Below are 72089 nucleotides of genomic sequence, written 5' to 3'. Positions count from 1 at the left end.
ACACATCTTTAAATTACGATATGGTGGCCTCTTGTAAAGGTAAAGAACATGCATACATTCTTGAAAAAGACCTCTTTAAAGTTTATCAATAATCTCACATTTTATTTAACACTCTTACGATTTTGACTTACAAAGAACTCCAAATCGATAAATCAAAAAAATTGGTACCAGACCCCGATTTGCACAAAATGAAGCATATAAACTGGAACACTGAGCGGAACGTTGTGTCTTAGATATACGAGTGAAGCGAATGCGCTGTGTGACGGTGTGGTATCATGTAAGTGTTCATGTTATAAGTGGTATCATGTTATTTATTTGGGCAAAACTAATGAGTGGTGGAAAAATACCATCAGAGAGAAACCACCTGCTATAACCATCAAACCATTAGAAACTGGTATGACTGAGCTCTTGTGACTATTCGAATGTGTTCATTGTATTGTATCGATCATTGTATTTATTACAGTCAAACCTCTCTATAACGAAGTCGTTGGTGCCTACAAGAAGCTTCGTTATAGAGAGGTTGAACAAAATGTTTTTTGTTTGAATTTTTTTTTGCTATTTAACTGAGGAATATGTACGTATTTATTTTAAAAATATATTTAATTCATGTTTATTCATTTATATATACAAAACATTAAAAACATTAATTGCATATTGGTAAGTTTGTAATTTTAGTTTGTTGAGATAGTTTTACTTTTTCCTTATTAAGGAACTCTTCCAAATCCAAATCCAAATCTTCTAACAAGTTCTAATAGTTGGCATACAAAGAAGTTTCTCATAAGCGACAAGTTGAGTGTTTAACTTGTACTTGAACAAATTCATTATAGAGAGCATACCTGAAAAAACTTCGTTATAGAGAGGAATACGCTATAGAGAGTTTTGTTATAGAGAGGTTCGCTATATAGAGGTTCAAATATATGAAAATCCCTGTGTCTTCAACAAAACTTCGTTATAGAGAGGAATTCGTTATAGGAAGGTTCAATATAGAGAGGGTTGACTGTACTTAATGTCGTTAATATTCAGCAATCAATTATATTCATATAAGCGCAACAACTCCGAGTCTAATTTTTTTTTTTATTTCAATAAAATCATAGCCAATTTTCTTAAAACACGACGTTATTCAACAAAGAATATGGTATGCACTCTTACTGCGATGAGGAATCTTTTGAAATACTTTCATGTGGATTATCGTCAAGGATATTTTGAATAGATTTAAAACCATATCCCCTTTTAATAATTTCGATTTTAATATAAAGACTTTATTTGATGATTACTGTTCAGTTTTATCTCCACTTCAAAGAAGCTGCTAAATATTCAAATATATTAGCCACTACTATTCAAATAAATTGAATCACGGCAATATAATTGCAATGGACTTATTTGATATGTATATACAAGTCTTAGACGATTTCAACTTCAATATATCTTAATGCCTGGTTGAGAGCTTCTCCAACTGTACAGATAAGATTATTATTTTAATGAAATTCCTTAGTTTTAAGCAAGATTTTCCGTTTCATTATTTTTCTTTCTCTGTTTACCGGGTTTGCTAACAATTGTACTTAAAGTCTTGAGCGAAAATTGATTAAATTAAGAATTTAATATGCGGCGTTAATGGTCGGTGCAACCTCGTGATACCCTTTAAACTTGTTATTATTGTGTTATAGTTTGAAACTAAGCTTTTTTTTCTGTTTTTGTACATACCATATATATAATAAGTTTATTTGTTGTTTCTTTTTGTTATACGAGTATATATACCCGTACATACCTACTACTTGACTTGCATATAAATAAACGAGGAAAGCACGTAAATTACTCTCAAAGGTATAATTTTCCAACGTTCTTGTAAATTTTTTGCCGTATTTTGATTTTTCCAACGATTACTGTTTACGTTAAGTTGTTTGTTTATATCAAACGATATCTTTGCTGGATTACTAGGACGTAAATAAGAGTATAAGCTGGGATGGGTTGCTTTAATACACAAATTTTCCTAGCAGGCGTTTTTGCGAAGAAATGAACAGACAGACAATAGATAGACAGGTGCAATCAGTAACAGTTTGGGTCACTAATATAAATTCATACGAATTTAAGATTCCCCCAGGGATTTGATTATTTAAAGTCTGGCCTCAAGTTCGCCTACCACCGCAAACTATTTTTATTTCCAATATTACTAAAATGTCACCTCTTCAATTAATACGTCAAAGCTAAACATCCTGCATACAAAGAAAAATCATTTTTAATTGTTTTTTATTTCATTTAGTGTACAATACCTAAAGTACTTTTAATTAAAAAAAATCAAAAATAATTAATAATTTGTATTTACGCCTTTTCAGTAAAAATTATTGTGGGAGTATAGTAGATATTCGCAATTAAGGGAACACTAAAATAAATTTAAAAATAATATAAATGGAATATAAATAAAAAATATTAATATAATGTGTAAAATAAATTAATAAAAAATTAAATCCGGCAAATTTTCGAATATTTTTCTCCATCCCATTTTATTTAACCTCACATGGCACAAGGAAGTTGAACATTTCTTTGAAGAATTTTGACATCATACCGTTCGAATATCCATCACCAGTCAACTCCTAAACATATTCCCAACGAACTGAGCATTAATCTTAATTCACATTCGCATCTCCCTGACGTATTGCCATATCCTTAACGTTCCTTCAACGCATGCAAGCTACTTGTGCTGGGCTTGTGTGCTTGGGCTTGTGTGCTTGTGTTTGTATCTATATTCGTATATGTGTGTGCCCAGATTGTATCTACGTGTTTAGTTTAACACTTTTATTTATTATATTTTATGTATGAGCACATTTATTTATATCTGGTAATTGTTAGTGAGTGTGAGTAAGTCTGTCTGCCCCGTTAATTCGAGTCCTGATGGACAATAAGGACGAAATAACGTTTGGTGATACTTCAAAAGTTTTCTTTTAATGTGGGATAATATTTTTCACCCACTACAATAATCCATCAGATGGCAAGAAACGAGAAGTGAGAGAAGACATTATTTGCTTCTGCTGCTGACAAAATTTTGAGAACTTATTTTGGTTAGAGTATGATTTAGTTGTAGCAATGGATTAGTTGACTTAAATCAGTTAAGTCATTTGACCAAAGCAAATGAATCATATTATGTGTATAAGATTTACTAATGTTGCCTTTCAAGACTCACCAATCTGTTGTTTAGGAAAATTAAGATGTTTATGTTATTAGCACAAAAAGGTCTTATTTTCCACTTGTATATCATCCATATCCATATGCCTATGCACACTTGTAGTTTGGAAAGTCTTCTTACAGCATAATCGAATGCAAAGTATTGGGTTACCACTTAACAGTATTTAGGATAGCGCGGGATAGTTTCTTATATCGGTGGTAATGGCATACTGCTTAGGTAGATGAAGTAGTGACGAAATAATGAATATTTTAAATCAATTTTTTCGATAACAATTGTTTTAATTCCAATAAACCACCTTGAAAGAAAACAATAGTTAGATTAGGTAATTTTATGAGTTTTCAGTAGTAGTTGAATATTAGCTTGACAACTGATGTAGCGAATTCATTGCTTATAAGCCTTTTGATTTAACAATCAATTAGATGTATTTTTAATTATTAACCAAAATCTGCTAACTATATAACTGATAATCTTGATGGGAGATTATATTGAAACAACGAAACTCGGTCACTAAAATCCATAGTTTTTATAATTGATACATTAATAATATAACATAGGATTAGTAAGTCTAGTAGTCCCTACAAGAGCTTGCATTGAATAAAGGATTTTTGGTAAATCTATTCAATCCCTTTCGTTAGAGGTAACTCTACCCAAACCCTACACCAGCAACAATAGTTGTGCAATTCATAACAACTGTACGGTCATTTATATTTAATTTCGACTGTACATATTTTAAATTAACAGAATATCAATAAAAATATTGATAAATGCAGTCCTTGAGAAAATATTTAGTTTTTTACGGACAAAGAATAAATGAGTCGGGTTAAAGCTCAGCGTATACAACGAATTAGTTCAATCGAGTCTGAAAAATAAAAGGTAGATATCTAAATGTTCTTTTAGAAAATTAAATATACTAGACAACTTACCGCAATAGTTTCGAAATATTATCAAAATAAGCTTTGTCGCTGACCAGATCGCGGATCCTTATTATTAAAGAGTTCATCGCAAAACTCATTTGCTGATAAATGTATCTAATGTTTGAAATGGTCAATTTTCATATCACTTCACTTCAAATAGGATAAGTGAAAAACTTATTAAAGGAAAATTCTTTCTTATTTATGTTTTATTATATTTATTTCTAACCTTCATCGACTTATATTACTTTCCATCCTCTCAGTATGCGTACCTACAAGTGAAACTGACAGATGTTAACGTGTTATGTAATTTCAGTAATATAATACTGAAGCGGTGTGGACTTCATGATTCATTCAATCGTTCCCGTTAACTAGTTGAAAACCAAGGCTTTTGAGAAAAAGTTTTATTAAAATACTGCCAGCGTCACTTCATCAATCCGCAAAAGCGTTCATGCACCAACGTCATACAGAGCCATATTTCCGAAGTAAGTAGCTAACACCTAAAGTTATGCAATCGGAGTATAAGTATTTGAATTTTAATTGGATGTGGCCCTAACTTTTCAATAAGGATGAAGTTATATCCAACCATAAAAATTTGATTTGTATCAGTGGAATTGAATTCAAACGAAGCGCGACTACCTCTTCCCAAGGAGTATCCCTATCCGAGGTGACTTTCTAATTCTGAAGGTTGACTTGTGCTGTCTTTAGCACTCGAGCTTCATATCATCGAACAACTTGTTAGCATCCTCCAACTCATTGCCCTCAGAAGAAGGGTCATACCGTTTTTTTGGGTGCCCTCATCATTGTTGGCTACCCAGTAATTTAGTAGCACGCATCGAAGTATAAGTACCAGCAACCGGCTTAGCGTTCATGTAATGCACATTTTTGCTAGGAACTCATATATACTTCATCTGTATACCCATAAACGCAAATTTCTTTTCGATGGCAGTAAAGGTAGTAGTAAAGGTAGCAGTAGTAAAATTCCTTGCTGTCGAATGGTGTCGATTTCGTCATAGTAAGTTAGGAGCCGGACACATTTTTAATAATTGCGCCATTTCAATGAACCCCTGCTCTGCACATTATCACTTCCATGACGGAAGCGAAGAGATACCTTGTCTGAATTCGCGCACGATATCAAAACTTTCGGGAAGACATAATATCCCTAAACAGTTTCCGTTTTTTCTAACCAATTTGATGTGATACAATGGAAAGATTGTTTAGTAAAGATTGCTTTCTCCTCAAAAAAAGCCCAACATATTGTAAAGCACAACAAACATCATTGAATAGTTCATGAAATCAATATACTCAACTTTTACCAAAATTCATATGTCCGCTTACTTTCCGGAACAAGTCGTTGGACCGCTTTATCGAAGAGACGACTAGAATTTACCAGATAAATGTCAACTGTGTTCGATTTGCAGTTACAATCTTGATATTTCAAATTTCATCGACTTATAAAGGCACCACACACTTATTGGCTTAAGCTTAAATATAGAAATCTAGTGACAATATAAACATGCTACTTGCTTGTAGAAAGCAAATAAGAAATATGTCACTCAACTGTGAGCACATGTAAAAGCTTTCAGGATCGACCTCGCACAACTCTGTGACTAATTGGTAATAATCGAAACTGAATTTTTCTATATGGATATTTAAACCATTCTCTTACTCGATTAGGTGAGGTGGTGTAAAATAATTTCCATCCAAAGTTGAATAATCAATGCCATTAACTATCAGAGAAGAAACAAATTTATTTCATTGACAATTTTAACAGATTTTGCTTTCGGAAAGGTCAACCGCATGCAATGCTTGAGAAGTATATTATTATTTTACTGAAATCTGTTATTTTTGCTCGTACGCTCTTTACATCTCAGTAGATCTGTACATGTTGCTTATCGTCTTCGCCATCATGAAATGCGTGATGGTCTCATCATATTTTCTGAATCAACACCACAATGCAATTGTTATTAATCAACGTGGAAGACGATTTCACTAAGCACTCTCGAATTCTCCGGTACGAGTATTAGTCGACAAATAAGAGGAGAAGTATAAATAATGCATGCTTTAATCAAAAAAAATTTTAAAAATTGCTGTAAAAATGTTTAAACAGTAAAAAGCGGGGAAAAACACTTGGAAATAAGCAGAAGTGTGCAGGAGTTGAGGAGGAAGTAGAGGCAGGAACATTGCGCGAATAAATTACGCACATCTGTCAACCCTTGAATCAGCCATTAATGCACAAAATGTGCAACATTAATAACTGACATGCCTCGATTTGATTCGTACGTTCATCTCGCGAAATTGACCAACGTGCTTAAGTGCTTAGGTATGCAACAGAGTGACAACAACAAAAGTAGCTGGCATACCGTAACTGCTGCAAAAACAATTCTTGGCAAAAGATTTGCCGTCGTTGAATAACAACGCGTCTTTGCCAGTATGCGCGCTGAAGCGACTTTAAGCACGGCTTGGAGTACCGCGAATGCGTTCTGTCAGTGTCAACACCAACAAAGGCGCAAAGCTGACTTCACACAGAAAAAGTCACACATAAAAAAATGCCCGCGAATTAGTTAAAAGTAACGACACAGCAGCGACCGCGCATGCGCAGGTTGTGAGTATCCACAAGAAAGATCTTCGACTCAGAGTTCGCGGAGAGACCCTAATTGAAAGTAATTACTTTGAAGCGAGTGTGCCATTTGTCATGTTTTTGTAGTCGGTCTTATGCAGAAATATTCTCTGTCTATACCTGACTATGTATGGGTGTATAAATCGGTATATATGACTATATAGAGACTTAATGGAGTCTGTCTTGCAGCTTGAGTATGGGTGAAAAACCTTTCAAACTGAGCAGAAAATATGATTGAAATTAATACTTCTACTATGGTCTGTTCATATCATTTTATTTCTTATGGAATGCTGGACTTAATCTAGAAGAGTTGTTGGTATGAGATTTGTACGCGATGAGTACCGACATTAACAGCAGCATCGTTATCAACTATAACAGCAACACCAGGAAAGTAAATATGCATCAATCAATGCCAAGCGACTTAATAAATCGCATCTTTAAATGGCAATGAATGGTAGTACAAACTATGAAAAAAGAGGAGAGGTGCTATGTTAGAAATGAGCATATGAAAATTGAAGGACTAGTATTGTGCTACCTATTGTAAGAACAGAAATTTGTTATCATTAAAATATGAAATTGAATGAAAGAATAGCAGTGGTGAGTGAAGACTTATAATAAGATTCTCTACAGAAAATGATAAAGACAATTCAATTATGGTGAAAAGGCAATGAGTTGATGAGTTGTCATCATAACCATACCATAAGATAACAATATCTTAACTGCATACAAAAAAATTTTCCGAATTTGCTATATATTCCCAAGAAAATATGATAGAAATATACAATATATATTATATGGCATATATATTGTATATCTATGGCATATATTATACAGTTTCAGTCAACTTCCATTTTTTTTATTTAGTGTGGAGAAAAAATGTCAAAATGGCGACTTAAAATCAACGATCGGAAATGTAGAAACCAGAGTTTAGGTGTAAATTTTACTAAAAGTACTCCAATCATACTAGCATGGAATAACGAACTTAACAGAAGCAGTTGTTTAATTGGCTTCTAAGTTAACCTGGCTTAGAGTACAGGTTCAGAACAATACTGAGAATGAAATACTGAGGACTATCACTACTCTCAATGGTTTAACAAAAAAAGTATCCATCGAGTTTCGCATTTTCATTTAAATTCCCTAAGGTGTGTATTTATTAACGTATACAACAATACAATAGAAGACTGACGGCATAAGTCAACTTCTTAGCTAGAAGTTAATACATCATTTCATTATTATAATTTCCATAGTAAGAGCATAGGGCGGAAGAAGTTGACATACCTTGGACTTATATTCTCTATTACACAGGACTGAATTAAGTTTAGCGGAATTATTACTTACCAAAGTTGAAGCTGGGAGTGAATTTCAAAAAGATGAATTTTGCAGACAGAAATTAGCTGATCAATTAAGTGATTCGGTATTTTCTGAAAGAGTAGAGGTATTAAAACGAAACTTTCCTTAAATATAGTTTTTAAGATGGCCATTCTCTTCAATATGATCGGTCTACCGGAGTCCCTTCAAATTTGGACGTAAACAAACTCAATTTTTACATTTTTCAATATATCTTAAAAAATATGACAGGTAGAAAGTTTGATTTACTAAATACCTGTATTATAATACATATCTATGCCCAAAAAATATCATGATGTTCCGCTCACTGCGACATCCACCCTGCAAATATAAAATTTTCATATAAAATTGTGTGTTACTATTTAAAAACTTTTTACTTTTATTAAACTATGTATATTTATTATATATAATAATACTACAAAAACCTTAAGCCAAAAATGGAAGTGATCCGCCCATTAGTTCCTTAAGTTATTTTCAATTTTATTTTGTTAAAATTTCGCAAAAATTGGGCGAACTTTAAAGCCTTATAACTATTTTTACTACTGACTTATGGAAAAATGTCATTTTTGATTTTTTTAAAAATTAGGATATTATTGATTATTGTGTGTAATTCAATTATAATTATCAATAAAATTTTATAAGTGAAAATCCACAAAAAGTCAACCATTTTTTTTATAGACCGTCCTTATCTGCGATACCCAAAAAATGTATCCGAGTTTTTTCGTAAAATTTTTTCTACTAATAGCCAAGTAGCTATGAGAAACAAGAAATTCGCACTCTATGTTTGATTCCTATAATATGTTCTGTTATCACATATTATGTTATGATCCGCAAATGTCCGTGCACCGTTTCAAAAGTTTTTTCGCTAGAGCTTCTTAATACATTCACATGACATGACCAAGCTAGCAAATCTGCTGGAAATTAATTCGCTGAACTACATTTATGATTGTCGTGATGAAGCTTATATCTTATCATGGTTCATTCAGATGGGGTAGTCGTCGCCAACTCGTAGAGAACCAATGATTTTAAGAAGTGCCTTTCTCTCAAAATCTCCTAGTGCTGCTTTATCACTCTGTAATATCACCATGCCTCTGCGCTATACAGAAACACAGGTAGAATTCGCGACTTATAAGTTGTTAATTTTATATGTTCAGTGAAAGCTCTTAATTCCTAGTGCCTACGAAGGACATAGTCATACCTAATGACAACGGTGATTCTTCTACTGATCTTCTGATCTAGATGATCTCCTTGACAGATTCGAAAGTAAAGTCACAAACCACCCGCACATCATTCGAGCGACGTAAATTTCTACGAAGTAGTCGATTTATACTTTCTTTTGCCATCATTTAGCACCTAGCCTATTTTCACAAATTCCTTTTCGATAGCTGCAAGTTCAGCTGGAACATCACGTTTGCTATGCCAAACGATGGCGATGTCGTCGGCATAAGCAAGGAACTGCACAAATTAACTAAAGACCAAAAAGCGAAAAAATCAATTTAGTGTTGCATAGTATAATAAGATAATGACCCAATTGCGAGAATTGCGTCATAAAGACATAAATGGCTACCTTATCGGTATTAACATAAGTTCTTTAGACGTTTAGACGTATCAAGCATTTTTTTTCAAATATGTTAGGTTCGTTCACCATTCCCTTCATACAAGCAAAAACAACAACAGCATTACTAACATCAAGGTTTAATCTTATTTGAAGGATTGACTACTTTGAGCAGTAATTGTGTTCATTTCACCGATCCAACCGAAATGGTTAACAGTGCTTTCAACTCCTTAAGCAACCCAAACTTCCCTATTCAATCAGCCAATTGTTGCTAAATGCTATGAAGAACTCGACAAACCATCCATATCAGCAACAACAATAGTAATAGGAAAATAGTAAAAAGCTTTTGCCACAATTGAGAAACCAGCTTCAAGCACAGATTTGCCAACAACAACAAAATACAAGTCAGCAACAGACAATGGCAGTTGATGGAAAATCAACGATAATTACCGCAACAACGAAACGAACAATGATGGCGGCTTAAGCAACTACAAGTATAGTAGCAACTGTAACAACAACAACAAAAACAACTGTAATAGCAGCAACGCACAATAAAACAGTAAATAAATTACAAACAATAACAAGAAAAAAGTGGTGAGATGGCACCACTTCCGGGTTCAGAAACACTGATTCCGTATACACAAATAAAGCACTGGAGCAGCTCAATTTGAAACGAATTGCTTCTGCTGTTCTGCTATTCTGCTATTCTGCTGTTCTCTGCTGTTATTGCTGAGGTTAATGTTGCTGCCATATCAACGCTGGCAGTGCAACAACTGTCACTAGCATTATACGGTTGATGGATATCCGAGCAGTTGTCAACGTGCCTCTATATTAAATGTTGATGTGCACAATGATGCTGTTGACAACAACAATTCTTAGAGCAACAACAGTTTCTATTGCTGCTTTTTCGTTTGCAATCAACGCTGTTACTGTTGGCGTAACATACTGCAAACAAAAAAAAATTGTCGGGCAAAAAAAACGTAATAGCAGCAACCACTATAAAAATAAGTTGAAAGTTGACAATGTTAAAGACAGTGACAACAACTATTTAACAATAAAAATAACAAGAGCAAGACCTGGAACAACAGCAACAGCAACAGCAACAAAAACAATATACACAACAGTTACAACTGCTTCTTGCATATGCTGCTCGTATTTGATACGACCAACAACAAAACCCAACAACAAAAATACCATAAAGTCACTGACAGAGTCATAGTTCTTAATGTTGCGGGAAGGCATACAAACAACAACAGCAACAAATATGTTAACAACAACAATGACACAAACAACAGAAACAACAGCAACAACTGAAACGGTGGTTAAAGCAATTGGAATAGTAAAAGAAATCGTAATGACAATCATAGAATCAACAACTATGAAATTCATCAACAACCGCATTGGACAATTGTTAAGGCCAACGTATGCTAGGCATTTCCTACTTTCTCCCAGGACACACTACAATCAATATCAAAAACATCAAGCATCAAGAGTATTAAGAGCATCAACATCAACATCCAACATCAACATCAGCATCAGCATCAGCATCAACATCAACATCACTAACGGCAACGGCAACAGCAACAGCAACAGCCACAGCAACAGCACAGTCAGCATTGTCAGCATCATCAACACATATCATTAAACAACAACAAAATGCAACAATAAGCATGCAACGGTAAGTGAAATTAATTGCATTGTTTTTACCAATAAATTCCTGGTTGTCAGTTTTTGTGTTCGCACTTCTTCCTAAACGCTTAGCTGGTTTGCTGCTTTGCTGCTTTGCTGCTTTGCTACTTTACTACTTTACTATTTTGCTGGCATACTCCTTTGTTTATATTAACACATCGTCATGTAGGTGTGTATGTTTGCTTCTATCTATCTTCTCGTAGAGGAACATACGTACATAGATGTACATACGTGGATATGGATGCGTATGCTAGCAGGAAAGACTTACAACAGCACAACAGCACTTGTTGGAGCGGTGGCAATAGTTCTTTTGCCTGTTGCCTGTTGCCTTCTGCCTGCTGTCTGCTGTCTGCTGCCAGCTGCCCTGCCATTTTTGGTCGTGTTGCTGCGGTGCATATATCACGCTTGACATTCATTCATTCATTCATTTCTTCACACACTTAAAGCAGTCACATTCATTTGAATTTCATCACTTTTAAACGGCATCAACGACATCACGACAACGTTGCCACCAACAGGAATACCACCAGCACCAGCACCAGCAACAGCTTCCAACTATCTCAGCAGCAACATAAACTACAATAGCACCTACTCCTACTAAATTAACAGCAACTGAAATCTAACGATATTTTCAACAGCAAAGACTCCACAACACACATACAACAATTTATGCATATACCTATATGTATGGGCGTAGTAACGAGGGCTGCCATAGAAGTTGCGAGTAGAGGTTAGGAACAGATTTTGATGATGTTAACTAAAATTTATTTGCGTATTTCACAGACTGCATTTTTAAGGCACAGTCTTGTAATAGTTATATATGTATGTCGTTTGCATATCGCTAAGTGAAAACGGTGAAACGAACCACTTAATTAAGGTATTTTAAAGGATTAGAGTACTATGTGGGACTACTTCCGATATTTCCTTAATAATTAAAATATCCACTTGTTATACATGATATACACAATTGATAAATGATGACGTCGATATTTCGACAGTACTTAGTCCACAAACTATAACTGCAAAGACTTAATTATCTTAAAAATATTGCTAAATAAATTTCAGTTGATACCATCACAATCTGTTCCAGATACTTATGTACATGTGGTACATCTATATGTATTTTCTATTTCTTGTCTAATCTTACCGCCAACAACCAGTTATCAGAAAATATATATCTATTGAGATGAAGAGTATCTCTATAGCCCTCTTATTCCGCTGTTAAGAAAAGCAACCCCAAAACATTTTTGAGTACATATTACATATCTTATCCTATCTATTTTAATTTGTTATAAGTTGATCTATTGTATTAATGAAATTGCCATTAGATAATGACGTATTACAATCCAATATATCTCTCGAGCAATTATGGATGATTTTTTGTTGATATTTATTTCTCAAGAGTGTCCTTTCATTAAAACTTTAATCATTATGTTTAAAATTCTACCGAGTTTATGTCGAAACATGTCTATGAAGAATATCTTTCTATAATTACTGCCGAAAATATTAGTGATTTCATCAAAAAACTCTGAAACAAACATGATTATGAACTTTTGACTAACCCATTCATTAGCCCTTTGAATATTATACACTGACAGATTTATATCCACAACTCTATTAACATAATATTCGTGATTTCAAATCATATTCATATTCATATTCTGAAGATTCTGAATTATTGGATCTCTGATATTTTTCTCATTTCTTTAATCATATCAAATTCAGTTTCTGAAGTGTTTGTTTTAAAACCCTGTCTCGGTGACCATGTCTTTAATGACAATTTGAACAAATAAGTTCTATTTATAATATATTGAAGGAGTGTTATTTTCTGTTCATTACATGCTTTGCTGAAAACGAAGGCTCTCCAGTGCAAGATATAAGATTTTTTATAATTTCATTGATTTATAATAAACTCGTTTAATAGACAATATTAAGCTTCATTAGTTCAAACCATTTAAAAATAAATCACCTTAACTAAAGGATTAAACACAGTATTTATAAAAGGAAACTATAAAAAACTCCATCCGGTTTTTACATTATCTCCTGACCAACTAAAAAAATAATTAAAATTCTTATAATGGTTGTCGATTCCTCAACTGTATTTTTCGACTGGATAATATTGGCATAACTAAAGCCATATTTATAGAGAAGAAAATGGACTGCAGTGTTTCCGAATAGCGGTAAAGTTATCAAGTCATAAGTTTCCGAACATTAGTCAATTTCTAATGTGTAAAATGTGATATGCTTTGATCGGAAAGGCATAGGAAAAAAAAACTTCCCAAAAGAAGAATAGGAAGAAATATCAGTAAACTTAGAAATCTTGAAAAAGCAAAAGACTTACATAAGTTTTTATAAACTATATTTTTTTTAGAAAATCTGACACAAGTCTCTTAAAGCTTAGCAGGGAATTAAAACTGAAACTTAATGTAAACACGAACCTATGATTCTTGACATTTGTTAATCAATAGATATTTGTTACTGCTGCCAAATTTTTAAATCGTCGATTCGAAATTTTAGGGGAATGTCATTTAACATGATTTACGACACAACTCTTTTATTGAGGTTTAGTAAATTCGAGACCCGAATTTCGAGAACCGCACTGAAAGTACTTGATCGACTATAATCAGTCTACACCTTGAACTGAAATTAACAGGTCTTATATATACGCAGCACTCTATTGTAGATGGTGCACCCCTCGTTTACTAAGCCCATGCATACGAGTGTTCTAATCATAGCAGTGGTCTCCGCAATCTCACACCTCTAGTTGTGAGATTTCTGTTTGATAAATGTTCTTTGATAGTTGACTTACGTGCAACTTTGGTGCAGTCGCAGTTGTTGTTGCTTCTATCATCAAAATGTTTTGTGTTGACTGCTAAAATTGATACTCTATGATAATTTTTAGACTGTAGTTCAACTCTTGTCTCGTGCTAATTACAGTGTGAGTGATTGTAATGTGATATGAAGTGATATGAACTGATAACACGACGGTTGCATAAATATGTACATATCGACTTTTACATGTTTTTATTAATTAATTTCAAAACAATATTTTGGCTGTGCGATTTGTTTTCCAAACCACCTAACTTACAGGTGGTCAATTTAAAGTTCTTTACCATTTATTTAATGGTAACGTTCACTGTTTTTGTAACGCTATTAGCCACAAAAAATATACCAATTAAAAAAATATAATTAGAATTCTGCAGGATACAAACGAAAAAACTCGACTGCCTTGGGATCGCAAAAGAGTTCCGAAATTAACATTCACAATTATGACTTCCAACCGAACATTCTTTTGACTGCCATATCAAAAAACCCGAAACCTAAACAAGCCCCTCCACGTAACTCGTATTCTCTATACGCTCCTAGTACTGTACTAGTTCAGGACTCACGCTACTCTACAACCAAAATTTTTACGAAGGAAAATGTCGAAAGTCCAAACTATTCGCTAAAATAAATGGAAAACTCGCTTCAGGCTAGATTTGATACCGACTGTGCAATATTTCTAATTGCGCTAATTCTTTATGCAGCCAGCATTTTATTTATTATTGCAATTTTTTGGCTTTTGTGTTGTTTTCACCTCGACCTTTATCTTTAATATAATTTTCATAAACTATTAAATGAAGCTGAATATTTTTTTATTTCAGTGAAGCGTTTTGCGAAGGTGGCAACACATTGAATATGGTAACAAAAAAAATAATAATTTATATAATAAATATACATTAAAACTTAAAATATTAAAGGGATAAAGAATGTGTTGGCTTATATACTCGTACGCATTAGTTTATAGACCAAGTATAGCATACTTAAGAAAATCCTCAATATATGTATATATGTCGTAGACGACAGTGAAACACTCGGAACTGAAGTGTTAAAATGTTCATGATTATTACAGCAAAGAATAAGTTTAATAATTTGTATGCCATATCGATACTACAACCAACCTACGTCCTTATCTGTCCTCTTTCAATCTTTTGAAGTCTATATTATGTTATAGCACATTTATAGTTGGCCTTCAAAAATCACTAAGCAACACTGTACGAGTATGTATGCACATGGAAAAGGGCAGTAGCAACAAATCTCCACTCGTTTGTAGATTACATTGAGGAATCTCCAGTTCCATATTAACTTGATTTTATCGAATTTCTAGGAGTCACTGTAACCAACAATATAAGTTGTTATTATATAACTTCCGCTGGAAAAGGAAAGCCGTGTATTTGTGTAAGAAACAATATATTTATCAATATATTTAGCTCAATATATGGTCGCTGTCATTTATAAAAGATTTGAATACAACTAACACCGAAATATGCTAATCAACAAGGCTACAATACATATATACATATGTATTGTATTGATTCTGATACAAGCACTGTTTTTTTACCAGTATATAGCGTGCATTCTGATCTTTAATATTGTTCTTACCTTTAGCTACTACCTGGTAGTAGTAGTAAGAACCTTATAGTTAGATTGCACAAAAATAAAATGAAAAGCATTTTGGGCTTCGGCATACCTGCAGTTCGTGTGCTTACTGGAATACTTAGGGGGCACTGTGCCATGTTCCAACGGTGGGAAGTTCCAACAAGTGGATTATGCAGGAGTTGCCAAGATGAGGAGGAGATAGAATCCATCAACCACTTTTTACGTCTCTGTTCTGGACTTCAGACAAAGCGACTTCGATGTCTTGGGGATCGCTTTTTCACTGGCCTGGAAGAGATAACGATAGTAAAATTATCGGATCTCTTCAACTTCATCTGAAAAACCAAATAGTTTAACAAGGATAGTACACGAAGATTAACAGTATGCATCCGAGAGGAAGTGCTGATAACTGTTGATAAACACCTTCTCAACCTAACCTAACCTAGCTAGTACCTAAATATAAGAGATTTGGCGCTAAAGAAATACTTGAAAAGCTTGCGAAAGATAATACCCTAATTTCTTTCATTGACTCCAAAAGTTTTTTAAATATATGTACTTCATCACTACTTAGAAAATCAATCTTAGATCTTATACTGATGGGCCAATGCTTTAATCGTAAGGTGATCCAAAAAAGTCAATCAAATTAGCACATAAATATCAGCAAATATATATATTTAAGCTAAGAATAGCTCTGGTTTGATAATAGAAGTTGGCTCCTAATAGCCACCATTTTCTATAGATATATTATTAGTGACGTATGATCGTCAGGAAATAGGTCCAGTGCCTTTCTTTCATCGAACCTCCAACCTCCAACTAAAAATTACCAATAAATAATAAGTTAATAGATTATATTCAGATACAGTTTAATGGAGCTCATAGGTCAAAATAGATCATTTTCCTAATATTATATTGAAGACTCATAACAATAGGAAACTGAGCTAAATACTTAACAAAGTGCTAGTTCAGTTGTGGTAAAAGATCCAAGAAGACAGTAGTGTCACTTCTCAATATTTATTTACTTATATTGTGAACTTTTACCTGCTGTCAGGCATAATAAGGTAGAGAACATATGAGTTCAAATATAAATTATACTTTTAAAGTTTATGAAGACCTACATCCTATGAAAAATATTTTCAAAAAAATATTTTGTCAAATTAACTATTCTAAGAACAGTTCTAAAGTATTTGTTGCTAGTTCACTTAATCCATATATTATAGAAAACATTTTAACATTTTTATTATTTTACTCAGTACATGAAATAGAAACCATAATACATTTTCTCTCTGAATGCCCGGCGTTGGTGTCCAGAAGATACTAGGAAGATACAACTTTTATAGTTTACAAGACTATTCATCGGTAAAGGCAAGAGCTATTAAATTATTTAATTATACGGGATGGATTTTGTCTCTACTGTTCTATATTAGTGGTTCTAGCGAGAAATGTGGTAGGAAGACGGCGAAAAATCGCTAATTGAGGTACATGAAAGTTATGAAATATAATATATACACTTTAAGATGTTATATATTTGCTGTGGGTCAGTTCTATATCTTAGGAGTAAGTAATAGTCCTTTTTTTATTTCCATCTAATGGTCTAAGCAGATTATTAGCTGTATTGGATTGATTGATGATTGATGATGTAAATCAGTACAATTAAACAAGCATTCGATTATGTTTCACTTTGAATTGTATAATAGGGGGAAGTATTCTGTTTTCCTTGACTGCAACAAGTCACAAATAGGTAATATTCGTTAAAAGTTGATTTTGATTTAATCGGCTTTGAATTTATCCCTCGTTGCACTGTGGAAAATATTTCGACTAGAAATTGCAGCGATGGAAATGCAGCACACGCCAGTCAGAAATCAAAAATTTGACATGTGTACTTTTTCAATTTCAATTTACTTTTTATCGTGTTTGACGTTTTGTTCTGTTTTTTCTCTTGTCCTTCAGCTCCTGCTTATTTGGCTAGAAAGTCCAACACTACAAGCCCACAAACATCGTCCAAACAGAGTCGCCCCATAGATAAATGATAAATGCAAAAAGAAAAAGAAACGCAAATGTTTGAACCGCAATCAAAGACAATTGACGGCTTAGCAAGTGCAACGATGCAACGTTACAAAATATCCCAAAAAAAGGAAGCGAATAAAAAATTAGGGAACAAAATAAATGGAAGAAATGAAAAAACGCCTGTTGTGAATGCATAACTGTCACGCGCGGTTGTCAAACTCTTTGCAACTGACAGTTGTGGACCATTGCAAAGCATGAGCGGTTTTTATTTGTCTGTGTTGGCTTATTTTTTTTTTTTTTTTTTTTTCACTCCATTTGGTATTGTTTCTATTGTTTTAGTTGCTGTAGTATTTGTTGTTGTTGTTATTGTTGGCTTGTAACGTTACATTTCGAAACGCGTCATAACTGTCATGTAGGCTATTCTATATTTGGGGAGAAAAATGCAACAAATGCAACAAATGCAACAAATGCAACTTAGACGTACTGCATTGTCAGAAAATTAACATGTGCCGCTGCTACGCGCATGGAACTGTAGGTATATATATATACCGACATACGAGTACATGCGTTTAGATACGATTTTATCGCAAACGTCAAACCATTCTTGACACCTTGCGGCATGATTGACAGCAATCGCGATTTGGAAAAAGTTCTGTTATAAACAATGAAACTTTTTAGAATTTTTTGATAAATTTTATTTAATTGCATTTATTTTAAAATGAAGCAAATCGAATAAATTCATATATCGGTACTGTTTTCGAATAACTTTAAAGTGGTTCAGAAATGATAATGGATGTGTCTACATGTAAAGTTATTTGACTCTTTAAGTATTTTTTATTTTGAATATTTTTCTAATAATATAATTTGTTATTATAATTGACTCAACTCTATTAAAGTCCCTGTACTCTGCTTAATCTCTGTTATATTCAAAATCTGCACTAAATGAAGACAATAATTAATACAGTGCTCGTTCGATAATGTGAACTAACCAAGTCCATACTTTTTGTTCACGACTTAGTACTATGTTAACTTTTCAAAGTAATGATATAAAGAAAAACGACGTAATTCAGTATCAGTAATCATTACATACTATACAAATTATATTTGTGAGGGATGCAAAATAAGTTCATTCGTAGGTGCAACTTTGAACCTTGCGCATCCCTCTTGGCTACGTCCATGTTAGGGCCATATTATACAGACAGTCATGACCACATGTAAACTGAAAATCTGATAATGAGAGCTAGAGAGAAATTGGCTCTTATAAGAATTGCTAACTTTGATCAAAATCCCTCATTGCCTTGTAAGTAATTTAAGTTGAGTGTCTTAAACACTTTTTGTTTCATTAAAGTGTCCAATTTTTTGGACCATTTTTACAAAGAACCCACAATTTAATTACTTGAGGTAATTAACGAAGATTATCGCATTTAAGCTTAAACAATACATATTGGATTATTTGACTTGTTTAGCTGAAATAAATATATTTATTTAGAGTAAATAATTTTAATAATATATTCCATCAACTTTAAGAGACCTGAATTTTTACTTTCGAACGCTATTAGTTAAAACATTTTTATAACTCTATAATGTATATAAATATGATAAATTTTCATAAATTGATTATATCCAACTTTTAAACTCGAACTCTCTTTTCCATTTCAAAATGATTTCTTATCATAAAATCTGAAACAAAATTTTTGTGGTAGGTAGAAAGCATGAAAAGCCATAGAATGAGAGAAACTCACTTAATCCACCTGTTAGGATTGCAAGACGTGCAAATTTCAGTCATTGGACCATAAAGGTCAAAAGCTGAAACCCCATTCCAGTAATCAAATGAACGCCAGACATTTTAACACTAAAGCTTTTAGCGAATAAACTTATCTGAGCCAAAATAGATGACAAGAACGTGATAAAAAGGAGATAATCTTGATAGGTAGTATCTACTGACTGAGAGTAAATTTTGTGCAAGAAGGCTATTGTAAAGACAATTGTACAGCGAGATTACAGATCAAACCCGGACGATATCGTCCAAAAAAAGGGACACCTATTGGAAAAATATGAAAATTTTAATGGAAAATTTAAGTACTATACTTCTTGTTGTAGTTCTTATATGTTCGTTCTCTGTCTACTTTGCTAAAGCGAATGCAGAATTAGATTCCAAAATAAATTTAGATTCTAAAATAATTGGATTAATAAATTTTTAGAGCTATAGTTTATGTGTTAGTTTCAAGAATAGTACAGCAAATTTTGTTGGCAAATAAACAACATAAATCAACAAAACTCGATATTTGAGTAACGAAAACTAAGTGTACGACAATTAAGTATCTACGGTTCAAAATTGGTAGGGTTTCATTCCGGACACTTTCAGTCCAAAATTATATGGGGATAATTCACCCAATAAGTGTATTGACGATGGATATATTTTGCAACTGCATGGTGAGTCCAAAAATACACTTAATTAAAAAAATCAAATTTCTAAACTTCTAATCCCAATATACGACAACAAACAATTTTAACAAAAGGAACATACATATGTACTACCCACAATGTTTTCACGCAATATCCAAAGTCATCTCTGATCCATTTTTTCCATTAATAATATTTAAAGCACATAAAAGTAGAAATAAATATATTAATATCATTCTTACGGAAGTTCATGGATGAAGTTGTACAGATTTTTCTTTTTGGCTCTAAATGTAGAATTGAAATATTTTATAATTAAAACAACATAATTATAAGACATAGTACATAATACTATATATTGTGCATCACATAATACTAAGGTATTGATAATAATAAAAATTTTTGTGAAACAGTGGTTTTGTTTCCTTAGTAGCAACTTTGTTCCTCCCAACGATTTACTCTCATCTCTTCAGGTAACACTGTCACTTCTTCTTTATCATATTTCAAAGTGGAAAAGAGCATTTTCAATACCATTGTAATAAAATAAATCATTCTTCTCAACTTCTAAATACTTACATTACGTATGTATAAGCAATTCGATAACAAAGTGAATATCCTTCTTCTGAACACATATATAACGTACGTATTCTTTCCTTTCAAACTCTTAAAAACACATAATTGACATTGATAACTTTTCTACCTTAATCCCCTCCCATTTGCAAAATATCCTTCCACAAACTCTTTTCTACTCTTGGCATTTAATTCGCAGTACTCAAACCTATCCAAAAACTAATAAAGCCGTAATAACAAAAGCTTCTCCTCTTAAATATGTATATATAATGTTTCCAAAAATATAATACTTAGTTCAGTTGTACACATTTCAAAAATTAAAAATTTTACTCCAATCCGCTGCACACTTAAACCATGACAATCGTAGTCGTTTTTCCTACGCAATCCACTGAAGGACCAAACTAAATTCCTTACAAATTCCACTTGCATCGACTCGACTTGTCTTGCTCTCTTGCTTTTATTTTGCTTCAATGTCTTAAATGTAAATTATTTAATTTAACTTTATAGCTTTTGATGGATCTTTAGACTCAATTTAAATAACCCCACTTCTACATAAAATAATATAAATCCTCATTTATGCATACAGAATTTGTTCTTCTAAATGCTAAAAAACAAATTTTATCAAAGCTGAAGTGGTAGCAAAGACGGCAAAGACAGGAACGACAGGAGCGACAGCAGTAGCAAGAACAAAGTGAAGCGAAATGGGAGCGGTATGGGACTAGTACGGACCCAGAGCCGTAGCAGTTAGAAGAAAAGTAGGAAAATAAGAATACCTTAAGAGCTGCAGTGAAAAGCTGGACAAAGAAAAACTAACAAAAGAAAATTGCACAGCAGCACATAAAGATGCGTAATGGGGGTCTGCGCACAAATATCGGAAAATAATTATAAAGTAAAGGCAACGCATAAGTAACAGAAAAGGGCAAGCAAATAAAACAACATGGGAAGGGAGGGACGAGAGCGGTAACAAAAAGAGGTAGGAAGAAGTGAACTCATTCAAAAAAAGCGATGAAATGCTGAAATAGTCGTTTACTTGTAAGAATTCAATAAACAAAAATGTCCTGACAATGTCGCATGAGGTGTGCTTCATTTTTTAAGCGCATCATTTCTTAAGGATGTCATAACGTAAGAGTTGTACTATTTTACAAGAAGTAATTACATCCAACACAATGGAATACTAGAAATCATATTCCTTTTTTACCAAATGTTGTTATATGAACAAGTTTTCCCTCCGGTAATCATTTTGTTGGGATTGCATATATTGGGAGTAAGAACAAATCAACTTCAATTGCTTGCATATTTTTAGGAGCGCAAAAAATCAAATTTTGCATTTGAAATTTTTTCGCTTCTCAACTAAAATAAGGATTTAATTATTTTTTAATATCTTTTAAGGATCATATTGTAGAATATGTTGAATCGGGTTTTATTAATTTATAAACATTGCAATCAACTCATTGAATTTCGTATCTCTCACTTTAGTGTTTGTAACTGAGCTCTTCTGTTAAATGAGAGCCAAACAGTTATACAGAAAGTCATGTGACGATTGCTCACTGCAAGGTTACGCTCTTTTTGGTCATGACGAAAAGACATGCTACTTTTGTGTCACGTTTTTTTGTATTTAAATTTTAAAGATATTTATTTCTGTGGTTATACTTTTATATCCATATAAAAATACACATATTCACTTTCAATAGGCACAATATCTGAAATTTATTACGGAGCAGCAATGTATTCAACAAGACGACGTAGCACACAAAGCCTCATCACCGTGACCACATTTTGATTTACATTCAAAACAACAAGAACTTCATATTGTGACTCGGACCCTCTATGTAACATGTCCCTTAGACGATATTTCTGTACAACAATATTTAAATTATTATATCGACAAATACTGCTAATGAAACACATTTAATTAAAAAAAACAATCTATTTTAATGTATAATATTTAACCATATATGTTATATTATCTCTGCCGCTAAGAAATCAATATTAAATACACAATAATTGAATAAGTCATGTCTAAATGTTTTTTTGTTTTAACCGGTGAAGAGAATGGACACGCCTACTCGCCGACCGAAGAGTGAATTCCTCCTTATTTCTAGAGACCTTGACCTACCCCTAGATTACGTTCGAGATAATGTCCCTATAAGTCAATTATGTCTTGCATCGATGTGAACTGCGTCAAAGAGCCTCTACTGCTTCAGATGACTGTCCTTGTACTTCGTCCTTGTGTGAAATAATTGCTTGCTTCAGCTGCCTTCTGTTAGAACTTTCCGTTAAATGAACCCTTGAAGAAACGCTTGAAGAACATGTGCTTTGCGTTATCATTCGTAGTTCAACAATATATGCAATTTGGTGACTCTTCAATGCACATGCTTTAGAGGAAACTGTCGTTAACTTGGTGTCGTTAACTTGAAACTAAATTCATTTACAACAATTGGGCTTAATGCTTATGATATCGCCTATATGTCCTTTTGACTACTGAATACCAAGACTATACAAAAATTTTTAAAAAAAACAAGAGATTACTCGTTGAACTCCTTAACAATAACAATTTGATCATATCATAACGAGTACTGAAATGACTAATGCAATTGAAATTTATAAAAGATTTACAGGACATATTAGGTTGAAATGTTTTAAGGTCTAGTTTGATCTGTCTTGAAATCTGTACTTAATAATCATAAACATTTGTTATATAAAGAACTAATATAGCCACTTCGACTTTATCACAACTTACTAGCTCAAACATACAAGTCCAGTTATTAATGCTGCTCTCAACGTAACCTCTACCCACAGTCAAGAGGCCTTCACATTCAGCGAAGATCCAAGAAATTTGCTTAAAATTTGGCGCGAAATTTATTTTATTTCTGTATTAGAATATCTTTTTTTACTGCATGACTAAAAATGTGTACTTTCATGTAGCAAGAGTCGACCACCACGTGTGCACTTGTATGAATATTATGTATTTGACCCAGCCAAGGCGCACTGAGAAACCATAACGAATCCAGCCTTCCATTGGCAGGAACCTTTTGGTTTAACTATTCTGCACCACTTGGCGGGATTCGGTGGAAATGTTTTTACGAGAAAGTGCGGCACAGAATATAAAAGAAACCGTAATTGCATGAAATTGTTATACGCGTCTATGTATTACCCGTGCATGCCAAGTGACGAAGTACATTGGTCGCTACTTGTTGGTAGCACATTACAATATGTTACTACGGAGGCCTTTATGTGCCAACGCATGCAACAATTGCAAAGAAACTGTTCTTGCTGCCGAGTGACGTTTTCTACGAATACGCTTTTTTTTTATCGATATGCTTAGTTTGTCACTTAAGTATGTTATATATATACTTTTATTGAACTTCTAAGCTTCTATGTTCGTAGTAAGTTCCTAAAAAGATTTTTTGAAAATCCATTTAACTAGTTCACAACCTTGTTCATTTTAACGAATATAGTATATTGTTAGCATATTATAATATATTCAGTATAACAAGACACTGATTAAATTTATTTTTCAGATTTTTGATAGAATAGATCATACTAACACTAATAAAGACAACCGCATTGGCGAAGAAAAAAGGTCTTTCCTTTTTCACTTTTTCTACATATCAACAAGTTAAACATTAGAAAATAACAAATGGTTTGTCATGTTTTAAAAAACATGACTTTTAAAAAACCCCAATATTTCCTATATCTAAGAAGATCCAAGAAGGTTTTGAATAATGTAGATATACAACTCATATAGATATTAAGCATCCCTAATAATTAAATAAACAACAATGAAAATCTTCTGACTTTTGCTTAATTTGAGACCAGAATAAAAACTGAGCACTCAGTTAGTTAACGGCAATTCGAAAAAATTAATGGTAAATGGGGGAATGAATAAATAAAGCACCAATTTCTTTCTTCATCCATAACTTGATTTCTTTGGTTTTTTTAATAAGTCTAAGATGATCTGCTAAAGAGAGGGAGCACAAACATTGTACATACTCTACATTACTACCTAATAATCACAATCTAGTTTATGCAAATGATAGGATATAACTTTTAAAGTGATCTGTGCTATCCAAATCCTCGATATAAGATTAAGATCTCGGATCTGTGCTGATACTCATCGTGGCGACTTAATATCTACCTGTGCTGATAGAATTGACTAAAAATTTAGCTAACTCTCTGTTATTTTTTTTTTATAAGACAATTAGTCACATTACAGGCTTCCCTTTCGTACTACAATATAATATATACACTCATTGATTCAACATATAGTAGTTTTCTAAACCGTGAGATAGGTTTTGAGCCTATAAGTATTCTAGCAAAACTTAAACTTGTTATGCTAGCAGCTAATTGATCACTAGTTGAAGACCCATAGTAACATGGAACCAATAGAAGATGTGGTTTATTACATATTTGCATTGCTGTTTAATTTTATTTCACATCCACTGATCATTGTGATATCAGTGAACTTAAAGAGTTGACATGAACTTCAAGTGTAGCTTAATTGTTACTACAAATGTGTACTTTATATGCCATTTCCACTCTATTAACCCAGCATGCCATTTCTAGTATGATAAATAAAAATAACCTTCTACTAAGACTTTCTTCATGCTGTCGAATGAAAAAGTACTTGATTTCATCGCCTGTGAACCATATATCAATGGAGGTTCTTGGGTCGACAGTTGAAAGAATGTTAGTCAACGCATTTGGCAGGATCTATGAACTGATGCCTTTAACCCATCTTGCAACCGCGTGTCAGATCATCCACAGACATCCGGAACTGCGAGCACTAACCTTACCATACAATTGGCGGTATGACTGTGTGTGACCTTACAATACTTCCCTTACTCCTTGCAGTAGCGTGCAATATAGTTTCGTTATTCTTATATCTGGTATACTCTCATTTATACTCCTAAAGAATGAGTCTAAATGTACAGACTTGAATTATTTTATTTCAAATGTTATAACTGTTGCATATATTAAAAAAGTAAAAGTAAAAGATACATTGTGACCGAAAAGTTTTCGGAGGTTCTCATTTAAAATTCGCGCGCTGTATATTTTTCGATATTTTAAGTTTATGTAGTTTGGCAGCACTGTCCTTAATTACTATGCCAAAAATGAGCGCGATCTGTCAGACAGTTCGTTTACGGCAGCTGTTGAAACCAGTTCACCTCAGTAGTGCGTTGCGAAAAAAACAATGGAAAAAAATATTGAACAAAGAGTTTGCATCAAATTTTGTTTTTCGAACGAAATTTCGTGTGCAGAATCGTTGCGAATGCTACAAAAGGCTTATGGGGAATCAGTTTTATCGAAAACTCAAGTTTATGAGTGGTACAAAGCCTTTCAGGACTGTCGTACGACCGTCGAAGACATGCCGCGTTCTGGACGACCTTCGACCTCTACCACCGACGAAAACATTGAAAAGGCAAAGGAAATCGTGTTCAAAAATCCTCATGTGAGTGTTAGAGAGATAGCACGAGAGCTAGGCATCGGTCGTGAGATGGCTCGTTTGATTTTGGTGGACAATTTGTGTATGCGACGTGTCAACGCCCGGCTTGTTCCGATTCACCTCAATTTGTTCAACATTATCAACGATTTTAAGGCCAAACATTCAATAAATACCATCGAACAGCCACCGTATTCACCTGATCTTGCACCGTGTGACTTTTTCCTGTTTCCCAACCTCAAATTACCACTCAGAGGAACGCGTTTTGAATCCATAGAAGACGTAAAACAGAATTCGCAGAGGGAACTCAAAGCCATACCGGAAAGCGCCTATAAAAAATGTTTTGATGATTGGAAGAAACGTTGGCATTTGTGTATCGCTTCTAATGGAGCATATTTTGAAGGAGATAAAATAAATATTGATGAAGATTAAGAATTTTGCGTTTTATTTAAAATTTCCGGAAGCTTTTCGGTCACAATGTATATAAAAATGTAAAAATATATAATAAAAATAAATATATGTAAAAGTAGTTTTTTTTCACACAAAATATATGCAACATAAACCATAAACAAAGCACAAAATGTGAGTGATACGTGCTGTCAGGGGAGCAATAAGGGTAGATTTTTCTCGCTTGAGAGTTTAGTTTACTGCATACGGCATGGCAGGTTAGTTTACCCATAACAAGGCAAAAGCAGAAGCAAAAACAAAAAAACAAAAAAAACAAAAAAGCAAAAACCAAAAAAAAAGAAAATAGAAAATAAAACTCTTCAACGACGATAACAAAAAACAACATAAAGCTTGAATAGGAATAAGAGCAAATGTGAAAAAAAATCTAGCATGCAGGAAAAATTAAAAGTTATTCTTTGTGTCTACAGTCGCATTGGGTGTATTTCAAATTTAGCACTTGTGAGATCAGTAGTGTACGAGGGCAGAGCACCACACACATAAAAATAAATATGAATGAAAAAACGAAGCAAGAAATGAAGGAATGAATGAATGTTTATTTGTTGTACAGTAGTAATTTCTGCAAATATATTTATGCGTGCACATACAAACACAGACACACGCACACACACCACGGGCGCGTACATAAGATTTACAATTTACGCCAATATATCCAACGTAGAAAAAACAAAAAAAATAAAATTATAAAAACAAATTTAAGTACCCAAGGAAGAGAACAAACTGTTTAAGAAGGGCAAACACAATATTTTGTTAAGCAAAAATAATATTTTATATTCTCCTATGAGTGCGATTTCCATATGTTTTGTTTTTTTCGCTCGTTTTGTTCTTGTAAAATGTTATTGCATTAGACTGCTACTGCGGCCCATGCCGTGGTTGTTGTTGTCGTTGTTATTGTTGTCGGTATCGTTGTGTCAAAGCTTCATATATGATGTGTATTGGTATTTAACATAGTGGCACTTGTGACTGTGTCATTGTTGTTAATGTTGTTGTTGTTGTTGTTGTTGTTGTTGTTTTCATTACATTCATTTGCACCGTATATACGCGTTGTTGTTGTTGTTGCTGCTATTATTTTGTGATAATTTTTGTTGCATGCAATAAAATTGAAGTTAATATTTTTAAATGTGAAAACTGATAAAATATGTATGCGTAAGTGTTATTGTTATAAAATACATACTAATACACAACATACATGTGCACACAAGCAAATTGCCGTTTAAAGAAATCGTTTGAATATCATAAAAGATAAAATAATCTTTACAATGATGTGGCAACAAACGCCGAACAAACCGCAGTGACAACAACAAAAAACAAATACAATTTTTTCCAATTCTAAAATCTGTATTCATCCTAAATAAATATGATGGAGAGGGGTTGTATCCTCCTTGTACGCTCGCACACATACGCATATTGCGCATTCATATATGTGATACATATGTGTGTTAGTTTCCGCAACACTCAACGTGGGTCATTAATAGCTCATCAATTGTGGGATGGGAAGTGGTGAGCGAGTTTTTAAAAAAACCTGATTAGAACTTGATATTCATAAAATCCTGATTATGTGGACGTCCTCGCAAACGTTACTCTTATTGACTACGACTAAAAGGAAGACAGCTCTTAAGTGCGTAATTCATCTGAAATCTGCAAGATTTGTTTGCTTCTTCTGCTTCTTCTAAGATTAGAAGCTATTAATTTGTTTGATTGAGATGCAAGAGAAACTTATGACCGTAGCATAGTAAGTTCTGTGTGGTTGTTTACATAAATACATAAAACAGCTGATAGAGACATCAATTAAAGCTTCTAAGCTCAAACACAAAAAGCAAAAATAAGTGTTGTAAAACGTTCAAATCAATTGCACAAAATATTACTGTAAAGTGTAATTGTGTAAATAATGTATTTAGAATAAGATAATACTTTTTAATTAAATACACAGATTATTTATTTGTAAACATTTTGATTCATTATAATGCCGGTTGATCGTACTCCACCGAAAGATGGCGGCGGACAACAACTTAATCCAGAGCAGAAAACACAACAACAACAGCAACAGGAACAAAAATTGAAATTATGTCCAAATTCATTGACTTCTGTAAAAGAAGTACCATCTCTACCACTTCAGCCGTGGAGTCTTCAATGTAAAACTCTTAATTCCGGAAAAAATTCCGAACCTCCGAATAAACCAGTCAAAGTGCAAACAGGAATTGAACGATATACTCAAATAGTTAAGCGAAAACTTAGCCCACAAAAAAACACAAACAATCGTGATAAAATTCAAAAAGTAAACAACAACAACTAGAACAATAAATCCGTTGTTTGAGTGATGAAGCTTTGAGTGATGGAAGCGACAACTTAGAAGAAATCAAAGAAGAAGTCCTTAAACCACCACCTATCTATCAAAGAGAAAAAAACTCTAGCGATTTAGTCAATATTTTCGTTGTACCTATTAAAAAGGACATGATTAAGTAAACCAAGGTACAAGTTTCAAGTGAAGATCATTTTCGAAAAGTGACTGCTGAATTAGAGAAAAAATCGAAACAATTCTATACCTATCAATTAAATAGTAGTAAAGGGTTAATAGTGGTCATAAAAGGCATAGAGGCATGAATTCATGATGCCCTTAAAGAAAAAAATTTCGAAGCAAAAATTGTATTTAATATCTTAAATAGAGACCGCAACCCGTATCCAGATCGAAACAAGTTGAAAAGTGGCGAAGTCCATCCTATTTATTTGCTTCGCTTTCTTTTAAACAGAAAAATTACAGTAGAGGAGCCACACGAACGTAGTTTTCCAGTACTGTGTTTCAACTGTCAGGAATATGGACACACCAAGTAAACTTGCCAAGCTTTGTGTTATATGTGTCGAAATCCATAGCTCAGATAAATGTACTGAAAGCAAAGAAAACCCAGCTGTTAGAACATGTTCAAACTGCGATGATAGCCACATAGCAAACTACAGAGGTTGTCCAATTTTTGCTGCTTTAAGACAAAAATAAAACGAAGAATAAGAAAAAAATTTTACAACATCTCATTTTCCGCCCCTTCCAAAAAATGCTAGTCCTGGATTGCAACCACCGCCTCCACCAATGCAGCAAATGACGTACGCAAATACCACCAAACAAATCCACTTCTTGCCAATAGCTCTACTTCCTTTCCAGGCTTTGAAGCAATGCTTGCAAATTTTAACCAAAAAATTGAACACTTCATGGACTTCAAGCAAAATATGATGAATAGTTTGATGCAAAGCACGATACAAAACCAAAGTTTAATTGTTGAGTTGGTAAAGCCCAATAAAGCCCAAATAAATGACATCACAATATGCCATTGGAATGCAAACGGCTTAAGCCAACATGTACTGGAAGTAACTAGATTTCTGGTGAGCATCAGAAACACATTTAACCTTCGAAAAGTGCTAAATATTCAGATGGTAAAGCATGTGGCGGTTCTGGTTTACTTGTTAGAAACATAATACAACACTATGAAATCCAAAAGGAGGCTACATCAATTTACGTAATTTCTGGTCTAACTAAAATTGTCGTTTCAGCGCTCTATTCTTCTCCTAAATTTGCTATTAATTCTAATCAATTCCGGAAATATTTTAATGATCTCGGTCCTAACTTTCTAGCTGCTGGGGACTCCAATGCTAAACACATTTTTTGGGGTTTTAGACTGATATCTCTAACAGGTCGTCAACTACATGCCGCACTTGGCAACAGCCTTGATGTTGTGTCCTCGGATCAACCGACATCAGACAATCGAAAAACACGGGATTTAATCGATTTCGCAGTCGTTAATGGTATGTGAAAACATCGCTGTTAAACCATCTTATGACTTGTCTTCTAATCGATTTCGCAGTCGTTAATAGTATGTGAAAACATCGCTGTTAAACCATCATTCTCCGGTTATTTTAACTCTGACAAAATTTAATATTAACTCAAAAAGGCAGACTCAGAAACACGTTTATAAACTCAAAGAATTATAGAAGTATCATTAATGAAGAAATAATTAATAATTCCAATTTTAGAGCACCCAAAGAAATTGTTGATTTCAGTTAATCAGTTCACCAAGACATTTAGTAATGCTGTTATTAAAGCCTCTCAACAAAAAAGATCAGTCCAGTCAGATATAGTATTTCAATCACATATTGATAAAAAAAAAATCGCGCCATACAAGAATATCTCGAGGCTTTTGGTCCACCTAAAGAAAACAAGTATTCTCTGTGGAAAATAACGAAAAAACTTTAAACGTCAATATAAAATAACCCACCGCTTAGAAAACCGGATGGTTCCTGGGGTCGCAATGACGAAGAAAAAGGTTGTATTTTAGCAGAACACCTAAAGGGCATCAAATAAAGGGCGCAAAAGGGCACAAATACCAGATTTCCAACCCAATATTAAATCTTCTTCTATTGTTGAAACTCCCCTTACGTTGTGATTGGATGACGTCAAGGAAACTATCCGAACATTTGCAAATCCAAAAAAGGCACCTGGATACGACGGAATTACGGGTAAAATGATACAACAATTGCCTAATTCAGCAATATCCTTTCTAACGGTGATATTTAACAGCATCCTCGCTACTGTCGACTACTGCCCGAAGCAATGGAAAGTTTCAGAAATAAAAATGATTCCAAACACAGGTAAGGACTTAACTTTGGCATTATCATGTAGACCTATTAGTCTTTTGCCCCAGTTATCCAAATTCTTCGAGAAAATGCTGCTGTCATATATTATGCCAATAATAACTCAAAACAATGTGATCCCAAACCATCAATTTGGATTCCGAACAAGACATGGTACTATTGAGCAAGTTCACAGAATTGCTAAAGAAATACATACTGCCTTTCAACACAAAAACCACTGTTCGACCATTTTCTTGGACGTAGTTTGAGCTTTTGATAGGGTTTGGCACGAAGGTCTTATGTATGAAATAAAACATAACCTTTCTGAAAATATGCAGAAGCTATTGTATTCATATATATCCTCCAGAAGATTTAAATTGAAATACAATACCTTTATTTCTAAAGAAATGACATAATGGCTGGTGTTCTTCAAGGTAGCCCACTGGGGCCATTCCTGTATATAATCTATAAAACTGATCTCCCTCTACTCTCAAATCACGTCCTTGCTACTTTCACGAATGACACTGCATTTCTTAGTTTTAATAGTGACCATATGAGGGCATCCCAAAGTGTCTCGACTCCTTTAAGTCTATTGGAGAAGTGGCTAGCAAAATGTCGCATAAAAGTAAACAAAACTGAAAGTGTACATGTCACGTTTACTCTACGAAAAGAAAGGTGCCCCTGTGAAATTGAATAACATCATTATAGTCCAGTCACATGATGTAAAATATCTTGACATTCATCTTGATGAAAGGTTGACTTGGACTAAGCACATTGAAAGCAACAAAACTCAAATAAAATTAAAATCACAGCAGCTTCATTTGCTTATTAATAAAAACTCTAAGCTAAGTCTGGAAAATAAAGTCCTGGTATACAATTCAATGCTAAAACCTATCTGGTCCTATGGCATAGAACTCTGGAGTGCGGCATGTGCTTCTAATATAGAAAAAATACAGAGAGTTCAAAACAAATTACTTAGACAAATAACCGTACATATCCACAGCGATCTCGGAGTCCCAACAGTTGCAGACGTCATTATGTTACAACATGTGGCCAAAAATATAAAGTGAAACTGCACCAGCATAGTATTCCAATGGCTCAACAGCTTCTTTCTGATACCACAATATCTAGACTAAAGCGAAAAGCTTTATACCACCTTAACGTAATTTTACTAAAAAAGTCTTTCTTTTGCTATAAATTTTAATATACATAATCCAAGAAATAGTGCGCAGGAAATATAAACGGATTGGACATACCCTTCGGAAGGACGCAAATAAAATAGTACATGTAGCCCAACAATGGAACCTCCAAGGTGCAAGAAACAGAGCACGCCCAAGATGACATGGAGTAAAAGCGCTGATAAGGAAACGAAAAAAACATTTACTGAGTGAAGACATAGGTATTGCTAGAAACCAAGGTTTGTGGAAGTCTTATATAAATAGACTAAGTTCTTAATTTACCCCTAATTGATACAATGCTGGAACATGTCAATATATTTAATAAAATATATAATTTGTTTACTTACTGGAAAGCTAGAACATCAGGTGAAAGGCAAAAGGAGGAATAGTGACTATAGCACTATAATCGTACTTCCTTTGATTCCTGTGTTCATCAGCCACAATATCCAACTTGGATAGTTGAATATTCCATATATTTTTTTATTACGAAAAAAGCACTTCCGTTGGAAAATTTTGTCTGTGTATTTTTTGAGTCTTCTCTTTTGCCTTCGAAATTCGTTCCTTTCTTCCTTTTCTTTATCTTTGAATCATTTAACCTCATAAATTGGAGGTTATAATGTATGAATATTGTGAAAATTCATATATATACTAAGCTTCTTATGTCTTGCCTTCTGATTACTGGAATGCCATTTCAGTCGGAAATTTTTCACAGCCTGATAGTATATGTATAGTGAATGATCCCTTTAATATTTGCACGTAATTCTCTGAAGGAATTAATGGATATGGACGTATAGAGGGTATTTTAGCTCAATGTACCAAGTTCAAGATTTTATTCATTATGTAAAATTAAAGACATGGATATGAGAGACATGTGGATTCAGCTAGACAGTGCTGCTAGTTACACGTATTATATTAACTATGTTGGGTGTGAAACTTTCTTGTCTTGTCACGTTTCAGTGATGCCAATCGGAGTATATTTAAGAACAAATGTGACAAGTGTAGTCTTTTTTGTATTATTGTGGAGTTTCACGAGTGATTGTGTTAATGCAGACAATACTCAAACTTTCAACACCTTGAACACAAATATCCGTCAGAAATCATCAAAAATTACTAAACTCCGTAATTTCGATGATCGGTAAAGGCAAGTTTGGATCAGTACATTGAAATAAAAAATTGATGAAAACCCTAGTTGAAAGTATGCTGTATAACCTGTATTGTCTGCAGTAAATCAGGAGAATTAAATCGGGAAAAATACTTTGCTGACGACATATTGAAGGACTTGAACTTAACAAATATAAAACAACACCCACCTACGTAAATAAAATCATTATAAATATATGTTGCAAATTGTTAGCAATTCTGCTAAATAAATATTACAACGATGATAGGGAATGGCTGCTCCCAAACTTTTAAAGAAAGCTGAGCCAATAATTGATAAATGTTTGATGTTGCAGCAAATTTACTTTAATCCCCAGACGATCATTCGCAACCGATTACACACACTAAGACTAAGTCAAAAGAATAATGATTAGCAAAAGAATAATGATTGTTGTGCTGTGTGGCAACTTACTTCAAAAGCCCTACTTAGACCCCAATCAAATGCACGGGTGGAAGACATAAAAGTAGAATTCTATATCTAAAAAACAGTTGCTGTAAAAGCATTAAATCAGAAGAAATTCATCAAAGATAAGAAACTGTAAGGTCTAATATCAAATAATCATTAGTTTGTTAGACGAAGGGGATATTTTATCAAAACATTGAGGTCTTTTCTAAGCTATTTCGTATGTAGCACCAATCAATTGTTGCCATGCACATGCCCCTTAAAATCATTCTCTACCGATCAATCCACCTGTGAAAAAATAATACAAGCCATACTCTAATAAATAACGAAAAAGACAGACGTCTCGCCCTGTTTATTAGCTCAAATCTTTAGAACTGCAGGCGTGACTCCTTACCTGACTGAACCATCAAATAAAATAGTTTTTCCATTCCAATTGGGGCCGATTTGGCTTATACTGCTGACGAATATCGTTCTCCAGACATTTTGTTTGTAAAGTGTGGAAACAATAAGAAATCATTGGATGCTAAATTGGAACTGTATGGCACATTATTCATTAATTCGATTAATTCGATCACTTCTGCTAATAAACTGCACTAATAGTAGTTGTACTATATAAATAAAGATTGTTTTTAAATGTAAAATCCTTGGTTTAGTTTTTCATCCTTTTTACTTAATCTTCCCATTGAGGACACTACACTCAGGACTGGACCGACTGATTTTATGCTTGAATATAAAATATCAAAACCAATGCAAGAAATGATTAACTAATGTTTATTTTCCATAATTGGAAAATTCCATAGTCCGACTTTAATCCAACTGTAAGCACAGTACAACAATTTACTGTTCCTAATATCTTTGAACCTTTGTTGAAGTAAATCAGTTGATACTAGTGAAATCCATTATATATTTTAAATTCATTTAATACTTAAAAGCTTCTACTAAGCCTAACTTCCCTTGAAATGTGTCAATTGGTATTCGCTTAATTCCACTCTATTTATATATAGTGACTACTCAACTTTGAGCTATGAGGCCCTATGCTCCACTGGGAGATGAGGATACTGTATTGCTTATCAGAATTACTTTCAGCACTCAGTTTGCTAGTCAGGGCAGACCGACTTCATTTTAAGCTCCTGTGTTTGATTGTAAACACAACGAGACTATGTCAAAAACAAATCCAAAATCCAAAAGCGATTAAGGTGAACTGTCGGAATTATGTTTGTAATGCATATCCATACTCCATATCAATTCATTTCGATGTCATACCGTGTCGATGTCTATAATCAACTGTACGGATTATAATTATTTGAACGTTGGTTGCCAGTTTTTGTACTGAAAAAGTAAGTTCTGTTTACACAAGAAAGTAAGTTTCGAATAAAATTAAAGTAAAAGAATGCTCCGAATACTCAAAAATTCATAATGCAGTTAAGTTCTCCGCGGAGCTATTCATTCCTTTGATTCTATCAAAGACATCTTTCACTTGTACATACAAAAAAAAAAATGGCAGGAAATTGAAATGATAACAATAGCCGAGTCAATTAAGTGTAAAGCTAGACTCAGTTTGCATCAAAATTAATTAAGGGCAGAAAATGAGACGATAGCTTCAGCCTTTAAGAATCTGTAAATTATAGAAAATTATCTTCAAAATCACGGTCAAAAAAATACTTTTTAATATATTCCCTTCCCCCTTAAAACAATCTTGGTCACGCGACTGGATTGCAATATTGAATGTCAATAAAAAAAAAATTAATAAAAAAAATATGTTGAAAAAAGTTTGTGCAGTACGAGGAAAGAATAAAAGCAAGAAAATTGATTTTCGATGTCAGAAAATTATTAAAGCGATTTTCGCAGAGCAAAAGTTGTTGAATTTCGGCCGATGAACTCCTCATTTGCGCCACTGTGCGCTACTGTGCACCACTGTGCAGCGGTCAATTAAAGTTTGCAAAAAAAAATGTATTGGCTTTACTTAACACTTTAAAACCTTGGTTCATCTTGACTTACGTGCAAATGCACAGACGCAGGCACATACAGTGAATAACCTTGATTTACAGCGTTTGACATATCTACACATAACAGCAGCATAAAACCTTTAACATTACAAAGCAAGCATGAACCCCCGTCATGAAATTAGCACGTAACAGCCAAGCAGGACTACAAACGTGAGCCAGCACGAAAGCATTTCGCAAGAAAAATGTGAAATGCCATAGCACAGCAGCGCTGCTAATGTAGGCATTAGCAGCGAATTGCATACAGACGTCTGTTAAAGTGTGCAGCAGCACGTTTGCTCTTCATGCTGCTCTTCACACTGGTCATGCAATGCAAACTATTTAAGAGTCCCGCAAAAGAGCTGCTGGCTGTGTGGCAATTTGTTGTTGTGTTTCAGTGTAAGTCGTTAGTGAAATGTTTTGAAAACGGAACAAACAATTTTTACTCTTTCGTTCGTACTCCACTGGCTTGCGTATTAACATTGAGTTGTGTTGTCTTTAAAATAGCTCAAGTGGTTAAAAAAACCAAGAAGAAACATCTCTTCTTTCATCATCTCTTCGTTGTGCATCTCGTTTTTACACGCTGTGCCAAAGAAATTGAAGACGTATTGTTGTGCTGTGTGCGAAAGAAATAGCGTATTTGTTTTGAAATGTCATAAATCTATTTTAATACAAAGCTCTTTTTTTATTGCTATTTGCAGCTGCGGATGTTCGCAGCTGGCGTGCGCCGTTGAGTTTCTTAACAGCACGTGCATAGTTAACAGAATTCTGTGCGGCGGTTATGTTATATTCCACAAAAAGTGTTAAGTGTTTAATAGCCTTGCAAAATTTTGTGGTAGAGCAATATATCAGCTGCTGTTTCTTTACAAATAGACAATCAGTTTGCCTGTAGAATAGAATTGAATATTCTAATGCAAATGTAACTGTTAACTGTTAACATTTACTTAACAGATGTTATAGTTAACATATTTTGATATATAGGAAATAAGAATAAAATATATTTAATGTAATAAAATTATTAAGAAAACAAGCAAAACAATTCTAAAATATTTTCAAATAATTGCTAAATATTTCTTATCTTTAGTCTTTGGTTAAAAAGTTAATAAATTATTCTTCAGGCTGCAAGTGTCAGGCATTAAACCCTGCCAAATTTGCGTTATGGACTCGCATGCGGACACAAAGCAAATGCACATTTAATTAGAGCAAAAAAGAAAATTGCATTTGCTGTGCTATTAGTTAGAACTAACGCATAAACCGCAGCTGTAATTAATTAACTATAATAATTCTTGAAATTATTCTTGAAATCTAAAAGCTGTTGTTCGCAGTCTATACGTCACTATACTATATGTTTTGTCAAGTATAAGTTATCTTTGAAACCATCTATAAGTTTAGTAGTCCATATAGAATTATCAGCAAATTCCAGATTTAGATGTACATTCGAAGCCTAATTTATCAGCTTATCGCGTTATTAATGCCCAAGGAAAGTTCTGATAATAACTGTTCCATCGAGTGGGAGCCTAAAGCAAAATATCTTGAACTAATTTTCGACAAAAAAGTTTATAGAATGAACATATTAGAGAGTAGGGGATGTCTAGCAATTTACAATCAATTTACAATGAACAACAAAATCCGAATAACCAAACGAAAATTATAGTACCAAAATATAGTTCCAATAAAGGACCTCATAGTACGTTATAGGTTCGGTTATATACAAGGATATGAAAGATGAAGTATCTTAAAAATATATATAAGATATAGATCCTTCAAATTAATTTTTATTATAAATTAAGTGTAAAATACTTACACCATACACCATTGATGATTTCATATATTTCATATGTTATGTTATGACTAATGATGAATAAGTCTGCTACTGCTTAGCTCCGTTTATTCGCAGAAAATGTGCTCAGACAAACGTCTGAATCATCCATCGAAACATCTACATCCATTTCAAAGAAAGCGGCAGATACTGGTCTCTGAGTGGTCCATTTTATTAAAATGGTGCCTCACACTACAAAACATTTTTGGAATCCCAGTGAGAATTTTAATTGAGTCTCAGTTTAGGAGTCTATTAGATTGCCCTAAATGCATTAAAAAAACTATGCCCGCCTTTGGCATATACTGTTTGTACAGTGATTTGAATTGTCTTGCTGGTTTATCCATTATTTGCCTTCTCGTCAAAGTACAAAATGGCCAAGATCTAATTATTTGACTGAGGTACTGCAGCTAAGCTTTCAAGAAATTTCGTGTTCATCTCCAGCTTTGAGGAAGAAGATTGTGATAACGTACAACGTTGGAATTATGGGTTAAGTCCTCTATTGAAAAAAAGTTTCTGGTTGTTGCCATTACAAACTGTTTCTTCTTTGATTTTAATTGAATCTCGTTTTCATGGTATTCTTTTCCAACATAGAAACCTCTTTTTGAGGTTTCAAACAAAATCTTCTTTTTTTCGTTGCTTTATAATTCTCGAAAGTAGCGTCTCTAAAACACCTGGAACTCAATCACAAATGGTCGGCATGACTTGCAATTTTGACAGGTGTTATTTGTTGGTTGTAGTCTCGGCAATCACATACTGAAAAGTTCATCAAGTCTCTACCTCATCAAGGTTCGAAATGTTTTAATCAAGAATTTTCAAAATAAGAGTTTCGAAATGATTATATCACATTCGAGGACAGAATGTTTATAGCTTACGCAATGGTCCATGGTTTTAGTGGCTGTCAGGTCCATTTCCCGGAGACACCCATCCATATACAATTGGATTACAATGACAACAACTAAGTGCAGTTTTTTTAATTATAAATTTATAATAAGTAAATAAAATCAAGTTTAAATCTGGAAAGCGGCAATTTAAGGGATCAATCACTTGAATGACCCAATAAATTTATAAATGATTAATAGAACCCACGGTAAGCAAACCTGTGTAAACCGGTTGGGAAGTGACAATGGAGGGTGCTTTACTGGAACAAGTTGTCTTCAAGTAAACTCAGATAATTATGTAAAGAGATATGCACATCTAGATACATATTGTAGACACTTTCAGGCTAGAAGCTCTGGCAATTACCTACGTTTTTGCAGGCAATTTTTTTCTGTGTTTCTGACTAATAATACGTAATCTAATAAATTGGGGTTTCATATACATACAAACATATTTATAATTATATATATATATATGTATATATATATATATATATGTATATGTATTTTAATAAATTTTTATATTTTCATACAATCTTCAATATTAAAGAATTAATTCAGTCTCTGCTCCTTTCTAACTGTTATTTTGGCGCTGTTAAAATTTTGAAATAAATTTTACTGTTAAATTTCTTGATATTAGATAACATAACAAAAGCATAACAATGAGCGCGCACATACCATTAACAGAGTAGAAACAGAGTAGCAACAGCAACAGCAACAGTAGTTGTTATTGTTGTGTATAAAATACTGTGCAAAGAGAATTGCTTTAACGCGCATAACAATTTCATTTAGAGCAATGTTCTTCAGTTCGGCTCTTGTTTTTATTATGCATGAGTGCAATGCATAAAAATATATCAATATTATGAGGGCAAAACATGTATTGTGTTGTTGGATTTTGCTCAACATTTCATTTTGATTGTCGTTTACGACGTAGTAGTAGTCGTCGTCGCCGTCGTTGTCATCGTAGTTGAATCGTCGTCATTGCACGTATATTCGTACACTTTACTCGTTATTATATGTTATTTTACTTGTTGTTATTGTTGTTTTTATTTAACTTGTATGAAGCTTTGAATTGGTTTGTTGGGAAACTTCGTGGTAGCTCTGCTGTCGCTGCTGCTGTTTGTGTGTTGCTGTTGTTGTTGGTGGTGGTTCTGCTGTTACGTTAGTTTTTAGCCTGCTGGCTGTCGCTCTCAACATTGTCAGTGTCAAAAAGATGTTTTAGTCGACAACAGAACGTTTTAATGAAATCATGTCGAAAGTTTTGGACGTTGAATTTCTCGCAAAAAATAATCTAGAATATATCAAGTTTATTAGACAACAGGGCATACAAAATATTAACAGTGACATTTATAGAAATGCACGTAATAACAGCGGTGTTAAAAGTATGTAGTTGTTGTTTCCGTAAGATTCCGTTATATAAAAGGACTTGCTAAAATCATAACACAACGATAGCAGCGCAAACAGGAGCAGAAGCAGAAGCTAAACCAAAGCAGTACTACTACGTCGTCATCGTCATCGTCGTCGTTGACGTCGCCGTCTTTTACGATATCGTCTCGTTACAATTGTTTTTGTATTTTACTGCTTTTTTAAATGAATTTTTGTTTTGTTCTGCCGTAGTCGTCATCCATGTTTAAACTACAAACAGCAGAGCTTAGCAGCAGTTGCCGTAGTGGCATTAATAGTGTTCGTAGTGCTTTTAGTGTTGCCGGAACAGGAACAAAAAACTTATGTGTGGCAAGAATCAACAGCAACAGTAGTAGCAGTAGTAGCAGTAGCAGCGGCAGTACGTGATTCTGTCAATCAGGCTATTGTCACTGGCGTTGGTGTTGACTGATGTTGTTTTTGGTTTTATTTGAGTTTCGCTGCTCGGATTATCCGCACACACCACCACTTGAATAGGACGAAAGTTATTTTCAGTTCAGTTGCAAATGAGCGACTCAATGCAACGTAAGTGAGTTGCACTCTTGTGTTGTGCTAAGAAAATATTTTTGTGTAATTTTACTAATGAAAATACGCAAAATTGCATTACGAAAAATTGAACTTAAAAAAAAACTTACTACTTAAATTTAAATTGAATGACGAAAAATTTAATGCCAATTCTAGTCACAAATAAAATAGAAATAGTTTAAAAAAAAACAATAGAAATAAACAAAAAACAAATCATTAAAAGGAAGTGAAAACATTTAAATAAATTCCTATAAGAATTTTTTTTCTTCTGCTGATAAGCCGAAAAGTGCGCGTTTTTGCCATAACTTGTGATTTATTTGCTTGGGTTTGAGTTTTGAGAATGTTTGACATAGAAAAACAAATATTTTAAATAAATTAAAAATTATAAATCTTGGAAATCTAACATATCAAGGCAACAAAGTATTTTTGAACTAAAAACGTTTGGAAACGGCAGTGGCAGAGGCAGCAGCGGCAGGCCAAACAAATTTGTATGACTACGTCAAATCATTTAATTAACTGTATGCGGCCAGTACAAAAATAACGACATCAGCAGCCGCATCAGCAGCAGAACATTATTAATAATCTAGCCAGAAGTAGTGACAATGCTGCTGCCACATAGAATAAATCGACGACAACAGAAGCAGCCAGCAATCACCCACCCAGCAGTAGACAATACGTTTTGCTAATAAGAATTTTTGTGACGACATTTTGATCAAATTGCAACAACTGTGCTTTGTGTTTTTGAACCGTATGAACACAACAACAACTATAACAACTACAACAACAATAACAACAGCCGCAAACGGCAAATCAAGCAAAATAATTGCCCCATCTTCTTTGGCTGCCTTTCATAATCCAGTACATACACGCACACACAAACGTAAAAATAAGCATACAAATAAGCTGCACACAACCTTTTACAAATAGTGAATTATTATTGTATTACTTTTGTTGTTATCCCTACGCCGCAATTGACGTCTACGTCGTAAGCATTTTGACATTTGATTTATTTGACATAAATATTTGTGTGTGTGTGTGTGTTTTTGTGTCTATAATTTTCCACATACATGTCATGTGTGTTGGTCCTCCTAGAGAGTTTATAGAATACAACCAGCAATTGTAGTGCAGCAGTTTAGCAGTGAAGGCATAACACAAACATGCATATGGAGAACGAAGCAAACCGGCACGGCAAGCACAAATAAATTGACACATCCACATAAAAATGCAAAAATGCAATAACATAGCAGCAGTTTGACGGCAATTAAGCAAATGCAATTTCCATGGCAGCATTGATATTGCAGGCAAAGCAGAAAGGCTCTTAGAACAAATGCAGACTAAACAAAACTAAACAAAATATTTCCAACAATTAACCTTACAACTAATTAAAAACAATGAAATAAACATAAATAATATAAATAAGTTATAGTAAGGAGTAGCGACTAACGAGTAACGAGTAACGAAATCAAACCAACAACAATAGTGTTGAATGTTAGTTTTTTTTTGTTTTTAGATTCATATGCCCAAAATGTATGGTTTTGAGTGGCGTTAATTAAACTCAAGAAAAGCACATTAAGTTTAATACGACAAAGGCCACAACAAAAAAATAACAAAAGAAGAAGGAGAAGAAAAAAACAATAAAATTGAATTTGAATTAAGTGTGTGCCTCACTACTGCAAGCAGCGCTGCCTGCGTACACGGCGTAAGGCGTACGTCGTACGTTTTGCTTTTGGTTACTAAATCGCTTGTTGATTTGTGGTGTTTGTGCGTGCCACATGAATGCAGTTTAATGTATGCGTTTGTGTTGCGAATTTCCTTAGACGCACAAAAAGACAAAAACAAAAATAAACGAAAAGACAACTTAAGAAACTTTAATATTTGCTTTGGCGTTTGCTTTTGCTTTTTAACTTCAATTTAGTGTTAAATTTTAATACGCGTTTGTCGTTCTGTCCTTTGCCGTGTAAGAATTCCACATAAACAACACTGAAATTATGATGCTGCACGAGGCTGTGATGCTGGAGATTTACAGGCAGGCGTTGAATGCGAGGTGAGAAGAACAATTTCATTTTAAACAAATTAAAAATTAAAAGATTTTTTAAATAAATTTAATTATCACTGTTTTAAAAATAGTTTATTTAAAATAACTTTAATAATTATTGAAAACAATTTACTTAAAGTGATTTTAATTAATTAGAAATGTAATTTTTTTTAATTGCAATAGAATTAAATTAAAGTTACAGTAAAGTTTGAAGAGTTTAATTCGAAATTATTAAAATAAAATAAGGCAAAAATAAAAAATCAATAATACATTAAAGAATTCTCAGTTATTAATATGTGAAACAATATTAATAGAAATTAATTTTCAATTCAAATAAATAAAAAACAAAATTTAAATAAATCGAAATATAAAAAATCTAATAAATTCATGTGTTTGTGGGAATAATAATACATTATTAATAACTACTATATATTAATAATAAAAATAGTATTTAAAATAATCACTAAGTTGAATAAATATTTAATTAACTAAATTTAATAATAAATTATAAAAATTATAATATTTGTTATAGAAATTATTATTATTAATAAAATTGTTCATAATTATTTTTTTTATAAAAATAATTCAATAACAAAAAAAGCTATTAAGTAATAAAAATATCTAATAAAAAATAAAAATTTATTAATACTGTTCATCATTCATATTTAAATAAAGTAAATAATAAAGTAAAATTGCAACACAATAATATATTATTTATGTAATAACAAAATAAAATAATAGTAAAATGATAATAAAAAGAAAATAAAATCGAAATAATAATAAAATACAAATTAAATAAAATAAAATAATGGAATAAAATAATAAAATGAAATGACACTAAATAAATAATAAAACAATACACATATTAATGAAAAAAACAAAATAATAACCAAATAAAATAATTAAATAAAATAATAATGAAAGAAAATAATAGTAAATTGAGAGTAAAATAAAATAATAGTTAAATAATAAAATGCAATAGTAACAAAATAAAATATTAATAAAATAAAATAATGAAACAAAAAAGAAAAAAAAAATAAACCAACGATAAAAAATAATAAAATAAAGTGATGATAAAATAATAAAAATATAATAATAAAATTATATATATAAAGTAAATAATAAAGTAAAATTATAATTGAATAAAGTAAAATAATTATAATAAAATTTTTGCGTCATTTTATACTCGTAGTTGATGAGTGACTCTAGAACATAGACCCCGACTGCACCTGGATATATAAATAAGAATACTTAATAAAAATAATCTTTGATATAAAAAAGACAACAATTATTTCAAAAATTTAAATAATAAAAATAATTATCATTTCTGTTACAAAAAATGAAAAATCCGTATAAATATTTATTTATAATTATATATAATATTGTTGAAAGTAAAGAATTTATTGCATAATTAATATAATCTTTAATAAAAAGCTAATAAATGTTTAAATAATAAATATATCAATGAATAATAAATATTATTTGTTAATTTGAAAATTTCGCAAATATAAAAAAATCGATTTAGAATAGAGACAGATATAGAAAATGTATGTTGAGTTTGTCAAAATGCTTGCAACACAGAGACCATTTTCGTATATACAGTAGCTCCCAGCTTATTTCAACCCATACTTGGTATGATACCCCTTCGGTTTTATCACTTTGTCAAGTCTCTTCGGCATTGAACCTACAAGTTTTTGGGTTGTTTCTGGATCAATTTTCAGCCACTCTTGTAAAATAGCCTTTTTTAGGTCTTCTTTGTTGGAAATAGTGTATTGCTGAATGTTTTGTTCCAATATTGCCCATAAATTTTCAATGACATTCATGTCTGGGCTCTGCGCCGGCATCGTACAACCAAGACTGTACGATGCCGACCTTATGTTTTGGGTCGTTGTCTTGGTAGAAGCGAAATGTATTAATAATTCTAAGTTTCACGGCAGTCTAGAGTAAATTTTTTTCAAAACGTTTAAGTACATTCTTTTGTCAATGAATTCCAGATTCCCAAAGCAGGCGGCTGACATACAGACACTTTCACTGGTATGCTTTACTGTAGCGTTTGAATTTTCCGCCACACTAAAGTCATGCCATCCACACATTTGATTGGAATGTATTTAATTAAAACAACGATTATCAATTAAGTGGTATTGGCAATACGTCATTGTATTACCAATATTCGTTTATTGATTATAATATTTAATAAACTTTTCCATACTCCAACGTGGAGTCACGTATTTCTAAAACTGAAGAGAAACAAGTATTACGCTTCGTATAAACGCTTATATTCACAACATAATATTTCGTTGCATCAGGTTTAGTACTAAAAAGTCAGCTTTAAACCTGGTGGTTGATACAGACCGTTCTGGACTGGTTGAAACTGTCACTATAGCCAAATGGCTGTTCAGATGTTGAGTGCTCAAAAACCTGATCACTACTGGATCACTATTCTTAATGCTCTGGTTAGTAGAATGATTTTAGCAAAACACAGATAGACCTTCCGTTGTAGTATCAGATCTATTCTACAATGACAATTAATTGTTTCCAAACTTAAAAATTTGAATTGGAGAGCAAGATCTTAAACTGAAATCAAATGAAGAGCTTATATCTGTTGATGTATATTTTGAAGAAACTTGTACTTAACTTTCAAGAATTGATTTTGGAAGGTTCTACATAGATATATCGCCTGAGAATTTTTTTTAGGAAACTTGGCAAAGTTTGTTTTGGTTCGATGCACATCAGCATAAGTGATTTAAAAGTACCTGTATCAGGTTGTGACATCATTATGTTTACCATAATCACCAAGTTAAGTGCTAAATCCAAAATGATGGAGTGTGGATAGATAATAAGTTGAACCAAAAATTTGAAATAAATTTTCTCAAAGTTGAACATTGAATTTTATTTATTTATTTATTTATATATTTTTGTCAAACTCTTTTGATAATGTCATTATGTTACGAAACGATATACGTGGACATGTGATCATGTTTTGTTTATTTATGCAAGGTACAGCTAGAACAATACCGTAGATCAGATGTAGATTATTTTTCAGATTGTAGATTGTTCCAGAAGTTATTCCAATGCAGTTTTTTTGTGCATGCCTATTTAAAGTGCTTATTAGATACAACAAAGCTTTTATATCCTTAAAATAAATCTGTAACTTAAACATAAAAAAAAATTTTGAAAAATGAATTTACAGTATTTGGCAGCACTTCAAAAAGCCTTTAAACAATTGGTGAGGTGAGTTCGTTTAAAAGATTTTTCTTTCTTTCGTTTGTGTGCCCATGAAGCCTCCTGAAGTTGGACTTTTGCCTCTGCTTCAGCCAACTGACTTACTACTTTATTATGAACACGTGGATAGATTAAGCGTTAGGCCCTGTTAACTTAAGTATTTGCTTATATTCAAGTAATTTATTACAATGTACCTAACAGTAGAAGACTACTTGTAAGGTTTTCACATTCACATTTGTCCATTTTTATCTACTAGGGCATAATTTCGATTTGAACAGTTGTTGCAGCTTTTCCTATATGTAATAATTTAAAGGAAAACTTTGAGACATATCTATTTCTCTTTAAGTGCTTAGTTTTGGTACTTTTTGGTAGAAATTTAAGAAACAAATTAAGCACCTTAAATTTCAACAGATTTCTTACTGTTTTTTTAATAAATATTAGCTTTCGAAGGCATTTGGACCGGTTCATATGTTTTTGCTATATGTTATATGATAATAATATAATAACTCATTTCCGTTATCAGTGATTATTCGCATTAAATATGCAGGATTTTCTTGACATTTGTGACACAAATTACAGGCGGCCACGTGACGTAGCACCTTCTTTCTGCAAGAGCTTTAGAGACCCATATATGAAATCTTGTAGTAAAACTAAACTGTTACATGATTATTAACGTGAACATCATCGATCAAATTTTATATATTAAATAAAGTAAATAAATAAGATATTAATTAATGAAAGAATATGATATGGCTTGCAATTCTTTTAATGGTTCAGAGTCTTATCAAAATTAAGTATCAAAGATTCATCGCGAAGATAATAAGCGATTTGAACTATAAAGTAAGTATATATTAAATAAGAATAAATAAGATAAATAGAAGAGAGTATAAAAATTCCTTTATTCAATTTCCATATAATTCATTAGTTTGTATATTTCAATGAATCTCCATTTGCTAATACTAGTAGCATGGATATACTATAAAAAAGAAATATCCATTTTATTTTATTAGCATTTATTTTTTATAAATAATTTTTATTTTATTTATTTTCAGTGAATTGGCCAGTCCACGCTGTCAATCACGGGACTCAAATCAGTCAGGAGCTGCCGTAGATGCTCGTTGTCCTTCAACTGAATCCCATTGCTCGCAAAATGAGAGCTTTACACATGATTCTGCACTTACACCTACAGTGTCTCCTGTTGGTTTACCACTTCCAGCGACATTAGCACCTGCTGCGGCCGCTGCACTTCTACCGCCGCAGTCGGCAGCTATGGCTGCTTACTTGAATGCGGCAGCAGCGGCGGCAGCTGCACAGCAAAACCATTTGCTCTTAACAAATCCTTTAGCTGCGGCTGCTTCATTGGTACAACAGGCAGCTACGCAGTCTCATTCCCCCTCGCATAACACAAGGCACACATCCGATCTTTCGACCTCACCCATAGCCGATGCAGACGCTGGGATCTTAGATTTTAGCACAAAACGTGGCCGGCGTGAGTCAGAAAATGCCAGCGATGAAGAAGACATTGACGAATCTAATAATGCAATTGACACTGAAGGTGTTCTTGCTGACGGTAATGCTGATGATGCTAACAGTCCCTTGGACTTATCTGTCGGCACGGGTCGCAAAAGAGAGAATACCGATGATAGTGAAGCAATACCACCTTCGCATAAAATATCACGTTCCAGTGAGTATAAATCTGTGCCAGCTGGTACTTGGGTACCACCAATTAATCCATATTTAGCAGCTGTAGCAGCTGCTAGCTTATCGCCAAAAACGTCAGTATCATTGGACTGGAATGGTAAGCAGAAACTCCTACCAAATGAAGCTACAAAAGCACTGGAGAAAATGACTGAAATGACAAGACTTGGAACGGCTACAGAAACAGAAGTACAAGCGATTAGACAGACTAACACGGCAGCTAACAACAGTAATTTAAGCGGCACTACCAATGGCCGGCATAGTGCCTGGCAATCACACTGGCTCAACAAAGGTGCAGATGCTGTCAAAGATGTATTTAAATGTGTTTGGTGCAAACAGAGTTTTCCCACATTAGCTTCGCTGACAACACACATGAAAGAAACACAACATTGCGGTGTTAACGTTTCACCTTCAGTTTCTAGTGGCACAGCACCCATGACAACTAGCAATAGTTCCGGAAATCAAACAGCTCAATCTACACTACATGCGCGTCACAGTGCCACGCAAAGTGCGGGCAGCAATTCATCGTCCGCGGTGTCTTCTACTGCCAATAATGTAACAAACTCAACGTCCAGCAAATCTGATCTTAATTTGTTAATCAAAGAAACGATGCCATTACCACGCAAACTTGTGCGTGGCCAAGATGTTTGGCTGGGCAAAGGAGCTGAACAAACCAGACAAATACTGAAGTGCATGTGGTGCGGTCAAAGTTTTCGTTCACTTGCTGAAATGACAAGTCACATGCAAGAGACTCAACACTACACAAATATCATATCGCAAGAGCAAATAATTTCATGGAAATCTTCCGATGATAAGAGCGCTGGCAACAGCTCCTCAAACAGCACAACTAATACATTTGGTGCAGCAGCAGTGAATGCATCTACAGTGGCCAACATGTCAACCGCAGTGAACACAGCCACTTCAAACGCTACTGTAAGTGCTGTGCTTACATGCAAAGTGTGCGATCAGGCCTTTTCCTCACTGAAGGAGCTAAGCAATCACATGGTGAAGAATGCGCACTATAAGGAACACATGATACGTACGGCAAGCGATAACAACACAAACATACAACGGCGTGGCCGACAGACGCGCGAAAAACGCAAAAAGTCATTACCGGTGCGAAAGTTACTTGAATTGGAGCGCGCTCAGCAGGACTTCAAGAACAGTAACTGCTTGGATCCGGCATTGAAGCCACTGCGCGATTTTGCTGCGTCTACTAAAATCACTTGCGAAAAATGTGGCGATAAGATAGAAACAGCTCTATTCGTTGATCATATACGCCAGTGTTTAGGCGGAAATATACCAATGTCACCTCGCCACAATAACAACAACAACAGCGTGAAATTATCTTATGTAACACCATTGGCTAGCCCACAGACTCCGCACAGCCGCAGTGATAGTCGTAAAACTGCTGAGGAAAACATTTCTCCCTTGGCGGCACGGCCAGACATACTATGTCCTTTGCCAAAAGATGGCGAAAAAGCGAGCTCAACCCCATCGGTACTCAATGCCATAGAGCAGTTGATTGAGAAAAGCTTTGATACGCGTTCCAGACATGGTGGTACTATGAGCGCCGCTGGTCATGCCAACACCCCACTGGGTGCTAGCATCCTAAAACGATTGGGCATTGACGACACTGTAGATTATACAAAACCTTTAATGGATGCACAAACTATGCACTTTTTACGCTCCTACAGCAGTTACTCTGGTGGTCGAGATCGCAGTGCAAGTGAATCTAGCTCTGTTTCTGAACGCGGTAGCAGCCGTTTAGAGTCTGTTACACCAGAACGTAACTCTGAGATATCCAGACAAACTACACCACGTTTAACGCCAGATAAAATGGCAACACCGAATGAGGCTAACTTGCATGCATATCCACCGAGAGAACAGCACTCAAACATTGAAAATATTAAAGTAAAATCCGAGCCAAGTGACATTACAGATTTGCCAACAGACACAGCAGTAGTGACAGCAGAACACAACACAAACATAAGTCAATTGCATGAAATGCCAAAGAAAATATCCGTAAAGAAAGAATTTAGCATGACCGATGACGACGAAATGGTTCAAATGTCTCGAAAACTAGCTACCGAACACGAAATTAAATTCAAACCACATACACCGAGTTCTCGCGCAATAAGTCCCAGCATCAGCGAGAGATCACTAACCCCAAAATCCACTGTATCTACTGGTGGTGGTAGCAGTGGTAAAAAATTATTACAAACAGTTGCAGGCAGTAGTCTCAATGCGCTCTCCAGCATGTTTGACAATTTGAGTAATATGACCGCCACCAATGCGTGCCACAGCAGCAACACAAACACAACAACTGGAGAAACCAACAACAACAACAGCTTGGGTAAAAAGCCCAATGCAAATCCTTTGGCTGCATTGCAAAAATTATGCGAAACAACTGATCCACCTGCGGCAAACACTCGCAGTAGTGCCGGCACCATGTCAAATGTGACTACCATGCCAAACAACATACCACCGTCAGCCACAAATGGAGGAAGTACGACTACCGGTGGTAGCATGGTTGCATTTAGTTGGGCATGTAACGACGCGGTCATGACAGCCGATTCCATAATAAAATGCTCATTTTGCGACACACCATTTTGCTCGAAGGGTGCATATCGACATCACCTTTCCAAAGTACACTTCGTAAAGGACGATTGTGATTCACAATCATCGCATGCTATGAAATCACCAGGGTTAGCAACATCTCCAAAATCTATAGCATCACCGAAGAGCTCATCCAAGAGTCCAGCAGCGCATCGCACACAGGCATTATCACCGTCCAACATATCCAGTACACCAACCATAAATCCCTACGACGAGAGTCCACAGTCGAAATTCCTCAAATACACTGAGTTGGCCAAGCAGTTGTCATCGAAGAACGTCTGACCGGCTTGAACCGGCAAAGGTAAATTAATTAAATCAACATTTATTACAACAGCATTACAGCATCCTCCACCCTCATATGCACCTTTATTTCCCAATGTTTCCCAACTCACACTCCCCATATATCGACAAATACAACAGCTGCAACAATTGCAGGAAGAATAGTCGTCTCCTCAGAAACTCTAGCGCAAAATTAATTACTGACGAAGGAATCAGCGCCGAATTATTAGCACAAATGCGTTTTTCATATTAATTACCAATTAGTTTACTTAGGCGGAGGATGTGTGGGGCGAGGTGTATGCTTTGCATGAATGGGTGATTTCAGTGGTAGAAATAGCATGGCTTTTTCCAATGCTGGGTGTGATTTTGTGTAAGGTGAGTGGGAGATATACGGGATGTGGGCGATGTAGACGATTACGATTTTTTTTATGGCTCGTTTTTTGCAAACATTTTTTTATCACTTAATTTTTTTTTTAATTATTTCATACGAATATTCATCTAATTTGATTTTATATTTTTAATTAATCTATTTTTATTGTCTTATTTCTAATTTTCAATTCTTATCTATATATTTAACTCTTATATACAAGTTTATTTTATGGTATTTATTTATTTTATTTATTTATTTTATTTATTTACTTTATTTATTTATTTTATTTATTTATTTTATTTATTTATTTTATTTATTTATTTTATTTATTTATTTATTTTATTTATTTATTTTATTTATTTATTTTATTTATTTATTTCATTTACTTATTTTATTTATTTATTTATTTTATTTATTTATATATTTTATTTATTTATTTATTTTATTTATTTATATATTTTATTTATTTATTTATTTTATTTATTTTATTTATTTTATTTATTTTATTTATTTTATTTATTTATTTATATTTATTAATTTATTTTTATTTATTTATTTGTGCTTATTTTGATGTATTTATTTATGCTTATTTTAATTTATTTATAAATGCTTTTTTTATTTATTTATACATTTTTATTTATTTATACATTTTTATTTATTTATTTATTATTATTTATTTATTATTATTTATTTATTATTATTTATTTATTATTATTTATTTATTTTTATTTATTTATTTTTATTTATTTATTTATTTTTATTTATTTATTTATTTTTACTTATTTTTTTTTTGTATTTTTTCATTTTAATTTAATTACTTAATTTAATTTAATTGTACATATATATATGTATTTATTTATTTATTTATTTTTGTTCATTTATTTATTAATTCATTTATTTTCTTAAATGTATTTATATATTCATTCATTTATTTTTTATTTAATTGCTTATATTTAGTTACTTTTTTATTCATAATTATTTTTAAACTTATAATTATTTTTTATTTATACACTAATACCTTGATTTGCGTTGATTCGATTAGCGTCGTATTTTAATACACGCGTAGAGTGGGGATTCCCATTTTATTTATTGCATGTCAGAGTTTTTAAAAGAGGACTTGCATTTATTAAGTTTTTAGTTAAAAGGTGTCAGTTTATGTATGTGTGGTGGAGTGGAAATGTGAATTTCTGCTTTATAAAATATAAAAATAAGTCAAGAGCGAAGACAAATTTTCTAAGAACAAAAGTAAAACATTTTAAAATGTTTTAAACTTGGAGAAAACCTCCTGACATTGGGAGAATTCTGTGTTTAGCTTTTACTACTTTAGAAACAATTTGTTATCGTGATGAGGTAAGATAAAGTAGTGTGAAAAAGCTATCATACATTTGCAGGCCAAGCAAGTTACAAAAACTACAAGTCCATTAATTGTAAAAATGAAGTCCATTCTATCCATTTGGATAAAAAATCAGAATCAAAGAAGAATGCCTTTGAGCCAAATGTTAATTCAAAATAAGGCTCTGTGGATTTTCAATTAATTAAAGGATAATTCTATATCAACAAGTGGTCAAAAAACACTATATTTTTGGGAAATTAAATATGTGGAGAAATGTGTTTCGATTTGCGTTGTTTCGATTTGTGTCGGTTTTGTCGGTCCCAATCAACAACACAAATCTGGGTCTTATTGTAAATATTTTTTATTGATATATTTTATATATTTCTTCATTTAATTTATTTAATTACTCATTTAATTCATTTAATTACTCATTTAATTTATTTAATTACTCATTTAATTTATTTAATTGTTTTATTTATTTATCTGTTTTATTTATTTATCTGTTTTATTTATTTATTTGTTTTATTTATTTTATTTATTTATTCATTTTTTTTAATTTTTGTATATTACCTATTTTACATTTTAATTTTAATATACATTTATTGATTAATTCAAATTTATTTGTTTTTATATTTGTTTGATTATATATTTGTTTTTTTTTTAATTATATATTTGTTTTTTTTTAAATTATATTTGTCTTTGTTTTAATAATATTTGTTTTTTTTTATTATATTTGTTTTTTTTTATTATATTTGTTTTTTTTTATTATTATATTTGTTTTTTTTTTTATTATATTTTTTTTTTTTTTATTATATTTGTTTTTTTTTATTATATTTGTTTTTTTTTATTTTATTTGTTTTTTTTATATTATATATGGTTTCTTTTTAATTATATTTGTTTTTTTTTTAGTTATATTTGTTCTTTTTTTAAATTGTGTTTGTTTTTGTTTAATTATATCTGTTATTTTTTTTGATTGTATTTGTTTTTTTTTACTTATATTTGTTTTTTTTTTTAAATTGTATGTGTTTTTTAAGTTTATTTTCTATATTTCATTTATATATTTATTTTTATATATTTTATATTTTTCTATAACTTTATATATATGTATATATGATATATATAATTATCTAAATATTTGTATGTTATATATATATATATTTATATATTAAATATATATATTTATGTATTATATACATATATTTATGTATTGTATATATATATTTTTATGTTTATATATATGTATTATATATATATTTATATGTAATTTCTTCCCATAATACTATATTTATTTGTTTTTTGTATTGTATTAGTGATTATACCTTACCTTGCCCTCACTACATCTTAGTGCGAAAAAAACTATGTGTCTTTTCAAATGGTTGAAAATCCAAGTTATAGATCTCTTATTAGCAATAGCAATCCGTGTTCATTAAATATTTGCCAACCTTTTTAACAGGACGACCAACCATTCATTTCTTCAAGAATTTTGTACAACAGCGCAGTGGAGCATTACATTCTTCTGAAGAAGTTCATCTGTTAAAAAAGTTTGTGGGCTTTCTGTTTTTCCTTAAGTTAACATTAAATTTTTAACATTTCTGTTCAGCTGCTCTCCATCTATAAAACTCTCTGTACTCCAGCACCTGTTCTGCTGTCAGTCACATGTAAATATTCTCTTACAATCGCTCTTTATGAAAAAGCCAAGAGTTTTGGAGCGTTTCCATTTCGTTTCATGCTAAATATGCACTCTGAGTGAGGAACTCATTTTTGTGTGTAAAAAAAACAAGAACAAAAACAAAAAAAAAACATAAAAGACTAATAAGAAATTAAAACAAAATTGCCATAATGCATCTCATTCTAGCAGCCAATTTGTACAGCATCATTGCGTTTCACGTTGTGTTGCACTTCAAAATCAAAGTTTCTTCAGCTGTTCGGCTTCTTGAGTGTAATATATATATATATATATATATGTGTGTGTAGTGAGTGCATGTCTGTCGTACTTGCGCTCAGCATATCGAAAGTGCATTAAAATTCAATTAAAAATGCGCACACAATTCTGTTCTGCCACATTGTCTCTTCCTCCTCCTCTGCTGAGAAGTGTACCGTATTGCTGAATGCCGACATTGTCGCCGTTGTCAGTTGATGAACTGCTGTCATGTTGTGTGTGAAAGAGACGTCAACAAGATTTGATGGAATGCCATTACAGTCACACTACTTAACTCAATCCCAACGAACATTTAACACAAACAAACACAATTAAACAAGTCCAACAACAAAGCCATTCGGGGTGGTGTCATTAAATAGGTGAAAATAAAGAAGCATGAAAAGAATAAATAAAAACAAATCAAAAGTATAAACAAAACGAAAATAAAGTATAGCGAAGTCGTGGAGGATGTGAGTTCGGCGTGTCAAAAATTGTATTGCATGCCAACATTAAGTGTTGGCTGGCGACTGAATGAGTGTCTTTTACTTTTGAGTGCATCTAATGAGTGACTTAAGTGGCATCCGTAAATTGCAGTTGTGCTAATAATTTTTTAATTTCTCAGTATTTTATGTTCAACTAAAATTGATTAAAAATTTAATGTTTTTGATAATTGTTTTGTTGTTGTAAAATTAATTCGTTAATTAGTATTAAAAGAAACACGACAAGATAAATAAAAAATCACGAAAAATGCTGAAAGCGTAATATTATTAAATTAATAAATTAAAGTAATGAGTTAATTATATAATTGTTGATTTAATTAAAAAACCATGGAAGAAGTTAATATGCAAAAACTGAACTGTAAAATTTTTTAACTGAAAAGTAGTGTGAATTTTTAAAAAATATTATATTTAATTAACTGTTATCAGAACACAACATAATGTATTTAATTAGTATATGATACACTATATTAACTAAAATTATGATAAACTAAAATTATGATTAACTAGAATCTCCAAAGTATACGTACACACATAAAAATATTAGTAATACACGGTACAGTACCAGAACGTACTTAAATTGCAAAGGACTATTTAGAAATTAATAAATTAACTCAAACTCAATATATTAATAAATGAAAAATTATGAAGTCGGTCTTATCGACTATATAGTATATAGAGTACATGCATAAATAATGTATATGTAATGATTAAGCGCTATCTACACACCGGCCAGGGAATTACATTTTTGTATATGGTTTGTAAAGTAAGGACTTAAGTCATTTAAATTCAAAATTAAAAAAAAAAATAGATGTATTATAAATATAATAATTAATTAAATTACTAGAAAGAGATAGAAAAAAAAAAATTTTTTTTTGCACTTTTTTTTTGTCACATTTTTATAATTTGTGGTTGAATGCATCTTTTAATTTAAAAAAGCAAAAACCACTACTTTTTGAGTTTTGCAGTCTTCCTATTCGTAGTTCTAGTAAAATTACTGACATACATTCCACATCCGTTACTCATTATGACCACACAGTGATCATACAGTTCCGATAGCTGTATCTGGATACATTAATTGGCAATCAGCGAGCAGTTTAAGAGATATATGCCAGTAAGGACACATATAACTTTGTAAAAAAAAGTGATATTAAAGTACGCATCAGAAACGGCGTTCTTCTTTCTGTTACCTAATCGCGAACGATCACAAAGAAGAGAAACGAATGTCGCCTTCTGAAAATGACTTTCGTAAATCGACTTTTCAAGACTCAACCTGGATTAGCAGTAAATAAAGATTAACTTGTGTCATGTGAATAGACTATAAATCAAAAAAACATCAAAAACTTATTTTTAGAATTATGTAGGTGTGTAGGATTATATATAGAATTGTATATAGAATTTTAAATGGACATATATATAGAATTATATTAAATTTAAAAACATGTGTATGTAACATATAGGTGGAGATTAATAAGTCGTTGGATTTCCAGTGGAACGCTCCGTCGCGATCTTACTGGATTTATCGTGTTTAATATTTTCGACTATAACAATCGATTAAATCCAATTATTTGGAATTGATACAAAATTGAGAGCTGCATAATAAGCGGTAGCCTCAATATCTATTATAGGCTTACATATAAAACAACCAATAAATTTTATAAAATTCATTTATTGTTGCATAATTGTCTCAACATAGAAATGTTGAATTCTTTCACATTTAACGGGAACCTATTCTCCCGTCGAACCTCTGCTCATTTTGACATAATGCTAAAAGCACATTTAGTGAGATCGCACTGTTCCGTCGGACATCTTTTGATTGCAATATACTCCTGCCGTCATATTTTAATGGTTTTAAACGCATAGTATCATATCCCACCCGTTGGTAATATCCATGGGTGGCTGCGTGAATTAAAAAAATTAAGATATGACGAATGAAGTGAGAATAGACTAATGCGAGTTAAACGTCAGAATAGTTCTAAATAAATTACAGAGATCCCAATTCTATTCAAAGCTGATCGAATTGCAATAAATTAATATTATTTAAAATTTTTCTTCATTTAGTTTCATTAATTATAGGGTGCTTGAAAAGTATCCATGGGTGTATGTCAGATAGATACGATGTAAAAACTATTTAAGTACAGGGGGACGTTAAGGGTGATGCTGGCATTTATCAGGTTAATGCAACGCCTTTGCGTTGCCTTCTGTACTCGTTCTCAGGGGCTCGCAACTATTCACTCACCCCGATTTTATTTCTATTTCATTGAATTTTGAACTTATTTTTTATTCCCTAATCCTTTTATTGATATTGAATCTGAGCATAGCAATGATTATTTTATTTCTTAGCTTGTAGATTGAAAGATAAATTGTAGATTTTGAGTTTGTCTCCATTTAAATAATTTAAAAATCGTAAGAATAAAAATTTTCTTTACTGATCACAACAACGGGTTTATGTTATGCATTTCGCAAGACTTAATTGACTGGCTTTTTGTATATAGCGCACACTAACTTTATTAAATAATTAGTAATAGAAAACAAAACTGTGTTATTTATTTAAGCGACATTAAAATTGTTTGAGTCTATAATTTATTAATTAATATTTTTCTAATAAACTGAATTGTGCCAAATTATTTATTTTTAATTTTTAAATAAGTAAAAAACATACAAAAACAAAACTTATTAAACTATTATTATTAAGCATAAAAACAAACTTTTTAAAAAAAGAACAAAGTGAGCAACAAGTATACGTAAATTAAATTATAACCTCATTATATAAGCAAATTAAAAACAAAAAAAAATAAAAGCTATATATATACATATTTATAATTATATTTATAAATTAAAACTAATTAAAAATTTTTGTGTGAGCGCTAAAAGTTGTTTTAAAAATGTTTTTGCGAACTTTTAAAAAAAATAAATAAAATTAAATTAAATTAAATTAAATTAAAAATATTTAAATAATTCAAATGAAAACCTATATGCTTTACGGAAAAAATGTATACTACAGTAACTTAAATACCTTACAAAATACATATGTGTACTTATACATATATATTTATATATATATACATATATACACAAATATACATATATATGTATATGTACATGTATTTATACATATTATCTATATACAAAAATATTATTTAAAATAAAAAAATTAAACAAATGTTTTTATTATAAATTTTAATATCAAATAATTGTATGAATAGTATTTAAATATTTGAAAAAAAAGTATATATATATTATAATTAATTAATATATTATATATATACATATACATATAACTTTAAAATAACAACAACAATATGAAGCAACTAAGTATACGCAATCTAAAAAAAAATATATAAATAATTTATGAATATAAAGTTTATACATATATAAGCATAAAAACTGAATTACTTAATTTTAAAATTAAATTTAAATTCAAAAAAGTAAAGTATTTAAGTATTTATTTTAAATATTTAAAGCATAGTAAGTAAATATTATACATAGTAAACTAAATAATAAAAATCCAAAAAGGACAAGTAGAGTTATATATAAAAATTATACTTATAAATATGCATATTACGTATAAAACGAAATGTTTAACATTAAATTAACTTATTTTTTGTGATATTATTTTTTAAACTATACTACAAACTATTATTAATTCAACATTTAAAAAACAAAAATCGAATAAAAAGAATACAAAAAATAAAAAATATTATTTTAAAACTAATTTGTTCTTTCAATATTGCTTAAATATAAAAACAAAATAATATTTAACTTATTATTGTTTATACTAAAAGTCAAGCAATTACTTAAAATTATAATTATAATTGACATACATATATACATAATATATATATAATAATAATAATAATACATATATTAGAGAAAGAAAATGGCAAAAGCCAGTTTAAGTAAAAAATCAGCTCAAATATATAATATAAAAGCAATTAAAAATTAAAAAAGAATTGAAAAAAACTCAAGTTGTATGTTAAATTTAAATCATAAAAAATTAAGAAAAATATATGCATAATAATCAATTTTTCATTTAAGGGTTCGGTGGGTCTATTAGTCTCTGGGTCCGCTTGCGCAAATGAAATAGTCGTAAGGGTGCGAAAAAGTATGACTTTGGCGAAGAATACACAGATTCAGAAAAAAATGGAAGCACTTTATATCCGAAATGGCTGTGATCTGTTTGATCTATTGTGCTACACCCAGGAAAAGTTTCTCTTCTAACCAGTACAAAGATTTCGGTTATAATTTTTCTTTATACCAATCTTTTAATTCAAATTTTCTACAAATATTGATAAAAACATCTTTCATCGGGAAAGATAAAGGAAGATACTGATTGGTAATCGTTTTCTGATAAACACGGAGTTAGATCCTAGTCCTAGTCTACGTTTTGAAAATTTATATACAATTTTTCTTGGACAAAATTTAATGAACTGTGTTAGCCAAATGGTTTACAACGTTCTGTTGCAGTTCTCTGGAATTGCTGATATTTGGGTTACCGGAACTCGGAACTTACCGAAAACTTGAACTCGGAATACCGAGTTTGGTGTGATTTTCATTTGGATGAGTTTTTGGTAAAGTTCAAAAAAATAAATATATTGAGTATCATATAATATAAAGTTCGTTTAATCAAATTATTTAAATAGTAAAGATACGACTTTTAAGTTTCAGTAAATGATTAATCGCGAAGTACGTCTTGTGAGTGATCTTCCTAAAGAAGATAATGTTACTTAAGTGTTTGCTGCACACATATAAGAATTAAAAGCGATTGTATTCCAACTGAAATGGTTGACTTTAAAACTCTAATGTGTAACGAAGAGATGGTATATACGTTAGATATTAGCTATCCTGTATTTGGAATCGAAACTTAAAATCTGAAGAACGCCTCTGCAGTGATGGTGCCGAGATATTTATCATGATGGTAAGTAGTAGTGTCCGTAAATAATCTGGTCACTAAACACTAATTCTTAAAGAGGCCAAGGTTCTCACTGGTCTGTAGTGCCAAATAAGAAGAGGAAGAAGAAATACTAATTATTAAATTATGGGCGGCTTTTCGCTATTTTTTCAGCTATGCCATTCTTAGAGAGCAATAAGTTGATACATCTTAGAAACCACCAACATCTGTAATTAGCGACTTTTACACTACGTGTTTCACTAAAGTAGTTTTGTGCTAAATTTGTTTAGTAAACAATAAAAGCAAGTACCATTGTATCAGTATTTCTTGAAGAGGATTATCCACCATTGACAATAACTGGACATTAGACATCTCATATGGTAAATTATTGGGTGTATAATACATAATACATAATCTGTAACTTTTTGGAAGTGCATAACAGGTTAAGGATTGACTGAGCGGATGTCTTAAAATTTACACTGTGACTTCATTTGAATTTCTGCTCTCTACATAAATAGACATTGCATTATCTCTTAAATTTTTTGATAAATAAATTTTAATAATAGTAATTACATTCCTTGGTTTGTGATATATAAACATAAATATATAAATCTTATAATCAAAGAAATTATTTAATTGCTAAAAGCTATGTTAAATATAAGAAGGTGAAGAAAGCAAAAAAAAAAGCTGGAGATGTTGTGTGACGGCACCCTACCAGATACATATTTTTATTGAGCAAAGTTAACTTAAATTAAAGTTTATATGTAATATTAATTATAAAATAAAATTTAAAATTAAAAAATATTCAAACTGGTATGCAGGTAATACGAGTTCAATTATTGAATATGGATTTAGATTATCTATGGTAAGTCGAAGATTGTAATTCCAGTAAATAAAGTTTCTTCCAAGATAAATAGCAGCTTTAAAGAGAAAAAAGTAATTAATAATATGAAAATTTAGTTATTATTATCTAAGATATATGTTATATCAGAAATATTGATAAAGCTCTAGAACTGTATGGCGGTTGCACCACCTTACCATCAAAACAATCCAGATCTTGTGGACGAGAATTTTGAGTATATGATAATCCATTGGTGAACTGCTTTAGTATAAGTAGTCTAGAAATTATCTCTCACTAAGTATGTATAACTTAAGCTGATGCTATAACAACATTATAAATGTTATAATTTACATTATCTATTAATGTACAGCTATGGTAGGTGATGCGTTCAAGCCTTGAGAATAAACTTTGGTTCAAATATATATTGCATAAAATTTTTTTACACATTGTCTGAGTTCATTAATCGTTGACGTTTCATTATTTCACTACCTTGTTTCGTAACTCGTTTTTGTTTCTTTTTTTTTCTGCTGTTTCTTCCTAACAGAGGAATATATGAAGGCTCCAAAGGAATTTTCAAGGTACCGTACAGTGTGCAGACGTCGCAGTAGGCATCTGTTATTATGTACAGATTCATAATCTGCACCAATGTTATATATATATATTGTTGAAAGTTCGGACAGCGTATTGTCCAACAAGTGGCGTCAATAAAGTGAAAGATTAGTCGAAGTAGACCACTAAACTACTTGGGTCCTTTTTCGTCCTTGGATTCTCGGATAGCGTTATTGAGTTGAAACTGGAGTGGCTTCCGTGCTCCGCGGATAGCTGTTAACTATGCATGTCTTTTGTGTGCTTTTGATAACTGCTTGATTGTCCAATGCTATCAGAATATTTTTCTGATACACTTAACAATCCAATAGGTAATACAGAGCATGTGAGACCGCCATAAGTTACACCTGATATAAGGTAACATGTTTTCTTAGATGTAGAGTGTACGGTAGATTTAGCTCTTTCGAGTAAACCCCAGCTCCAGCTCTGCCAGCCGTCATGGAGCCATCGGTAAAGGCGTAGATGACATTTCTTTCACATTCATCAAGTAGAAGGTCGTCTACTATCAGTGTTTAATAGGACACTTCTGTCCCATAGGCTCTCCTCATTGTCTCCAATGCCATCTGCGTTTCCTTGACCGCGGTCTGGACGATGTCAAGAATTTTCAGATGATCCACCAATTTTTTGAAGTTATTCCACATGGAGCTCCGATTCATGCGAATTGCTGCCAGTATCGCCGTTCTTTTTATATATAAAACCAACAGAAGCAAACCCACCATCGCGTCTAACGTTGGTGTGGTGCGCATAGCTCCTATTATTCCAATACAGGCTAGTCGCTGAACCCTTTACACCACCAGCACGACTGTCAGAGCTAACACATAGTGAGTTTTAGAAAAATAATAATAATTATTGACGTAATTTCATTTAATAAATTTTTATGAACAAAAGACAGTAGCGTAGTTTAAATTATTTTTATGATTTTTTATTTTAATTACGTTTTTAACAAACTTTATTGAAATAGTAAAGTCGCTAAAGCGCTTTTTCCAAAGCTGAATCGCGTTTAAATTAGTGATCTGTTGTTGCTTGCTGCTCCATAGATTTATAATCTAACTGCTCTTCTGGGTTGTGTGGCCAGAAAGTAGGACGCTCAATCGGATCTATAGCTAAATCAGGGAATTCGGCACGATAATCCTCCATAGTCATTTGGTCGAATGCCACTTTGCTTTTAATTATAGCAACAGATTTTTGGTATTCAGCAATGCGTTCCTCAGATTGCTCTTTAAACTCCTCAATTTCGCATTTGGTCTCTTCGATTTGTTGCTCAATTTGAGCAATCATTTTGTTTTCTGGATAAGGAGTCTTATGAGCTTCGTATTCCTTTTTGAAGTTCTCGACTAAACCAGGGATCGAAATTTTGGCCTTGTAGTACTCCCAGTCGAGTTTTGGTGGACTTTCTGGGTTAGCCGAAACAGCACGTAAATAGGCGTTAGACTTGGCCCTGAGAGCAGTATAATTGGTTTTTTGAGTTGGCTGCACACGTTCTTCTAGTGCCTTCCAGTTGAAAGTAGATTTAGCAATACGACGGGACGCCATTTCTTATTAAAAGCAGCTATTGATCTGCAATAGAATAAAGTCAGGTTGTAATAGTTTTTTAATGGAACTGAAAAATTTTTTTTCACTAATGACTTTATCTGCGTTTAGAAAACAATTCTTTAATATTTTATTTTATATCAAAAGTTATTTAGTTTTTATTAGAAATAATTAACATTTGTGTTGGCAAATCGACAGAAATCATGCACATACATGCACATGCATATATTGCACGTGTTATTTGTGTAACATTTTCCGCAATTGAATAAAGTTCTTGTAAAAAGCGCTGTATATAGAATACGTTTTACCGAAATAGTCAAGAAATAATTTTACCTTAACGAAATTTAAACAAATTTTGTCAAAAATCTTTTATAAAAGCTGTGTCACGAAAAAACCTAAGTCCCACCTCCGCACTCGTCAACGAATTACTTTAACTGATGAATTGTCAAATCGGAGCGCCACCTATACTTCGTGATTTCCGAACGCGTCAACTAAAGTTAAGTATTGCAAGCACTTTTTTGTTTGAAAGTTAATTTCTAAAAACCCTAATCAGGTCAAGCCTGATTCTTTTCAAATGTCTTAAATGAATAGTTTTCATACCAAAAAGTGTAAAATTAGTAAAAATAGTAAAAATGGTACAAATAGTAAAATTGGTTTCCAGATTTTTTAGAATCCTTAGATAGCATAAAATTAAATTGTTAAAACTGTTCTAAGTCCTGTTCCATAGCCCTTTTCACTTTGGCAAAGAAAATTTATTGGACTTCAAATAAAAAATTTTTATTATTTATAAAATTCAAATTTTGTATAATCAAATATTAGAGTGAAATGCTTACATTATTTGTTATAGACAAAGGCGAATTCGCCATAAGAGCGAATTCATAACGGGTTTTTCGCACGTTGGAAAAAATATTACAAATTCACATGTATTGGCACGAAAAAATCACATGTATTTGTTGATGATAGATATATTTTACAAAATTTAAGTGTTTACATTATAAGTTAGGGTGATACCTATGTTTGCACAGTCTAAATTGGCCATAGAGACGATTTCACCACAAAAATCTTGCACTGTCAACAAAATATGTAAAATGCCATTGTGTGGGCACAACTTATCGGTTTTAGCTGCAAATTTTCTACAACTTAGAAATGCTTGCTTTATTGCTTATGGAGATACCCAGGGATAATGTGAATTTTCCGTTAAGTCTAATTCACCATCAGCTGTTGTGCTGCGGAATATATACTGCAAAAATTCCATACATTGTTATTAAATGTCAGATGTCGCTGCGAATTGCCTGCAACATTAATATGCATATATTATTTTTATGGACATACCCAGAAAGCACAAGGCGGATTTGCTATCGGAACGAATTCACCACAAACATTTTGTAGTGCAGAAAAGACATTTTTAAAATCTCACAAATGCCTACAGAGGCATAATGTGAATTTGCCATTGCGGCGAATTAAAGGCGAATTGTTAATTTTACACTGCAGAAACTATGATGCGAGCATTTAAAATAATTCTGCCAACTTTATTAATTACTTTAATTTAAAAAATTTATACTCAAAATTTTTGTGTCGAATCTTAAGCGATTTATAAAAAGTATTATATTATATTATCAAAAGTATTAAAAATATATATATTGACAATATGTCTATGAGACAATCACTGATGATGTCTTATATGTTCATTTTTGTCTACCAGGTGTATGTGTAAGTTTTTTCCTGTTTTTTTTTTGGTTAAGTAAACAAGTAATTTTTAAGGGAAATCAAATATTTTGCTTATATTTTATGTAATTTTTGAAAACCATGTCAAAAAAGACCGTTTGCCTATTTTTTTTGCAAACCATTCATCGAACAATTTTCCATCTTTCTTAAAATAGCTGGATTGTTGCTCTGTGAGCGCGATGATGAGTACGGCAGGTCCAGAAGGATGTCCACGAGATTTCAAAATATCTCTCATTGGTTTTGCTGCATGAGACGGTTCATTGTTGTATAACAAAATCATTTTCCCATGTATTTTGGCTCATTTCGGTTGTAAATAATACGCGATTTAAATTATTCATTTACTAACGATAGCGTTGTGCTTTAACGATTTTGTCGGGCTTCATGAGTTCATAATACAAAATACCACTCTGGTCCCATCAGACACAAAACACAGTTCTCTGGCTGGAGCGATTTGGCCTTGAAGTTGAAGGATCGGCTTCGGTAGGTGAAAGCTATGTGTGCCGGAAACATTCTTTTTCAAGCACCTAATTGGACATGATCACTGAATGATAAATTGTAGACGTTGGTTTTTGGAGGACTAGTGAGGTATGCTTCAAATTCACACGTATCCATTCACCTGGCACCTGTAAACTCAAAACACCGGATACACAGTGTTTATCAAGCTTATAAAAGAGTCTCTTTGACACGAAATTTACTTGGAATCAAATTACTTTTTTATAGTGTTTTCAGATTTTAGCTCATCGTGTTTGAACTCTTTTTTTTTTTGCTTAGGAAAGGTTTAGGTATTTACAGTTTTGGTAAATATTACTTAGAGAATAGCGAAACAAAAGAGAAAACGAAAAGCATTTTTTATGGCATTAGCTTTTCAATATGTTAAAATAAAAAACATAAAAGGCGTAAAAAATAAAAATAATTTTTATTTTGAATTTTTTAAATAAAATCAATTTTATATGATATACTATGGATTTATTAACATATTTATATTTTTGATTGAAATTTATTTTGATTCACAGCTTTATTTCTCTGTTTTTCAAACCTTGTGACTTCTGATTCCTATGTTATATTGGAACTGTTCGAAGCAACATACACTAAGGCATTGGAATTTATAAATATGTATGCGATATCTAGAAAAAGCCCGAAATGAGTTAAGTACGATAGTCTAAACGTTAATTAATAGTTAAGCTGAATAACATCGGATGGTGTAAACGCACAAATATATAATAGCACAGTTTGCTTACCTCAGTTCACTTGTTAGGATTTTCAATCAAAAAAAAAAAAGAAACAAGGCAACGTTGCTTTTATTAAATGAAGAACACTGCATATACGTTTTACTTCTTGGATATCAAAGTTCTAGACGAAAGTTTAACTCTCAATGAATAATTGGCCGAATAAAAGCTCGCCATCGGCGACAAAACTATCAATTGCCGTGGTATGTGCTGCCAACATGAATCGCTCCATGGAAGCCCATAATTTCCTTGCAAATAAAGGTTTTAGGGTCAAAAGTTATGGCATTGCCGAGCGGATTAAACTGCCGGGCCTTAGCATTGACAAACCAAATATCTATCGGTTTGGTACGTCGTACAACGATATTTATATGGATTTGGTGGTTAAAAATGAATTTTTGTAAGACATACATTGAGAATTTTCCATTCCAATATAAAGTTTTTCATTCACAGCTATCGGGAAAAAGGTCTGTTGCACATGCTTGAACGTAATCGTAGAATTAAGAAGTATCCGCAACGTTTTCAAGAGTGTGATGAGCAGTTTGATGTAATTGTTACTGTGGAGGAACGTGTGTACGATGAGCTCCTTGAATTTATGAGTTCGCGTGATCCGGTAGATAATCGTCCGGCCCATGTACTTAACATTAATGTGGACGACACCCTTGAAGGCGCTCTCCAAGGATCGTTTGCAATTGCAGATTTGCTAAAGATGGTTTGTGAAAATTTTTATAAACATTACAACATTTTTTTTTCAGTATTTTACTATTTGGTGTTTATATTCAAACATGCATCCATCTTTGATTAAATACACACATACATATATATAGATACACACGCATATGCGTATACACGTATATGCTTTCTTCATGCCGTGGTACACTTACTAGCAACAGTGCAGGGATGCCTTTTGAAAGTAAAACTAGCTGTCAGACATCAACATAACCATTTTACTTACATAAAGCTTCCGAATATAGGATCAAACGACTAACAGCATTAAATAAAAATAATCGTTTTTAATATTAATAGTTTTATTTCTATAAATTCTAACATGGTAAGAGTATGACGGCATAAATACATGTAAGGTATGCACACACCAAATATTCTAGGGCATCAACATCACTATAAACTGCTGGGTATATCCACAAAGTGTTTCTTTTTTTTTATTATTATATATTCAATTGCGCCTAGTTTAAAATAAAAACTCAATAACAATATTTTTATATCACGGACTCAAAATAGTCGATATTAATCCTTATCTATAATAATATAGTACCATATAATGATTAATATTAATTTTTTAATTAATTAAGATGGTTTGGTTCTCTTAAGCCGTCATACGGCTTAACTTTAAATTTGTTTTTATGTGCTTCAGCTTGAAGCGTGATTATTCCAGCAACTGTCGGAACATGCAAGTCACGATGAAGTTCGCTGTTACAGACATACCATGGAGCATTGATGATTGTTCTTAGGACGTTCTCTTAGTATCGTTAGATTATCTGCCTATTTGACTCAGATGTGCAATCCCAGAGTTGAGATCCGTAGGCACAAATTGGACCTAACACCAATTCATTAGAGTGGATCCATTTATTAGTCCACTCTAGCACGTAGTTGAGAGCAACTTGAAGGTTCCGGACAGTAAGGCCGTACCGTCTGCAAAAGTTGTAATTGTTGTCTTATTTAAACTTGTTGATGCTATCCTGTGGAACGCCTGCTTTTGGACATATATCGTTCTTCTTTTATGTGACAGACCTCTGTGCCACATTTTATCAAAGGCTTGTGAAACGTCGAGAAAGACAGAAGAGCATACCGTTTTGTTTTCAAAAGATTTTTCGATAATACTTATTATTCTGCGAATCTCGTCAGTTATAGAATGATGATTTCTGAAGTCAAATTGGTGTATTGGAACAAAATTGTTTTCAAATAGGAGCTTTTGACTACAGAGTCATCGTTACTATCAGTAGATTCAGTCAGTTTTTTTTTACTCTGATGGGCTTACAATTTACCACTTTTCTATTTGCGAAGTTTTTTCTTCGCGTACAACAATACAGCTACAGAGTGTTTCTTGCAAACATTTCAGATATTCCAAAGGAGAACTGGCCCATTTTCGACTTTTGTCAAAACAAAAACTGTCTAAAAGTAGTCTATTTGCAAAAATCGTAAAAAAAAAATATTAGCTCAAACTTGCTTGGGCCTGAAGTAGTAAAAAATTACTCAGGGCGTATGTGGTATTCTTTGATATAAAGTATTTGTAAGATACTTTAGACAATGATGTATGAAAAAATAATTAAAAAAATTTTCTTTTACAAAAATATTCAAAAATATTCCAAAAAAATGAATTTTGAACTATGATAACTTCGGAACTCTCTTGAATGTTCTCTTTTGGGCAATAAACTTTAGAATATTTTATTGATGACAAATAAGTATACTATGTTCATTACTATTAGTTCATAAAATAAACAATAAACAAAAATATTTTTAAATTTCGGGAGCATTTTCAAATACCATTTAGTTGTTAATTGTTTATTTTGCATGTGAATAATGTATCGCGTCACTCTCAAAATGTAGATAATCCAAATCGAGACAATTTCGAACAGGTGTTAAAGCTGAAAGTTTCTCGGTCCGGTTTTGGTAACGGTTTCTGTCTAAAATAAAAAGAGGTTCGGTTCCTCTTTGTTCTCCTGGCGAAATATCTATACGAATAATACTTTTCAAGATTCTACTAGATGGTTTGCATTGTGGATTTTAAGGAAGATAGCCTATATAATGAATTAAAAGTTCTCTTAGCAATTATAATGGTATATGTTTTGCTCACATTAAAAGGCAACTCACACTAATAAACAATTAAACGTCTTGAAAAGCATTATTGGATTATTACATTTACATGATTCTCCCCACACAAATATAATCACAAATTATAACAACTTTTATTTGTGTTTTAACTTTGAAGTTTTCAACTTCTTACTCACATTAACTCGTTCATGAGGTAATCAAAATGACTCGAGAAATTAGATTGATATTAACAAAATTTCACTTTGGAGTTAGTGTGCTTACAAATCTAAATTGTCTAATACTAATAAAGTAATACTCATCTGCGGAATTTGATGGTAACGCAAGATCATAAGTGCCTAGAAAGATCGAATATAGACTGTAGCACAAGGTCTGGGGTGACTTCAAAGACAGCACATTCAATAGTCCAGATAGTCAACATTAATAATTACATGCTTCTTTGTCTAAATTGTCCTGATCTCACATGAATCAGTGGTTTTTAAACTGTGAACAATCGCAACTATAGCCCTTAGCTCACTAAATGATTTGCGCGTTTCTTTACTAATAGTTTTTCTCTATGTTGTCTTTAGCCAACCTCAATTTCTTCTTCCCTGCGAATTTCACTCGAGTGCAGAATGAATAATTTTGGTGTTTGGATTGCGAAGAGTATGCCGCAGTCATCCGCATTTCCTCTGAATTATTTCTTTATCATTCATAATAGTTGCTAATAATTCGTGGCCACCATATTCTTAAAATATGACGCAGGCATCTATTTACAAACGTTTGTAACTTATAAGTGATAGCTATAGCCACATACCAAGTCTCAGATCCGTACAGCAATACAGATTTGACGCAGGCGTTGAAAATTTTGATTTTCGTTTTGAGATGGATACTGAGCATTATTGTTAGGGTTGATGCGCATAGATTTAGTCTTGGAGATATTGATTTTTAGGCCCACTTTCGCCTTTCTTGCTGCAATGACGTTATTTTCACTTGCATACTTGAATAACGGTGTGATATGAATACCAAGTTGTCAGCGTATTCAAGATAGCCCAGCTTATTGCTCAGTCCCCAATCAATTCTATGCTGCTGCATGTTAACCGTTTCAAGAATCCCGTCTAATGCTGTTAAAAAAAAAAGTAGGGACAGTTCACATCCTTGGCGGATCCCGCTAAATGATGGGAACGACTTACTCAATTCGCCATTATGTAGGATTTAGCACAATGCGCCTTCATAGCTGCTTTAAAATGTATTAATGATTTTCGTATGTATTCCTCTAGCCTCTAACGCTTTCCAAATAAATCAATGCTTCATCGTGTCAAGAGCCTTTTCGAAGTTGACGAATGTAAGATACAAGAAAGTGTTTAATTCCACTGATTGCTCTATTAAAATTTTTTTGGTGACGATGTGGTCAGTACAAGATTGATTAAGGGAAATTTCGCTTGATTACGGTTCAGAGACCCTAATAAGTACTATTTTTATAAAAATTTTGTTGATTATTGGGAGCAAAGAGATTCCTCTACAATTATAGCATTTTCTCTTATCACCTTTTTTGGGAGTCTTAATTAAGATCGCCTTCTTCCATTCTGATAGAATATTATCCGAATTTCACACTTCAAGATATGCAGCGCTTCTGCCATAACATCTGGGATCACTTTAAAACATTTTATTGGTATATTGCCATGTCCAGCAGACTTACCAGATTTTTATGATAAAATGGCGTCGCGAATTTTTTGCACGCTAGGAGGGTGACAATCAATTATCCTGCTAGGACTACATCTTCTGAGCATGATTAACTGTTTTAGATAATGTTTACCGTTCTATTAAAATTTCTTTTTAAAACAACTAGTTGTTTGTCAGCGTTTGTAACAAGAGTTCCATCTTCATCTTCAATTGGCACATTAAAATAGGCTTTTTTGCCGAAAGTATCTCTACTCCACTTCTACAGTTCTTTCAAGTCATCTTCATCTGCATCATTTTGGGCAGCTTCGACTTGCTTGTCAAGCTTATCACGCTTAGCTTGGCACTTTATTTGATTTAATAATTGCTTGTATTCCCTTTTTAAAATAATCTTTGTATGTTCGTTTTCGCTAAGCAGACAAATTTTAATGTTTTTCCTTTCCCAATGAAATCCCAAAATTCCTGAAACAACCATTATTTCTTTTCAGATTTACTATAACCCAGTACCCCTGTTCCGGTACTCTTTTTTATTCTGTCCACATGACATCAACACTATCGAGAGAATAGAAGTTGGCATTAGCAATCTTGTATTCAAAAGCTCTTTTTATATTGTTAAATTTTAATTTGTCTCCGTGAGAACTTTTGTCTCCATTATAGCTGGCTCTTTTTTGCGATTAATAAATAATGGTCGCTATCGAACTCAGCACTATACTTGTTTCTTACATCGCCAAGAATGCTTGTCTATTTGTGAGAGATAGATATATGATCGATCTGTGTGCAGGTTACGCCGTTAGGGAATTGCCAAGTTATTCGCTTTTGCTGAACTGAATAAACTTTCGGATCTAAAATCAAAAGACATTGTTCGGTATTGAATAGTATTTACTTGTTCAGGTTTGCTTAGCCGACGTTATATGAGGATATTGCAGAGTATACCACACGGAATTTGACAAATTTTCATTCCGTGCTATAAGTGGTGGTTGGACTTGATTTTATTTTTGCATTGTTCATGGATCCATGATCCAAAAGTACAAAGAGTGCGACTATCAACTGTGGTCAATCGCAATCATCACTTCCCATTAATTGACTTCAATCATTTTTTGTATGAAGAAAATATTGTCTATTCTGGAACTAGTAGGTTAAGCTTCGGGCTAATTTCTATATATAAGTTTAATGGTTGTTTTTGATATGTTTAACTCAGCAACCTTCTTATACGTAAACTTCGTTCAATTCCAATTTAAACTTTTCTTCTGCTGTGGTTGCAACTATTTTTCGACCACCAGCCTAGTAGTTCAATTCTTGTCAGTTTTGGTTTATCGTTTTTTGGTTCGAGACAAGAAGAATTTATTCAAAATGAGATTTTCGAAGGTGTTTTCTTTTCAAATATTATGATATCACACTATTACATTTGAGTTAATTCATCATAAATCAAATTTATGTGAAATATGAGTACAGATAGGGTTTGAAATTGACTGCAGTTCAATAGGATCATTAAAAATTTAGATATAAATACTAATTTTAAACACTTGTTTTTTTTTGTAGTTGTCAAGAGCTAGTGATCTGGATAACGAGATCGACAAGATTGTGAATAATTTTGAAGGACGTCGTAAGCAGCAAGTCTTACACACAGTGGTTTTCTATTGATTTTGGATACCATATACTAGAAAAACAATATTTGAATCTCTAGTTTTAAGTATGAATTTGCAATGTCTTGAATTTGTTGATCGAATAAATCTTGTAAAAAATAAATCAAAAATTAAGAAATACATGGTTTCACTTCAAAAAGCAGTGTACAAATCCAGATCCGCTGGAATATTACTTGAAACTCTTTCTGTAATATAAAATGGAAGAGTAATGAAAGTTATTCTTATGGAAAACGAAAAGGTACCTTAATGTTTGAATGAGTTGAATATTTTCAAACCACTGATCGGGTTAGTTAGCGGATGCTACTGGAACGGGCAAAGAGGACACACGTCGTGTCCTCGTTCTGTTCTTAACGTTGTCGAGAAAATAATTCTGCAATTGGCCGTATCATATCTTTGGAAAATAAAAAAAAATATAAAGACATAAGTTCTTATGTATAACAGTTTTTTTAAGAGTATAATTTCGTAGGATTCATGCGCACATCGTCATAACCGCTAGATTATTTCGCTAAGAATTAGACTTTTGACAACATAGAACTTATTTTCGTAGGGCTTTACTATGCAATCGCTGTCTTAAGTATTGACAAAAGAAGTTTTCGTGCATGCTCGTACATGCAACTACATGTTGGGCATAGTCAGAGT

At 32.5% G+C, this 72089-nt stretch overlaps 3 protein-coding genes across 4 annotated transcripts; 2 read left to right on the top strand and 1 right to left on the bottom strand.

Moving 5' to 3' along the window:
- Positions 1-42471: 42471 nt before the first annotated feature.
- Positions 42472-59054, top strand: LOC119688097 (protein tiptop). Its single transcript, XM_038102742.1, has 3 exons — positions 42472-42618; positions 46884-50449; positions 58584-59054. Exons 1-2 carry the CDS (start codon positions 42563-42565, stop codon positions 50428-50430), a joined length of 3603 nt encoding a protein of 1200 aa, XP_037958670.1. The 5' UTR covers positions 42472-42562; the 3' UTR covers positions 50431-50449; positions 58584-59054.
- A 2774-nt stretch (positions 59055-61828) lies between these two features.
- LOC119661816 (ATP synthase subunit d, mitochondrial-like) lies at positions 61829-62975 on the bottom strand. Of its 2 annotated transcripts, none has more exons than XM_038071312.1 (2): positions 62747-62975; positions 61829-62440 (listed from the first exon to the last, which is right to left on the bottom strand). In XM_038071312.1, the coding sequence occupies exon 2, from the start codon at positions 62414-62416 to the stop codon at positions 61889-61891; it is 528 nt and encodes a 175-aa protein (XP_037927240.1). In that variant the 5' UTR covers positions 62417-62440; positions 62747-62975; the 3' UTR covers positions 61829-61888. The 2 variants fall into 2 exon arrangements, with proteins under 2 accessions (XP_037927240.1, XP_037927241.1); XM_038071313.1 differs by lacking the exon at positions 62747-62975 and adding an exon at positions 62627-62699.
- Positions 62976-65128: 2153 nt separating this feature from the next.
- Positions 65129-71545, top strand: LOC119689872 (RNA polymerase II subunit A C-terminal domain phosphatase SSU72-like). Its single transcript, XM_038104803.1, has 3 exons — positions 65129-65761; positions 65815-66073; positions 71347-71545. Exons 1-3 carry the CDS (start codon positions 65511-65513, stop codon positions 71446-71448), a joined length of 612 nt encoding a protein of 203 aa, XP_037960731.1. The 5' UTR covers positions 65129-65510; the 3' UTR covers positions 71449-71545.
- Positions 71546-72089: the final 544 nt, after the last annotated feature.

The sequence above is a fragment of the Teleopsis dalmanni genome, chromosome X (genome assembly GCF_002237135.1).
Source record: "Teleopsis dalmanni isolate 2A chromosome X, ASM223713v2, whole genome shotgun sequence".
NCBI lineage: Eukaryota > Metazoa > Arthropoda > Insecta > Diptera > Diopsidae > Teleopsis > Teleopsis dalmanni.
Note: the sequence above shows the minus strand (reverse complement) of the source record. Positions and strands in the feature narration are given on the sequence as shown.

Coding starts and splice junctions, on each gene's coding strand:
- LOC119689872 (XM_038104803.1), top strand. CDS start 65,511: ATGAATAATTGGCCGAATAAAAGCTCGCCATCGGCGACAAAACTATCA. Junction 65,762..65,814: donor GTGGTTAAAAATGAATTTTT/GTAAGACATACA, acceptor TTTCATTCACAG/CTATCGGGAAAAAGGTCTGT. Junction 66,074..71,346: donor TTGCAGATTTGCTAAAGATG/GTTTGTGAAAAT, acceptor TTTTTTTTGTAG/TTGTCAAGAGCTAGTGATCT.
- LOC119661816 (XM_038071312.1), bottom strand. CDS start 62,416: ATGGCGTCCCGTCGTATTGCTAAATCTACTTTCAACTGGAAGGCACTA.
- LOC119688097 (XM_038102742.1), top strand. CDS start 42,563: ATGATGCTGCACGAGGCTGTGATGCTGGAGATTTACAGGCAGGCGTTG. Junction 42,619..46,883: donor AGGCAGGCGTTGAATGCGAG/GTGAGAAGAACA, acceptor ATTTATTTTCAG/TGAATTGGCCAGTCCACGCT.